A 72,089-nucleotide genomic window follows, 5' to 3' on the forward strand; every position below is an offset into this window, starting at 1 on the left:
GCATAAATGGGTGGGAGGAGAATAAGGAGGGAGCAACAGCATTAAAGGCAAAAAAGGAGAGAGTATCCAGAAGGAGGGGGATGTTTAGCAACAGTGAAGACTGCAGACAGAACAAGGAGGATGAGGACTAAGGAAAGGCCATCGGATTTAGTGGTGAAGAAACCACACATAACCTTTGAAAGAGTGCTTGGTCAGAAGCCAGATTGTAAGAGATTGGAGAGCGAGCAGGTAGAAGAAAGAAAGGTAATGAATACAGACTATTTCTAGGAGTTAAGTAGGGAAAGAGAGGAGAGATATTATTGGGTGATAGCATTAGGAAATTGTAAAATCAAGGAAAAATACATTTTTTTTTAAGGACAGGAGAGACCTGTGTTTATTTTGGGGCAGCCAGGAAAGAGCTGATAACTAGAGATTAAAGATAAGAGGTAGACAAAATGATATAGAGTACAGGTATACAACCTCCTGAAGGAGACAGGAAGGATTAGGACCAGATACAAGGAAAAGAGCTAGACTTGACAAGAACTAGCACCTCATCCTCTGAAACTGTAGAAAAGGGAAAAATATAGTGAAGTGATATGTCTTTATCTAATTTCCTATAGCAATTTTTTTCAAAGTCCCCCTCTACTCCTCTAACTCCCATATTTACTAAAGATGGTCTATCCTACTTCATACCTGTATATCCAGAGTTCTCTCAACATCCCTTCTCCATACATAAAAACTCACCAATGACTCACCCATTTTCTTCTCCTTCCTTTCTGACTTATAAGATGTTCCTTCTCCTAACCAAGGCTAATCACTCTAGCTGTATTCTGGTTTTTTGGGGGGGTTTTTTGGTGCTGTATCTTTAATTTAATTCACTCAATTCTTTGAACTGGGAAGTACATATGCAACAGATGTTGTTACAAGCATGGGTTAGAGTCTAATCATTGGTAAATCTCATACAATGTGCTTGGCAGTCTCATCAGAATCTTCTCAAACTTTTATTTCTTTTTTTCCCCCGGACTATTTTATTTATTTATTTGTTTTTAGTTTTCAACATTCAGTTCTATAAGATTTTGACTTCTAAATTTTCCCCCTCCCTCCATTCCCTGCTCCATGCAATCTCATATAGACTAATTATGTTAAACATATTTCCACATTAGTCATGTTACAAAGATGAATTAGAACCAAAGGGAAAAAACAAGAGAAAGAAGAAACCAACAAGAAAAGAAAATCCTATGCTTTGATCTGCACTCAAACTCCGTAGTTCTTTCTCTAGATGTGGATAGCATTTTCATGAATCTTTTGGAGTTTTCTTAGATCTTTGTATTGCTGACAATTAAGAATTAAGTCTAAAAAAGTAGGTCATTGCACAATGTTGCTATTACTGTATACAATGTTCTCCTGGTTCTGCTCACTTCACTTTGCATCAGTTCACATAAGTGTTTCTAGATTTTTCTGAAGTCCACCTGCCATCATTTCTTACGGAACAATAGCATTCCATTATATTAATAAATTACAACTTGTTCAGCCATTCCCCAATTGATGGACATCCACTCAATTTCCAGTTCTTGGTTAGCACAAAGAAAAGCTGCTATAAATATGTTTGTACATGTGGGTCCTCTTCCCATTTTTATGATCTCTTTGGAATACAGACTTAGAAGTGGTATTGCTGGGTCAAAGGGTCTGAACAATTTTATAGCCCTTTGGGCATCATTCCAAATTGCCCTCCAGAATGGTTGGATCAATTCACAACTCCACTAACAATGCATGAGCGTTCCTATTTTCCCACTTCTCCAACATTTATCATTTTCCTGTTTTGTCATGTTAATCAATCTGATAGGTGTGATGTGGTACCTCAGAGTTGTTTTAATTTGTATTTCTCTAGTCAATAATGATTTTGAGCATTTCCTCATATAACTATGGATAGCTTTAATTTCTTCATCTGAACTCTACACGTATTCTATATCTCATCCCTTCCTTCTCATCCAGAACCATGCTCAATCATCCTCTCTCTCATGCAGTTTCAATTACTGCCCTTCTATTATGTTTTTCCCTATCTGCCTACAAACTTGCTCAGCCTTAATTTTTTTTTTTTTAAATTCTCTTTTGACCCTTCTTCCTTTTACCAGCAAGCTGCTTGAAAAATTAGTCTACATTTAATGGTGCTTTCTTATCACTGACTCACTCCTCAACCCCTTGTAATCTGGACTCTGTCACCACTCCTTTGTTGAAATAGTTCTCTCAAAATAATCAATAACCTCTTTTATAATTCCCCCAATTATAATGTCTGGGGGGGGGGGTGAGGAACTGTTTTTTTTTTTTCTCTCTTCTCACTCACTTTTTAACTCCTTACAACCTCATCATTCTACCAAAATTACTCTCTCCAAAGTTAGCAATGATCTCTTAGCTGCCAAATCCAATGGCCTTTTCTGAATCCTCCTTCTCCTCAACCTCTCTGCAGCCTTTGATACTATCCTTGAAAATTTTTTTTCTCTAGGTTTTCCAGACACTACTCTGTCCGGAGTTCTCTTCCTACCTATCTGACCACTCCTTCTCAGTCTCCTCTGCTGGATCTTGCTGGATACAGATTTCATCAGCTCCCAAGAATTTAATTACCATATCTATGATGAAGATTCTTAAATCCACTTATCCTGCTCTAATCTCTCACTCTCATCTCTAACTGCCTTTCAGATATACTGATCTGGATGTCCAGTAGACATGTGAAACTTAACATATCCCAAACTGAATTCATTATCTTTCTCCTTAAACCCTTCCCAACTCTTCAATTCCCTATTACTATAGAGGACAACACCATCCTTCCAGTCTCTCAGGCACACAACCTATGTATCATCCTTAACTGCTCACTTTCTCTCAGCCTCCATATCCAATTTTTTTTATCCAATTTCACCCTTGCAACATCTCTTGAAAGGCTTATTCAAGAGATATCCCCCTTCTCTCCTCTGCCACCACTATGATATAGGTCCTGATCACCTTCCACCTGGCAATGGACTGCTGGTGGAGGTCTGTCTACCTCAGGTATCTCCCCATTCTTCATTCAGTCACCAAAGTGATTTTCCTGAAGTGCAGGTTTGACCAGGTGACCCTCCAAAGTCAATAAACTTCGGTGGCTCTCTATTGCAACCAGGATCAAATACAAAATCCTTTGTTTGGTATTCAAAGCCCTTTATAACCTAGTTCCCCTCTACCTTTCCAATCTTCTTACCCCCTTACTCATGATCATATACTCTTTAAGCCAGTGATAATCCTACGAAGAAGATATTCTATCTCAAGGCTCCAGCTTTGCGCATTTCCTCATGCCTGGAATGCCCTCCTTTCTCATCTCCACCTACTGCCTTCTCTGGCTTCCTGTAAGTCCCACCTAAATTTCATTTTCTACAGGAAGCTTTTGCAGCCCCTCTTCATTCTCATGCCTTCCCCCACTAGTTTATTTCCTATTTATCCTCTCTCTAGCTTGTTTGTACATATTGGTTTGCTTGTTGTTCTCCACCGTTGCCCTACCTGCTCCCCCCATTTCTCAGTCCACTCCACACCCATGCCTTCTCTCTCAGACCGTCACCTTTACCTTATTATCCCTATCACCTGGACACCAGATGTGCAATTTGATATATAACAAAAATATAAAGAAATACCATACCAATAAGATCTGTCCCTGGCTATGGCACCTCTGACATCAACAAAGAAACTCAAGAGCAAGAAAAATGATTTATGTTGTCAAGGAAATGAGTGATTTTTAGAGTGTGTCTATTATTAGTGTCTATTACAGTATGGTTATTGGGGACAGGTAGGTGGCACAATGGATAAAGCATCAGGAAGACTTGAGTTGCAATCTGGCCTCAGACACTTAATAGCTGTGTGACCCTGGACAAGTCATTAAACCCTGTTTGCCTCATCTGTAAAATGAGGTGATGAAGGAAATGGTAAACCACTCCAGTATTTCTGTCAAAATCTCAAATAGGCTCACAAAGAGTCAGACACCACTAAAATGGCTGAATAACAACAATCCTATAGCATGGAAGGCTATACCAAGTTCTATAGTCTTACAAGGTCCAAGGTAATATCTCTGTCCTCAGGAAACTTGTGAGAGAATAAGGGAGTTAGCACAAAGTAGAGTGCCCCTCCAAAAGCAAAAAAAAATGGGGGGCAAACAACTGCTTTCTCTTTGTTCTCTCAAGAAGTTCTTTTGTTTATATTGGAACATTTTTGAAAAAAAAAGTATGACGAATGATTTCTAAATGCAAAACAATGCAGTAGGGGGGTATTTAAGTAAAATTATAGTAATTGCTACTATGTGGTACTGGGAAGTCATTTTTCTGAACTTCCATTTCCTCATATGTAAAATGAGTAGTTTGATTAGATAATCTCTTCTCTCTCTTCTGTGAGTCTCCAAAATATGAATCAAATATTTTTTTTCTCAGATATTCCTATCCAAATAATACAGATTAAAATCCAATTGCATTTCCAGTCACAAGCACCAAAGAAGTAAATTTAAAGACTTTGTTAAGAAACAGAATTTTGACAGTCAATTCTCATGAATTCAAAAGGCAGAAATATGTCATGATACTGGCACTTCCACTGCATTTGACTGAATTACAAAAGAAGTAACTTTGAAATTGTGTAGGGTAAAGAATATTTCCTGATGTTTGCTTTAGGAATGCCAGACTTCTCTGTCCTGTAGCTTCCTGGCAAGGACTTTCTTCAACATAGCTTTTGAGTCATTTTGTTTCTTGCCCAACTTCAAATTTCTCTATTTTCTAGAGCATGTGAAAAAAAAATGATTCTGGGCTCTATTTCTGGTTTCTAACTATTGGTTTCCAAGATTCTGAATAGTTTCTGCTTTTTGTGATTCTTCCTTTTTATCATCAGCTCAGCATCTTGGCTCCACAATTTATTACGTCTACATCCTGGGGCTAGTTACTCTGTGCCCTCGCTTTTGGTCACCTGTAAAATGAGGAAATTGTATCACTAAGGTCTCATCAAGTCCTACATTCACAGATATCGTTAAATAACCATAATAATAACACAGCTAACATTTATGTATTGCTTTAAGACACTTTATGTATGCAATCTCTTTTGGTCCTCATAACAACTCTATGTGTGAGGTAGGTACCATCATTGTTACCATTTTACAAAAGAGGAAACTGAAGTTAAATGGGATATTGGGTGAAGTTTCATGTGGCTCAAGATTAATTTATTGAATTTTGGTTTTCCCTTCTTTTTGTTCCTTAGCTCCTTTTCAAAAAACGAATGCTCTCTCTACAGCTTGACAATGAACTGGGTGCTGTGACCGAAGATGAGACTAACTTTCTTGGTTTTATTGTAATATTGATGGTTTCTCACGCTTTCGAGTCTCTGCCTGCTTCTTATAAACAGGCAAAAAGGAAGAGACCATAGATTCTTTAAAAGTTCAGTTAGTTCTATTTATAATAAAAACTGAAAACATTTACAAGTAAATTCAATTAGTAAATATGAAATAATTATATTAATAAGTCATACTCTTAAATTCGATATACAAAACAGGAAACTTTGGAGAGCAAGGGTCCAAGAACATATTATTGTCCAATACATATCCCCCCTTTGCTACACAGAAGGCTAAATCCAGTAGTTGTCACCTCTCCCCTATTGCCTCTGCCCACTGCCATATCTGAGGTCAAGTCACTGGCTTCCCCTCCCCCAGGAGCTCAAGTCCACTTTGTATAAATCTCTCTTTCAGTTACAGTCTCTTGCAATGTATGCTAAGCTCAGTTCAATTTTCTCTAAGATTCCCTTTTATAGGCCAAGGGAAGAGTAGGGTTTAGGACTACTCCAGCTGTGACTCAATCAACGATCCTCATCAAGATGAAAAGAGAAAAGGCTATATCTTCCATGGAGAGATGTTGTTATAGGTAGATCAAAGGTCTTTAGCTTTATTAGGTTTTCCAGGCTACTCAGGGTAACATGTCCTGTCGTCTCCCTCAGTTAAAAATTTTCAGTCCTGGCAATTCATACCAAGGGTTCTTCAGGTGCATTGGTCTACATCTCCAATTCTGAGTATTTCTCTGGAGACCCAGAAACACTCCATGGTGTCATGATGCTTAATTTAATGCATTTAATATTTAATATCTTTTCTGAGTACCTTTCCCTGTGCCTTATCTCTCCCAAAGAAGCCCACAGTAGTTTCCATGATGTTCTAATCACAACTCTTGATGAGAGTCTAAATATCCCATAATTGGATGGCCCGGTAGCTTACATTCACTCTCAAAACATAACTTATAATATTTTTCCAAGCTCACTAACATGGGCAAAAAGTGGGATACAGTAAAAATGTATATTAAGAAGGGATGTTCATGTGCATAAAGACAGAAAGCAGAAGTAGGGGAAATATGGTCAGAAGAATTTAGATGAAGATAAAAAGAGGAGAAACAAGTGATTTTTTTCATCAGAATATATTACAGACCACCTGGACAAAAAGAGGAAACAGGTGAGTTGGGGAAATAGATTACCAGCCTAGAGGCATGATGAAGTAGTGATAGGAGACTTCAATTCTCCAAACATCTGCTGGAGTTCTCTATCTTTGCCAAAAGCAAAGCAATGAGCAACTTAGTGACTTGCCTTACTGATACTTTTATCCTTTAAAAGGTGAAGGAACCATTGAAAGAAAATTATACTCTAGATCTGATTATCACTTAAAGGAAGAACTGGTTGCTGGAACGTAAATGATGGGAACTTTGAGGTAGTGATCACCTTCTCCTAGAGAGTGATAGGGAATAAGAGAAAAATTGGACATCATCTCATATGCATACTAGATTTGGGGAAAGTAGATAGGAAAGTAGATCTTACTAGGGAAGTCAGCCCAGAAAGGCTTCCAAAAGATGGAAATAAGGGTAGGTGATAGGCTATAAAGAGAAGAGTATGACACTGATCTGATAAAATAGTGCCAGGAGACACCATTTTAAAACAGAAGATGAACTGAAGCTGTCAAGGAAAACCAAGAACAACAACAAAAGTTGTGTTGTGTTTTTTTTTTTAATTATGTCAGGGAGAAAAGGAGAATAACAGAAAGGATAGGTGCCTTGTTGGGAGTGGATGGGACGAAGATGACTGATAACAAAGAGAAAACAGAGTTGCTTAATTCTTATGTTGCTTCTGTTTTCTCTGTCAACAAAAATGACCTTTGTACAGAACTAAAATGGTTAACATAGTGTTGATAACCAAGCAAGGAGGTAATGAGAGAGCACAAAGTCATTTTTTAAAATTAATATTTTATTTTTCCCAATTACATGACAGTTTTTAACTTTTGTTTTTTAAAAATTTTGAGTCCCAAATTCTCTCCCTTCCTCCCTCTCCTCCTTCTTTCTTGAAAAGGCAAGGGATTTTATCTAGTTATACATGTGTAGTCATGCAAAGCCTATTTCCATATTAGTCATGTTGTGAAATAAAACACAACCTCCCCCGAAAAAAATGAAAAAAAAAGTTCAATAAGTATGATTTGAATGCATTCAGACTTCATCAGTTCTTTCTCTGGAGATGGATAGCATTTTTCATCATAAGTCCTTCAAAACTGTCTTAGATCACTGTATTGCCGAGAATAGCTGTTATTCACAATTGCTCATCTTGCAGTACTGATGTACTTACTGTGTACAATGTTCTCCTAGGTCTGGTTCATTTCACTTGGTATCAGTTCAAGTAAGTCTTCCCAGGGTTTTCTGAAAGAATTCTGCTTGTCATATCTTATAGCACAATAACATACCACAGTTTGTTCAGCCATTCCCTAATTGAAGGGTATGTTCTCAATTTCTCATTCTTTGCCACCACACAACGAGCTGTTCTAAATATTTTTGTAGATATAGGTCCTTTTCTTTTTTGTTTTTTATCTTTTTGAGATACAGACCTAGTAGTAGTACTGCTGGGCTCTAAAAAGAATGGTTGAATCAGTTCACAACTCCTCCAACAACGTATTAGTGTTTCACCATTTTCCGACATCCCCAACATTTGTCCTTTTCCTTTTCTGTCACATTAGTCAATCTGATAGGTGTAGGGTAGTATCTCAGACTTGTTTTAATTTGTATTTCTCTAATCAATAGTGATTTAGAACATTTTTTCATATAACTATAGATAGATTTTATTTTTTCATCTGAAAACTGCCCATTCATATCCTTTGACCATTTTTTAATTGGAGAATGGCTCTTATTTTTTTCTATGAAAAAAATTGACTCATTTCCCTGTGTGTGAGTTTGTCCTTCATGGCTGAAGGAGACCATGCCATCAGAGAAATAATGACATGACTTGCACTTAACTTTGTTTTGAGTGATGGAGGGCTGTGCAGGTCACCAGCCTCACTTCTCCAGAGCCATCTCCATCCTATTTTCCCCCATTTATCTTATTCTCTCTCTTTTTTCACCCTGTCCATCCTCAAAAGTGTTTTGCTTCTGACTACCATCTTCCCAAATCTGCTCTCCTTTCTATCAGCTGCCCTCTTCTCTTGTCTTCTTCCATTCCTACTTTCCTGTAGGGTAAGACAGATTTCGATACCTCACTGAGTACGTATATTATTCCCTTTTTGAGTTAATTCCAATGAGAGAAAGGTTCAAGTACTCTTTTTCATCTCTCCCATATTCCCCTCTACTATAAAAGCTCTTTCATATCTCTCTTATGTGAGATAATTTACCCCCATTCTACATCTCCCTTCCCCCTTTCCCCAGCACATTTCTCTCTCTCATCTCTTATTTTATTTTTTAGTTATCATCCCATCATATTGAACTCACACCCGTGCCCTCTACGTGTACTTCTAACTGTCTAATAATGATAAATTTCTTAGGAGTTACAAGTATCATCTTTCCATTTAGGAATGTAAAGAGTTTAGCTTTATTGAATCTGTTATGATTTCTCTTCCTGTTTACCTTTTTATACTTCTCCTGCATCCTATATTTGAAAGTCAAATTTTCTATTCAGCCAGCTCTGGTCCTTTCATCAGGAATGCCTGAAAATCTTCTATCTCATTGAACATCCATTTTTACCCTTAAGGATTACACTCAGTTTTGCTAGGCAGATTATTCTTGATTGTAATTATAACTCCTTTACCTTTCACAATATCATATTATAAGCCCTCTGATTCCTTAAGGTGAATGCTGCTAAGTCTTGTGTTATCTTGACTGTGGTTCCATGATATTTGAATTACTTCTTTCTGGCTGCTTATAATATTTTTCTCCTTGACATAGAAGCTCTGGAATTTGGCTATAATATTCTTGGGAGTTTTAATTTTGTGATCTCTTTCAGGAAGTGACCAGCGGATTCTTTCAATTTCTATTTTACCCTCACTCTAAAATATTAGGGCAGTTTTCTTTAATAATTTCTTGAAAGATGATGTCTAGGCTCTCTTTTTTTAATCATAGCCTTTGGGTAGTCCAATAATTCTTAAATTTTCTCTCCTCAATATATTGTCCAGGTCAGTGGTTTTTCCAATGAGATATTTCATATTTTCTTCAATTTTTTCTTCATTCTTTTGATTTTGCTTTATTGTTTCTTGATGTCCAGTGGAGTTATTAGCTTCCACTTGTCCAATTCCACTTTTAATGAGTTCATTTCTTCAGTGAATTTTTGTACATCTTTTTCCATTTGGCCAATTCTGCTTTTTAAGGAGTTCTCTCCAGTGGATTTTTATGTTTCTCTTACCATTCAGCCATTTTATTCTGTTTTTTATACTGTTATTTTCTCCAGTATCTTTTATGCCTCCTTTACCAAGATGGTGACTCTATTTTCATTATTTCTTACATCATTCTAATTGCTTTTTATTATTTTCTCTGTCTTTCTTCTTTGATTTTTAATATCCTTTTTGAGCTCTTCCAGGAATTATATTTTGGGCCTGAGACCAATTCACCTTTTGTTTGAAGTTTTGGATGAAGCAGGTTTGACTTTGTTGTCTTCTGAGTTTGTGTTTTGGTCTTCCTTGTCACTAATAGTAACTTTCTAAAGTCAAGTGCTTTGTTGTTCTTGTTTGCTTACTCATTTTCCAGCCTATTTCTTAACTTTAAACTTTATGTTAAAGTTGGGCTCTGCTCCTGGTGTGGAGGGGACACTGCCCCAAACTTCAGGTTTTTATGCAGCTGTTTTGAGCTAGTTCTGAAGGTCTATAAGTTTTTAGTTGTTCCAAGGCAGTAAGATCTAAGGAGAGTTGTGTTTACTACTGTCCTGGCCTGTGCTCTGGTCCATGAGTGACCACATGGACTCTTTTCCACTTTGGAATTGTGACCAGGGTCTATACTCCTTTATTGCCAAAAGTGCTGCTATTCTAGTACTCCTCCTTGCCCTGGGACTGCCACCCAAGACTGTGACCCAAATCTGTAAATGGGCAACATAAGAGAGTCCTGTACCCATTGCTAGTCAAGGGATCCCTGTAATCTCCTTCTGCTTAGTTGTCTCTTATCATCTGTAGGCTGAGAACTCCAGAAGCTACTCTGCTGATTCAGTTGCCTGCTGCTGGCTTGCCAAGGGTGTTGCTTGAGCTAGACTTTTCTATACTCTTGCTTTGGTGCTACAGACCTTTCCTGCTGACCTTCTGGATTGTCTTGGGTTGGAAAATCATTTCGCTTCATATTTTTGTGGTTTCTACTGCTCTAGAATTCACTTTGAGGTATCATTTTAAAGTTGTTTGGGGAACCCCTGCCTTTTCTCTGCCATCTCGGCTCTGCCCTGCACCCAGCCATTCTTGATAAAGTCAAAACACCTGGCCTAGCAGAGCTATACCCTCAAGTACCAAAAGAAGTGGTAGAGAAGTTTGCCAAGTCACTATCAGTGATATGTGAAAGATTTCAGGAAATGGTAGAGGTATTGTAGATGTAGAGAAGGGTCAATGCCTCAAATTTCATTAAAAAAAAAAGAAAGAAGAGAAGAGAATGAAATCTATAAATATAGGCCAAAAAACTTGACTTTGACTTATAGGAAAATTCTAAAATGATCCATAAAAAGATGACTAGAGAATATCTAGGAAAGGAATTGATATGCCTTCAGTAAGAACAGGTTATTCCAAACTAACCTTATTTTTTTTCAGGATCACTAAGCTAGTTGATCAGGGAAAGGCTGAAGGTATAATATGCCTAAATTTTAGTAAATTTTGAGACACTCAGCAAAAATTCAGACTTTATACACCATCTTAAGAGGCTTTGCCCCCAAAGCATTTGATAAAGTATCTCATTTTATTCTTATGGAAAAGACATGTGACTGATGTGAGACGAGGAAGAGGAGAAGAACAGGAAATTCTCATCAGCCTTGATGTTTTGGGTGAAGTATGAGGCAAGGTCTTCAGCTGAGAAGATGGGAGCAGGGGTAGGTAAAACTTTCTGAAGGATGAAAAGGTTTGGAATAGTCACTTTGGTGAGTGTGATAATGAATTGATTATTGGGGCAGAATAAAAGGATTGTCTTTTTTCAGTGAAGGTTCAGTTGAGATTATCTAATATAATTTGTAATGGACCCAGTCAACATAGTTTTGCGATTTTCTCCAGCTCTGTTAAGCAGCATGTAAATAGGTATTGAGTCAGTAGATGGTGGAAGTAATCTAGGGATGGCTTGGCAAGGCATGATCATCTACAACATAAAGCGCAAGGAATGTGAGTGTAGAGGACAATGTAGATTTGAACTGGTTGACCAAAAAGTCAATATAAGTAAGGAAGGAAAGTATAGCTAGTGCAGAGATAATGGCCTAGGAAAGAACTGAAGGGTGAAAGGATTAGAGGTTACAGCAAGGAAAAAAACTGAGTTAGGGGGTTCTAGCACTTAGCATAATAGGTATTAAATAAATACTAATTAACTTGACTTGTAAAGCAGAAGAAAAGAGGGAATGATAAAAGATTATGATCAGATGCAAGAACTTTGGAATTCATGAACATGAAAAGAGAATATTTGTGCATGATAGCAAGATCAGGAGTATGGTCATCCTTTGTGGGTAGCTGAATTATAGTTAAGGAGTAAGTCAGGATTTGAGTAAACTGAAGAACTTGCAAGTTAGGATATCTGAAGGAGTATCAGTTGAAGACTTCTAATTTGAGGGCAGAGGATGGGATGGATAAAAAGACTGTGAGAATGACATAAATTCACTGAAGAAAAATATTCTAAAAATCTGTATTTAACAGCTACCAGAATCTTGACTGGGCAATAAGTCTGCTTTGAATGAACCTCAAAGAAAAAGAGGTTGTTGGATAATGGTGATAGAGGAAAAGTCTGGAAGTGACGATGGGGACCAACATGTATTTTGATGTCCCTACTATGATCAGTGAGTTGTAAGATATGAATGCTGGGTCTTGAAAGAGTAGCTAGGGATGCAGTGTCATTGGGAGGAAACTGGCTCTCAGGGAGTGCTGGAAAATAGAGGTGCTAAAGAAAAAGGTTTAAGATGAAAAAGTCTGTTAACTAAGGAGCAGGCATTCCAGAGAGCACAGAGGAAGGGACCAACAGATCTATAGTGAGACATGTGGAAAGTATGGCTGAAGGGGATAGAAGTAAGGAGTATTCAGGGGATATAGAGGTAGGAAATAGGATTTGTATTATAATGAAGAGAAGTTCAGAATCACTGAGAAGGAGAGAGTATCATAGGAGTGAGAGGAAGCTAACAATTGAAGAATGTGTCTAAGTAGACTATCAATGGCTAGGGAGCTACGGATCTTGAAGATCTGTTGAGGTTTATTGAAAGAGGAAGTTAATTAAATTATTCAAGACCCATCCTTTAGAGAGAGCTGGTTCCATCTGTGAGTAAGGCTTGGGAAGCTGGATTCACAGAAGACAGGACAAGCAAAAGGATATCTGAAGGCATCCAGACAGCAACTATCTGTCAATTTTGATTGGGTCTGATTCCAGGTAAAGATTGTAGAGCATTGGAGAAAGCCCCAAGGCAAAAACAAAGGACACAGATGAGTGTTCTGGATATGGAGCTGATGGAAGCCTCCCTGGGAAGAATGAAAATGCCCATGGGTAGATATCATGGACCTAGGGCTGATAAAAGGAACAGATTATAGGTATAAGGAAGTGATGTCTCCTTCATATTCTTCATTTCAGAACACAAAAATAGTTGTGACTAGGCTATATAAAGGGTACTGTTTTCAGTTCTGGACATCAGAGTTTAAGAAAGACTTTGATAACAAGTTGACCAGTCAGGTACAGTCCTAGCCCCAGGGCAATGGGGTGGTGGTTGCTGTGGTGGTAGCTGCACAAACTCCATGAAGCCTGGGACAGTACACCTATCCCCAGCCAAACCCCCATTAGAAGCAAAGTCCTACCTTGACAAAGAGTTAGAAAGTCAAGCCTTTGGCTAGGAAGATGAATAGACATTGTAAAAGAACACAGATTATAGAATCTTACTTTGGTAACAAAGAAGATCAACACATAGAACCAGAAGAGGACAGCAAAGTCAAAGTTCCTACCTCAAAAGCGTCCAAGAAAAATATGAATTGGTCGCAAGACATGGAAGAGCTCAAAAAGAATTTGAAAATCAAGTAGGTAGAGGAAAACCTGGGAAGAGAAATGAGAAAAGATAAATAAAAGAAAATCATGAAAATCAAGTCAACAGCTTGCTAAAAAGACACCCCAAAAATACCGAAAAAAAATAACACATTAAAAAATAGACTAACCCAAATGGCAAAAGAAGTCCAAAAAGCCAATAAGGAGAAGAATGCCTTAAAAAGCAGAATTGGCCAAATGGAAAAGGAGATCCAAAAGCTCACTGAAGAAAATAATTCCTTCAGAAAAAAGAAGCTGCTGGCTGGGGCAACTTCTACATTGATGGGCCTTGAGTTCTTGTCACATGAAGACACAGTAAAAGAACTGCCTGCCAAAGAAAAGATCTAAAGGAGGGACTTCCTTCAAGTATTTGAAAGGTTGTAATGTAGAAACAGCGATTAAACTAGTACTGATCGGGCTTAGGAAAACAGAACCAAGAGCAATGGTGATTTTGATGAGACAGCCTTATGTGTGATATAATGAAAATCTTCCTTACAGGAAGGGCTGTCTAAAAGTGGAATGGGATACTTCAAGTGTTGGTGGATTCCCTTCTTCTCCCCCACTCCCCCAATGGAAAGGCTAGATCCCCACTAGGGATTCCTTGCATATGGGTTGGAAAAATGACTAGTGAGATTCTCTTCTAATTCTGAAATTCTGTGATTCTGGCATTCACGTTCCTGAAACAAGCCTCATTAAGAAAAGAACAGAAAGCATCTGGCCCAGAAGATGGGGGAGCTGCAAAGAACAAAGCATGCCCTTCTGAAAGGAACCTTGCCTGTGACTAGCACTACCACTGAGGTCTCCACAAGTCTAATCAGAAGGGGGTTAACTCTCCAGCAACACAAAGCACAAAACTCCCTTTGGGGACAGCCTCAGCCTTAGCTTGGAATTTTCTGCCTAGAGGATAATATTATAGGTCCCTAGGAGAAGCTCAGATTTCTGTTTTAACCCCCAGGGGGAAAAAAGCTTCTCTCCATGGTTTCAAAATTTCCAGAAATTTTACACTTCTAAGACAATAAGAGCTAGTACATCATTTTATGGAGCTTTAGGGTTTGCAAAATGCTTTATATCTATTATCTCAACCATACTTTGGGGCAGTGGTATCGTTTATTCTCATTTTACAGATGAGAAAACTGAGGCTAAGAATTCAAGTGACATACAGGCAGGATTTGAACTCAGAGCTTCCTGCCTTCCTGCTTTCCATCAACTTGGCTGCCAAGCATTTAACTGACACAAGATTGGAAACAAAAATATGTACATAAGGAGTACACATTAAAAGATGTTTGGATAGATTGTTGAACAAAAGTTGATTACATCATGATTGTTAGATCCCTAAATAAAGCAAATCCAAAATCATCATGAGAAAGAAAACATACTGAAAAGGACTGAAATGGGGTGGGGAATGGGCTTGGTTGGGGAAGGGGAAGCAGGGTGTCCATGGGAAATGAAGATGGGAAGTCATAGGTACTCTTAAAACTGGCCCTGCTATTTAGAGATTCTGAGAAGCAAAAAAGAATGACAACAAATTAAGTACATCCTCAATTCAGAAATTTAGCTCTGAAGGACCTTAACACCCATGAAGACTGTCCGCAAGCTAAAAGGCAATTTCTCAGTTCACAGGCGTAGGTACTCTTCTGTCTTACATTTAATCATCAGATCCTGGTGAAAGGCCAAAGACGGAGAAATGGACCTTGTGCTCAAGCAAGTATATTTCTGCTTCTTGAAAAGAAGGAACTTAGAGCTTTTTCTATCGTGGTTTGCATTTTCCCTTTTTTTTTTTTAAAGAAGGCTTTAAAGTAAACACATTTTTATTTACAGAAAGTAGAGAAACCAGATTCAAAGGCAGTATGCTCTTTCCCCCTCCCTCTCCCTAGGTACATGGTCGGGGGGGCTTCGGAAGGTTTAGGGCAGGTAAAAAGCCACTTTGCAAATTTCTGTACTGTGTGGCACACATAAGAGATACTCAAACAGTATTTATTATCTTTCCTAGGAAGTGAAGTCAGCAGTCCAAAGGAGTCCACTCCCTCTCTCATTAAGCAGGGTGGGGTAGGGTGGAGGTCAGAGGGGAAAAGGAGGGAAAGAAAAGGCGTGGCTACTGCCACTTTTGTGCATATGTTCCTTTGTCTCTATACCTCAAGCCTCTTAGCCAGTGTATTCTTGGGTACTCTAGGACAAAAGTCCAGATGTTTGGAGGACCTACTGGATAGCTGAATGTAAGGAAGGTAGGCTACCCCTCGCAAACATGATCATGAATGCCTGTCTGTGTCTGTAAGGATAATAGGTTGCAAACTAAGATTATATTTAATTTAGCACTTTATTATATGCTATTTTATTCAATTGTTCCCTAATTGTTTCATGTGTTCAAGCCTTGTCTTTTCAGCAAGATGGTAAGGTCCTTGAGGGCAAGGGTTGTACCAAAAGCTCCTCTTTTATCCTTTCCCCCTCCCCCATGGCCATCAGACACTTTATAAACTTTCAATTCAATTAAATCCAACCATTTGTTAATTAAATTCCTAATATGTGCAACACAATGTGTCCTTAAGCCCTGGGATACCAAGGCAGAAATCGAAGCTTTCTTAAAGAGTTTACTTGGAAGACAGAGCAGTCACACACAGAAGTAAATACAAAATAATTTGGCCTCAACCTACTGTCATTATTCTGCTTTTATTTAGTTAGACAACTTACCTTTCTCTAAATATGCTTCATTATTTCCTCTTCTACTACTATAGCTTAGCTAGCTCACAGTACTCCACCCCTACTCCCTTTTCCACTTCTCTCTGCTTGTCCAAGTTCTATCCATCCTTCGAAGCTTACCTCCAGTCTTCTCTATGAAGTTCATCCAAGTCCACGTGAGCTTTCCTCTTCTAGAACTCTTTTAACTTTGATTAGCCCTATCACTCATATACTGCCTTGTGCAAAGGTCATAGGATCTAGCTTTAAATCTCCAAGAGCCCTTGGCTGTTTTCTTGTTGGCCCATCTAGATTGGAAGCACCTTGATGGTAGGTACTATGACTTCTATTTCTTTTATTTCCATACTACCTTGGATGGGGTAGGTGCTAAATAAATATTCATTGATGAATCATTCATTCATATCCAGCTGTCAGTCTCCAAGTTCCCCCTCTTTCCCTACTTGAATCTCACCTCCACCTTTTCTGCATCACACACTCACACTCAACACACTTAGCCCCAAATCAGGAACAAAGAAGGTACTTAATAACTGCCTGTTTATTGCTTCTGGCCTGTTCATCCATACGAACAATAGAAAAGAGATTTTTATAGATAAAAGTTTCCAACTCTAAACCTACCCTGAACTAATCTAGTAAGTAAATACACACCACAAATAAACTCCATCAGTCTAACAAAGTCACCGGTATTCAATGGACTTGAGCTAATTTTCAATAGTATTTAATACCCACATTTACACAGCACTTTGCCTTTTATAAAGTGGTTTGCTTTTAATCCTGTGAGTTAGGCAAAATATTAGAGTAAATATTACCAAGTTCGTTGTATAGATGAGGAAATTGGGGATTAAGAAAGGTAAGACTTGCCCTAAACTACTTAATGACTAGACCCCAAATTTTCTGAGTCAAGTTTACAGGTTTGTAAATCAATTGCAAGCATTTCTGTAGGAACTTGGTTTTTACTTTGGATTTGTCTTGTACCCAACCCAAATACTCCTAATTTAAGTTTTAAATGTCATAGGCATATTTCAAAGATATGAGTTATAGAGGCAGACTTCAGAAGTATATGTACAAATCTCTACCATGCTACAACACTGTGACTCAGTTGTTTTTGTGTCTCCAGGTAAAATTTTTATATGTACAAGATACTTATAAAATTTCACTACGTTTAGATAACCCTCTACTCTTAGAATAGGACCTCTAGGACTAGGTTTATAATATATTTCTGCTTATTATGTAGTATGGGGCCTAGAGGAAGGAGCAAAATAAGGGTGAACTTAGAGGCCTTTTAAAACATCTTGAATCAATAAAAAGCCCTAGATGGAAGCAGGGGTGTTTTCAAATATTACACAGCACTAAAACAATTGAACCAATTTGTCCTTTGTTCTTTTTATTGCATTCTTTATTACGCTAATACTGCTTTAAAAGAAAATCCAAAGGCATTAAATACACAAGCAAGCCACTGTCCAGGCCCTGACTCCAAATAAAGCAGAGCAGGATCCGCAGCCATCCCTGGCATACACATGGTGTAGCAAGCCGAATAAAGTACACGCAGAGCCTGGTCCCTTCCCACTGGAACGGCATGGGTGGAAAAGCAGCCCCTCAGCCCCACCCCACCAAACTCACACGCGTCCGACTTTGAGATGGGGACGCACCTGAACCACTTTGGGAAAGTTTTCAGGCAAGTGTGTAGCAAGAAGAAACAAGGTAACTGATCAGCCGGCCCAGGACTTTTACCTCGGGCTCCAGAGCCCCGCTCCGAGATGCTTGGCCTGAGGCTTTGCAAGCTCGGGAGGTCGGTGGGGGAGGGGAGACGAGGAGGCTGCAGGACGGGGACTCCGCGGCCGCGCCCATCCCCCACCCTTCCTCATTCTCCGGGACGGAGCGGAGTTTTCCCAGAGCCCCGGAGCACAAAGGAGCCCGCTGGCAAACAGGATGTTGTATGAACCTGAAACTCCGGGCTTTCCTTAGATTGGGTTCGTCCCCCCCTCCCCCCGCCACCGTCCCTTCCACGTGCATTTTCCTCCATCCACGCGCCCACCCCCCGGGCTTTTGATAGTTTTTTAATTTCATTTGACGTCCGGAGGATCCCGAGGCGCGGCCCCATCGGCCCTCCGGGCGGGCAGCGCAGGATCCATCCCTGCGGGTCCCACCACCTCGGGGGCGGGGGGAGCCGGCAGAGGCCGCGGCCGCCCCGCCACGCCTCGGAGCGGGCAGCACCGCCCTTCCTTCCCCTCGGGCCCTGGGCGGTGCGGCAGCGGCAGGTTGGGGAGGCGGGGTGGGGCGCGGAGGGGAGAGGGAGGGGATCCTCGGAGCGCCGGGCCGGACGCACGCCTAATGCCCCGCGGCCCCCGGCGGCGGCGCAGGGAAGGGCGAGCTCGGCATGCGGGGCGGAACCCCGGCTCCGGATAATAACGAGTGTCTGTAAGTCTGTCCCTGGGTGACTGCGAAGGGGGAGGAGGAGAGGGCGGGGCGGCGGGAGGGGGAGGGGAGGGCGGGGCGGCGGGGAGGGGCGGAGGGAGTCCGTGCGTGTTTGTGTGAGTGACTCGTCCGACCCCTCTCGGCCGCCGCGCCGCTGCCTCCACCCTAGTGGGTGGGGACCCCGCCCCGCCCTGCCCGGGCTGCGGCGGCGGCTCCCTCTCTCTCCCCCTCCCTGACCCTCCCACCCGAGGTCCCAGCCTCTACTTACCCGGCCAGCCCTGGGAGGCTCGCAGAGCGAGCGGCGCCGGCGTCATGTGACGGCCCCGGACTTGGTGCCAGGAGCCTGGAGACTGAGCGCGGCGGGGAGAGCGAGCGAGCGAGCAGCGGGAGCCGAGCACGTAGCGCGCCGAGCCGGGAGCCGGAGCCGGGAGCTGCAGCCGCAGCCGGGCAGCAGGGCAGCAGGGCAGCCGGGCAGCCGGAGCCGGGAGGCGGCCACCTCCATCCGCCCGGACACGGGGCCCGCCGCCCCCCGCGCCCTCCCTCCCGACCCCGCTCTCTCCCCCCTCCTCCCCCTCCCCATCCTTGGCGGCCGCGCGTGGTCGCGGGACTTTTCCGCTGACACTGTTGCATTTGGGGGATTAAAGGAAACCCTGATCCCGGGCTTTTATTTCCTGCCTGCTGCGCTCAGCACCGCGGCGCTCCAAGTAAGTTTTCCTGACGTTGTATATATATGCGAGATATGACGGTGGAGACAATACACCTCCGGACCGACCCTCGGAGCTGCGCTCGCCGCTCTCGCGCATCCCCCCTCCGTGGACGTGTCGGGATAGAGGGAGTCGGTGTTGGGGGGGTAGAAAGTGCAACTGATAATGGCCCCGGAGGGGGAGGCCGGGGCCCCGGGTGTCGTGGTCGAACGTGTGGGATGGATGAGAGCCCGTGCGGATCCGGGGTTTGCCCCGCCGCGGGGTGCGCGAAGAAGCGGAGGTGCCGGACTTGCGGCGAGGGACCGGGCTTATGGGGGGCGGATGGAAGGAGACGGAGGAGGGAGGCCGGCTGCTACACCTGCGTGGTCTGTAACTGTCTCCCCCTCGTAGAAATCTGTGAGTTGCAACCTTGTTTCAAGGAAGGTGGACTGGACGCACGCGAACGCGGGCCCCCTCCCCCACCCCCGCTCCCTCCCCTCCCCCTCCCCCGCCGGCTCGGTCCGCGTCGGAAGTTTTCCTCGGGGCTTCGCTGCGGCTCCGGCGGAGCCCGGGAGGAGCTGGGGGGGAGGGGGGGACTCTGCCGCACTGTCACTGGACACGGAACCGGGAGGCCTGGGGGTGGTGCGGGGGGGCAGGGGCTGATCCGGCCCCTCCTCGGGAAGGGGGGAGACGCTGGGATGTTGTCGGCATTGCCCCCCGGGCTGCGTGCCCCGCCGCCGCCTCGCCTGCTGCCTGGACGCTCAGCCCGGTGCCCTGGGGGAGCCCGCTAGTCCTAGAAAGTGCCCCCTCCGATTTCGGGGACTGCATTCCTGCGTGTGCGCGGCCGTCGGGCTGATAGCAGGGCATTTAGGAGAGAAACGCCCCCCCTCCTTGTAGGACAGGGAAAATGGGGTTTGTCTTTGCCATCCCACTTCAGGTTTGTGTTCCTAAATCCTAGGACCCCTTCGCTTCGGTCGGGAAATGAGCAGGAGACTCGGCTGGCGAAGACCGGGCTCCCTCCCAGGGGTCTGGCTGCGGATGGGGGCCTCGGGAGCGGCAGCCGCGGCTCCGGCCGTCGGGTCCTGCGGGCACCTCGGGGTGGCTGCGGGGTGTTCTCGGCACGCCCTGGACCGCCCCCTTTCCTTTAATTTCGGTGAGGAGTGTAAAGAGGTCCTCGCCGCGTGCGTCCTGCGTTATCCGAGGATGGGGTGGCTGCTCCCAACAGGTTTTTCCACAGAGTAGCTGGGAGTGAGGAACATCTGGACTTGATAACCTGCCTGCCTTACCCCTAAGGAGGATTTGGGGGTGGGGGAGGCTTCAGTCTGAAACCACTGAAACATCGAGAACTGTGGGGAGCTCGGCTCAGTCGTTTGGGGGGCAACAGGGGATTTTGAAAAGAGGTTTCTTGAGTTGAAACAATACTGACTTTAGCTGTTGTAAAAATCTTCGTTTTTTTTATTCTCTTGAATTTTGTGGATACCCAGTTTATTCATCCTCAAAGCTAGGAGGCTTTTATTCGGCAAAATATTTGTACATCAAATGTGTTCTGTAGTGTGGTCCATGAAGATGTATTTGTACAACGTAAGTCATTTCGTATGTTTGACTTTTTGTTTGATTAAAGGAAAACAAGTATAAAAAAAGGGAGATGAGCTCCAGATATTGGGGCAAGTAGCAAAATAGCTATAGCTATCTGTGTAGAGATGTGTCTACTTTATTTGTAATTTGGAAAGTTTCTAAATCCAGATCAATGCTTGTGGTTACTATGGTCACAGTGATGCCATTTTTTTTTTTTTACTTTTTCGTTATCTCTCCATACATGGCTTCCTAAATATCTAACTAAAGGAAGCAGAGTCTGACATTTCTAAGAGGCAGCAAAGGAATAATTTAAGTAAAGAAAGGTAATAAGGGTGGAGGGGTCACATAGTTAAAAGTTTTTTAAAATTGTTTTTCCATTAACAAATTTAGTATCATCTAATAAATTACATAACGTCTTTACTAATGAAATCTCAAGTAGATGTGTGAGTTTATGTGACAATACAGTGAAATTTAGGAGTATTCTGAGTTTCCTACCTTTTTTGCTTTGGCAGTTCAGAACCATGAATGAATGAATGAATGAACCTGATTTGATGAGTATTTTAGTAACTGTGATCCCATTGTGTTCAGAGTAATGCTGGGAATGGATATATAATCTGTGTTCTTCACTGATTTGTTCAGTCTTCCACGTCTTCTACCCCCCAAAAAAACAAACAGACCAACCTGTTTTGAGCCATAATTTTAAACATAATGGGCTACCCAATTCAAAAAATGGGTACCACTTGCTACTTGCTCCTTGAGATAGGAGAAAGGGACAAAAGAAATCGGGAGGGAAGGCTGGTGTTATGATGGGCTCTCCTGTCTGAATGTTCACTTCTGATGTTTACTGTATGTGGTTGCTTATATTTGTAAATAGGGTAGGTCCCGCGTATAGGCCGGTGTTGTTATTCACACCCTTCGAACAAACACCTCCACCCCCTGTTGTTTTAAAAACTCCAGCTGCTCATGAATATAGGGTCAGGGAGGGCCGGCTAAATGTTTCTCTGTGCTTTCTCTCCAGCACAGCTAGCAGAGCTGTTTCCTGTTCTTTGTTTCAAGGCTGGGGTTTGCGTCATACATTCCTAGTGGCATATGTGTGCTCTTTCCTGTTTCAGGCTGTTTTCTGGTAGATCAGTAGCCCAGACCAGGCCCCTTGTCCCTGCCCCTTAACTCCCAATCCCCACCCAGGGAGTTATCATGTCTCCACACACTCATGATTGCTTAAGATGCCTGTATTATGTCATAATGAGAAGTCAGTTAACCTTTTTACACACACACCCCTTTACTTCACTGTGTTTATGTGTGTGGATTAATTTTCCATTTTTATTTCAATCCCAAATTATGATTTTTGATGCATATGCACTATTGGGAGGTATCTGAGGGTTTTTTTGTTTTGTTTTCTCTTAGGGGTGGTTTTTGTTTTTATTCTGCCCTGAAGGATACCACTTCTGGATTAGGATTAACCATAGATAAATTTTGTGCAGATGATGGAGGGAAGACTCATCTGGAAAAGATGGTCTACTTTTTTCAGTTTTGACACAAGACACTTCAGACATAGGTGGTTACTCTTTAATTGGAGGATTCAAGTGCTCTTGGCCATCTTGAATTCTCTGCTTGCATTTTGAAGAACACATTTTTTTTTTATTATTGCATTGTGTGAATGACCAAGGTGCATTTTTTAAGGGGACATCAAGTTTTTTATTATTCTCGGTCTGACTTGAGAAAAGGATTAAAAATGAAAAAATGAGAAGGAAAGGAGACCTGGAAATAGGGAAACTTATGATGCTTTGGAACTCTTGGGTCCTTTAAAGAACTTCATCAGGGGAATTTTGCTGTTTGGATCATTGACCACTTTTATGTATCATTCCATGGATTGCTATAAGTTTTTTTTTTTTTTCTGTATACTATTTGCTGTTCAGCATTTTAGTTTAACTTTTTAAAAAAGTGAACATTTATAAGTTACTTTTCTCTTAGCTCTACAGAAACTAATTTTTAAGGAAAAGTTTTAGAAGAAAAATAATTTAATTTTTGTTAAGTTTTTATGACTTGATCTTCAGTGGGTTTTAAGTTTTCTTTCAGTAGGAGAGAATCATAGAATGAGATTAGATCCTTCTGTGTAATAGTATTCATCCGTAAAGTTTTATAGAAAATAATTTTATATAATTTGTGTTCAGTATCAGAAAAATCTCATGTGACAAATCTAGGAGTCTGCTTTTGAACAGCACAGTTTCCGCCTCATCTTCACTTTATGACTTAAATGGTAAGAAAGCTGTGGAACCTAGTATGTTAAGTAAAAGGTAAGCTTTCCTTTAGCAGAAGATGTGATTTTGGAAAGGGGCTAAAATTGTGCTTTCTTTTGGGGAGAGGGAAAGCAAACTTTTTAGAGATTAAGCCTTGCTTTGGGCAGTGTGAGCCCTTAAAAATCCGAAACTTTTGTGTTTTCATTCTGAAGCTGCTTGCTTCCAGTCCAAAATATGGTATTTGGCAGACATGCTTTCAGACAGAAGTTTTAACTCTTCCTGAATTTTCTTTCATCATTGTTTCCCTTTGGGGTATCTAATAATGATCCTTGGCTTCAGAGGCAACATGACAGATAACCAGAAGGATAAAACTTTAGCAAACTTCTAAATGATAAACTCAAAAATAATGGGGGGAAATTTTAGTGATGTCTGATACAGTCATTCTAATTACTAGCAAACATTGGTATGCTAGGGAAAGACAGCCTCATCTCTTGAGAAAATTCACATTTATTTAATCATTTTTCCATTCATCTTTGTTCTTCCTCATTGAAATCCCCTTGGATACTTATCTCCACCTTCTTTACCTCTCTAAATCCCCATCTTTCTATAAAATTAACAAGCTGGATTGTTTGTTCTTCAGCTTTCCTAGATGCTAACTTCATACCCTGTTGTCAGATCTATTCATGGGTGACCCAGTTTTGTTTGAGCAAGCGAAAAAGAAAAGAAAATTCTTCCTTAAAAACTAGGAAATGGCATTATTTTGGCATTTTTCTTTAAAGAGGGATTGAAATTGGCCCAGACTTTCAGCCCCTTTATTTCCCAGGATTTCTTCCTTAAAACTTAAGGCCTGGTTTATTTATCTACGTGATTCCATACCAAATTAATTTTAAAGTCATGTGCATGAGAGGATTATTAGACTCTTCAGCATACTTGTTTTTAGAAGTCTGATCTGTTCACTTCACTAGACTTTGTTTCTCCTCTCCAGTGCAGAGACAGGAAACCAGACAGCAGTCTGCCCTGATAAGGCAGGGTATTGTCTAAGGGAGGTAGCCACTGCTTTTTTCCTCTTCCATTCTCCTCCTTCCTTGGAGTCTAGTGGTTATTAAAATAAAGGAGACACAGTGCTGTGCAAATCTAGGATTCTGAATCAAAAGTCTGGATGACCTCTATATACCTCTCTATATAAGAATGTATTGATTTTTAACCAGTCTTATATAAACTCTGGAAAATGTGACATTTCTGTGCAGTTTTGAAGTTATTATATACTTACAGCTTAGGTGACATTTTTTAGTCTCAGAATAAACTGGTATTTAAAAAACACAAAACAAGATGGGGAAGCTTTTTCCCTCCTTATTTGCTTATCTCAAGCAAAGTACTGCCCCATTTTTCCATTTTTTTCCTTCTCCATCTTTTATAATCATCTCTCCCACCTCCAAAGAAAAAGAAAGAGTGAGAGACAGACAGTAGTAAAATGTAGTAAATTAATTGAGCATTAAACCATTTACATGCTTGAGGCTGGCCCATTCCAGCCAAATCCCTGGGTCCAGGCCAGAATTAGAGAGAGGGGAATGTGAATCAGCCTCGTCTTCTGGAAGATCTAGAGGGACCTAGGTCGGTTCTGAGACCCCCTTGAAATTGCTGACAATCTTTGGCAGGCCTGAGATGTCCTTGGGGATGACCAGGGGCCAGTCTAGACCTAAAACTGAGGAATTTAGCCAGAACCAGACTGACCTCAGAACATCAGTGAGTCAAACAGTCATTTAGCTCAGGACATTCAACTCAAAAAAGGGCTGCCTGTAAATAAAGGGTTTTTTTTTCCTCTTCCTGCTCCTATTCTTTATTCTTTTTCCCAACTACTGTTCTTTGAGCTTAATCACCTAACTCAGTCCCCTTATCTGTTTCAGTATTTTGCATCCTGGCACTCCCCTAAGCTTCTTTCCAATACCACTTTGTGAAAACATTCTTAAAAGTGAAGGCCATCGGTTATCTAATCTAGAGGATCAGTTTTTCTCTCACTTTGTTCCTGTTAATTGTTTAGGATAATTTTAGCAATTAGTAATAATTATTAAATAAAGTTCTAATTTTAATCATTTTAGGGTATATTGCAAAAGCTTTCTTCCCCAAGTAAAAAGGAATATAGGCTTAATGATACCCTTTATGACCAGATTGGGGGTGGAGGGAGTCTTATTTTGAGGTTCCTTTCGTTCAGTAGCGATCTCTTATACACCTATTATGTGTAAGCTTGAGATGTGTGAAGTTCTTCATGTATCAAACCTGAAAAAAGCATTTACAGTCTGATTTCTTGCCCTGACACTTCGCTATGATACTGATAAAGAACAGAGCTCAGAAGAAGGCTAGTCTTTCTTGGCCCCCATCCAGTAAGGTGTCATTGCTGAACTGCCAAAAAGAGCCTCTTTATAGGATGATTTCACTTAAAAGACAGGGCCACAGCATGGGCTGCAAGGTCCTCATTCCATAGAAGGATCTAAAATAATTAGGCCTATTTCTAGTCCTGGCTACAATTCAGACAAGCTGTTTGATCTTGGGCAAGTCTTTCCACCTCTGTCCCTCTTATTTCCTCATTTCTAAAATGGGGATGAAAGTGCCTGACCCTTCCAGCTTCATAGAATTACAGTGAGGATTTCCGTATTGACTTAGATAAAGCTGCCAATTTTTCCCTTGGATTTTTATGGACAAAAGTGCAGGTGTGTCAGAAGCAGAGTAATAGATAGCTTTAAGTTTGGATGCCTACATTGTTTCTTTTGCTTATTTATTAATTCTAGAATGTTGGGACTGGGGCTATAAGTAACTGTTTTGGGGGAGGGGTGGCATTGAGGTACTGCCCCAGTGGAGTTAAAAGCTAAAAGTCATCTGTCCCATCTTCCTTTTCCATGTGTATGTGCTCCCCTGGAATTATTTTAGGGGCTCTGTTAATATTAAATTCCTACGTGTCCTTAGAGGGATAGGCGCCGTGGCTCAGGAGCTATTGAGAACTAGAGCTGCAAGCATATTTTTGTTTACCATCTCCTGTTTACAAACATTTCTTTGGAAAGGGCCATTCCATGCCCTTGGAGAAAGCAGTGTACCCATCGAGTTCTTATTGGTTAGGATGATAACATTGACTGAAGAATCTCTGGAAGTCACAGTTCCTGTCTTTCCTTCCTCAGTGGATAGGCTTTATATCCATTTGGCCATTTTTTCCCCCTTGTAGATCTTACACTTAAACTTCCTTTGACTGGTCCTAGACCGTATGACTATTTTACCCAGACTTTCTATCTGACTCATATTTACTTATGTCCCTGTTGCCCCATCCCATACTTTGAACATACTCTTCTTGAAGAGGCAGTATTTGTTGTCTTTGCCTCTCAGGTACCTAACAGTCACCTGTATTGTAGAGGCATACTTAAGTACTTGTTGAGTTTAATTACCTGGGCTATTCTAATTGTTTCTGAAAAAAGATTCACATTTTATGAACTTTGAAGTCTGTAAAACATCTTCACAACAATCTGATCCAACAACTGTTCTCTTCTCCACTCTCTTTTCTGGGGTTCTGGACTTAAGCAGTTTCTTGAGGGGGTTGGACTAGAAATACTTGGAGCCTCAGATGTTATCCTAAGCCATGCTTGGTTTTTAATAAATGCTTGTTAACTGACTTATTGACTGTACAAATAGGGATAAACACTATATAGCCTACCTACCCTCACAAGGTGTTTGTAAAGAAAGCATTTTGTAAACCTTCAAACACCATCTGAGTGTGAAAGAGGTATGGATAGTGGAGAAAATGATCTTTAAGTTCTCTTTCAGCTATGACATCCCATTATCATTACTGTGTGTATTGATCTGGTCATGCCACTCCTACACTTGAAAATTCAATTTCTTGCGAATATTCAATATTTCTGCCTTTTTAATATTGCCTAAGATCAGAAACTTTTTGTGCATTGTTGTGCACACTCTAGGTACTTAATAAATGTTTGTGGGAGAAAGGGAAAGGAGATGAATTGGTAAAAATTTTTGAACATGAACTTTGTGTTATATGGTCTGATTAGGGCAAGATGGCTGCAGGTGGGAGAGGCTATAATCAGGTGGCTAGCTATTGCACTGATCTATGTTTGAGGTAAGGAGGTTTTGGCTTTGGAAATGGAAAGGAAAGACAAAGGAAGAATTGAAAATGTGAAGGCCTGATGAGTTCTTTTTTGGGGTGGGAGGAAAGACAAGGGAAGGAGAGACATTAAAGATGACCCCCGTGGTTCCAGGCTGGGTAATTAGGAGATTGTGTGCTGTTGATGAAAAAAGAGGGAAGCAGAGGAGGGAGGTGGGGAAGAGGGAACATAGAAGAGGTTTATTTACAGACGGAGAATTTTATTTTTTGTTTTTATGGCAGATATTTTTGTTTTGAGCTTTACGATGTTTCTTAGAGGGTAAAGGAAGTTATAAAAATAGACCTTGCTTTTGGTCCTAAGTCCATTGGATGTTTGAAAAAAAAATATTCAGGAGCTTTCCATAAATTACCACAGTCATACATGATACATTTTGGTTATTTACAAGGTTGCCAGCTATCCCTGTTCAGGCCGGAATTTCCAGGAACTAGGCCCTCCCATCCTCCCACACCCAGCAGGGTGGGACACTGGGTGGGGTCCCCTCTAGGGTGGAGCAGGGTGGGACTCCAGTTCAAGTGAGATGTGGTAGTCAAAGATGAGAAATTAAATACACCAGGGAAAGATGAGGAATGATGTGGTGTGCTGAAGGGTTGCTGTGAGCCTTCTAGAATTGATTATATAATACTTTGCAGAAGAGAATAATGAACTCTCACAATAAGCCCTGTGAGAGACAGTCTGAGGAAAGGGTTTATATAAAGCAGGCTACCAATGATAGGTAATGATCTTAGCTTCCCAGGACCCTAAAAGGCAAAATTGTCAAACAATTTAAAGAAAACCAGTATGTAACCTTAGTAGGGACAATGATTAGTGTTTGCTAAAGTTTCTTTAAGAAGGTATAGATTGCTGCTAACAAGGTGGCATTGAATTTGAGAGTTGACCTTTGATAAAGGATTTCTGTGTTGGATTTTTCTTGCCTTTTCTGAGACTTCGGTCTAGAAATGGGGAGGGATTTTGCTTGGACTTTACCTTTGCACCTGTCCTTATTTACATGCAAAATCAATTGCTTCACTTGTCTTTTCCGAAGTACAGGGTGTGGGCAGAATCTTATCAAAAGCCGTGTCCTGTTTGGACAAGTTGGACTGCTTTGGCCCAGATCCATTGGGTGTAGCAAAATGGGTGGGAGCCCGGAAAGTAAAATTGGGTGGCTCGAAAGGAGAGAGGGCAACAGAAAGGAGACAGGATGGGAAAGTTTGCTTAGTGGATCATTGGATTTAATCTGAAACTAAATAATTAACTATTATCTCCATTTAAGACATTTTAATGCAAAAAGCACTGGCTTAGTCTTTGAGGAGCAAAGACTCCCAAAATGTTCCATATGGTTTTTAGTTTCATGCAAACAGTCAGGCTTGTGGTTTCTGGAGATAGTAAGTCACAGAAGTAAAATTGATTTCCAAGTAACTATAAAGCAGTCTTTCCATTGTAATGTTGGAAAGATGGGGCCTGAATTAAGATGATGTGTTTGGGGTAGAGAATCCTGCTCCTACTTCCATGGGAACTAGAGTGAAGAAAAGTTGGAACTTTTACAGCCTTTGGCAGGCAAGTAAGTGGAGGGTATGGGGGGCTGGGGGTGGGTAGGGGAGAGTGCTTTAAGGTGAAACTGGTCAATTTCACTGGTGACTCTGGCCCAAGAATTCACCTTCCCCCACCTGGCCAGGATTTGTTTTGATTTTGTTACTCCTAACTTGGTTTTTTATTTGCTGTGCTAACATCCTCTTTTAAAAAAATATAGCTGGACTGGGAAGGGTGAAGGCTCTACTACCATTTACATATTAATTCGTTCAGATTGTTTTCTTCCTAATACCTCATTTAGAACAGCTGAACTCGAGGGAAAATGGACTAGAAGGGAGAAATATTTGTGTAACATATGGGTGTTGGGGGAGGGCACTCAGGACCTGGAGAGGAAAGCCAGACACCGGGAGGTAGAGAAATGCAAAAAAAAAATCCACCACCCTCCCACTTCTTCACTAAATGGCCCCCTGCTTTCAGAACACAGGCTTAGGGACCATAGAAGTACATTTGTGGGTTAAGCAGGCTTTTTGAAGGCTAATGGGAACATTTATAACATTTTTCTTTGAGAAAATGTATTTTAGACTTCCCAAAAGCTAACTTTTAAACTTGGAAGCACAATTGTTTCATAAATTGGGAGCTACTTTGGAGCCTTGGAAAGGAGTTGAAGACCAGATAAAGGGATTGGTACCTTTTTTAAAAGTTCCCTGAATGAATAACACAGACATTTTACTAAATTTTTAGCAAAATACTGGCCCTTGCCTCGACAACTTTGAAAGAGAAGAGCATGATAAAGTAAAAGAGGGAATTGCATCCATGCTTCCCTTATATTACTCGACAAGGAAATACTTGTTTCTATTTTCAAGTTAGTTTGCTGTTGCTTGGCATAAATTTTCACTTTCTATTTGAAAATTTAAAGTGTAATTTATATTCAACTTTAATAATCCCGTAAATCAGGGAAATTTTTTGTCCTAAAGGTTGTTTTATTTTGAAATTAAGACTTTGTGGTTTGGTTGTGGATAAACAGATTAAAAGTCAAAGTTAAAACACAAGTGCAACTGATTAGAAAGCTTTCATAAGGGAAAAAACAGCGTTACATACACTTGGAGGCATATTCCACATCTCTGGCAAACTCTTTTAATAGAATTTATAACAGCTAAAGTTAAGTGATTTAAAATTCCCTTACATAAATCAACCTTACTTGATCTGCAACATGGTGCATGGATGGATATAGCCTGCCATCTATTGGAAATAAGAAGAAAGGCAATTGGGTATAAGGTCTTACCCAGGAAGACTAGCTTCTATAGCAGTATAACATTTAATAAAACAATCCTAGAGCACTACACCACTCATGCCTTATTTAAAATGCTCCACAAACAACCTGGACTTTTCCAGTGCCTAAATTACTTCTGAAATACAGGCTAGACAGTTTGGGAGAGAAGTTTATCAACTTTTTTGACCAAGAGAACATTAGTTAAAAGATTAATACTGTTTATAAAAATTACAAACCAAATCAGAGATTGTTTTATGTATATGAGAGCTCTGGATGTTCTGTTTGACCGTTATCTCTTGACTTTTCCACAGTTCCCTGATCTTTTTGTCATAACTCCACCATAAATATGCTTATGCGTTTACATCCTGCGATAGTCTCCTAAAAGTCTAATATTAGTTTTACAGAACGTGGTCGTGCTAGATAAATGAACTGTGTGTGATAGTGCTCGCTTCAGCATAAAGAACTCAGTTGTGGTAGTATGGACTTAGTGCTTTATTTTGGACTTTTTATTTTCTTGTGATAGCCAGTGTCATGAAGACACTGTATGTGTGTATGTATTTAGTATGTATGTGGGTATGTATTTAGTATGTATGTGGGTATGTATTTAGCATGTATGTGGGTATGTATTTAGTATGTATGTGGGTATGTATTTCCCTAAAGGTAGTTAATTTCTAATAGTAAAGTGAGAAAGTTAATTTAAGTATTGAATATCATTAATAAAAGCAGCAACTGTTCTATTATCTAGGCAGGAGCTGAAGGTATTAAGTAAATTACCACACTTAAAGGGGCTTAACTTTTACTTGTGAAAATAAGATATAAGTTAAATGGGAAGTTTAAATATAGTATTACAAGAGAAACTCCAGGACTCTGCATGATTTAATTGATAAATGATTTCCATGGAGAGTAATTTCTAGAGGAGCATAGAGAAATGAATGATCTATCAGTTTGGGGTGATTCAAGTTCTTCTAGAAGAGATGGGTTCTGATCTGGGATTTGAAATACTGGTGGGATTTGGAAGAAAAGGGAGGTTTCTGGAAGGGAAAACAGTGAGCAAAAGGGCAGAGGGTAGGAAAGGCAAGATACATTTTAGGGAGATAGTGAGTAAACTATTTTGACTGGAGTAGAGTGGAGGGTTCTAATAGGTGAGTAATGGAGATAAGGCTGGCTGGACAGATTCTGGGTGTCTGGTCTGTTGTGTGGGCATTTGAGGAGGTGTCGACAGACTGTGTGTGTGTGTCTGTGTCTGTGTCTGTGTGTGTAGGGAGGTATTGAGATACCTAAGGTGTTGGAAATAAGATGTGACAGAAGGGGTACTGGATGAATTGAAGGAATTGACATCTTTTTTGATATAAACTCCTACTGATTATAGGTTCCAGATGTAGAGATGTAGATGTTATCTCTCCAGATGTAGATAACCTTAAAGGTTATCTAATTCATCTCCCTTAGGCTCAGAGATTGATTGACTTGACCAAGCGTCATCCAGGGTACAGAAAATGGGAAAGGTGGGATTTGATCATGTCTTTTGGCTCCAAATCCAGGGCCTTCTCTACTATTCCATATTACCTAATTCTTTAGAGCCAGCTTTGCCCTCAAATGATTGGCATTGAGGGCCCTCTGACTTCTGGGCCCTTGCTAACTTTACCATTAAAAGTAAACTACCATTTTGCTAAGCTCTTTCCACTGTATTTAGGGACTGATTTAGATGTGCCCCGGTATATTCATTATCTAATTTAATCCTTACCCCATGAGCTAGGGCACTAAGTATGAGCCTCCTTTTACAGGTGAGGCCTATGCTCTGACTGTTCACACAGAAGCCAGACTAGTTCTTCCTTTAGGGCTCCTGGTTTCTGATGTGGGCACTTTTTCTTTGAGGGCTGTGCTGTACTTATTAATGTGAGATCTATTGGAAGAGGTACCTAAATTAGGTCTGTTTTCGCATGCATGTATTAGGCTTGGACCTCATACTGGGCGTGAGCCCTAGGACAAAGTTCACCTTTGCCTGTGCCCATATTCCCGGTAATTCCAATTCTGTAGCAGTTGCTGTATCTACATGATGAAGACAAAGGTGCTGTGATGTACCCCATATCCCATGAGCGTCATTTTGCGTATAGACCCAAACTAAAAATCTCTTTGTTGGCAGAAAATGCCTTAAGATTAGGTGTTCATTTGTAATAAGAGAAAGCCAGGCTTGCTTGGCTATTCAAAAGTGGCTTCACATTCTCTTTAAGAATTGGGGTGGGAAGGAGAAGGGGAGTCGTACGTTTCACTGGAGGAAATTCTGGTTGACTTATCGTCTGGTTGGGACCCTACGGTCTGGTTTTGATTATATAAAATGGCATCTTTCTTAAGTAAAGGAAGCAAATTCCAGACATTCCTAGTAGTGTATACATATGGGGGGGAGTATTTTCATTTTAATTTTGGGGTACCAGTTTATGTTTGGAATCAATTTAGGTGGTTTCAGCCGTATACGTTTCTTTTTTTTTGTTTTCTAGACAAAACACAAGAACACATTAGAGGATTTAACTAAAAGAATGCTGATGTTTGACCCTGTCCCTGTTAAGCAAGAGGCAATGGATCCTGTCTCAGTGGTAAGGTCTTCAAAGATAAAAGACTTACTTTCCTAATTCTCTGTTACAAAAGAGCTCTTGTGTTCTGTTCCTGCTTAAAATTATTGGTAGCTACCTCATAAGATTTTCTGAATAGAAAGTTTCCCAAAGCCACAAGTGGTAACTCAGATAAATGCTTAGAAAACTGGTCATGGAACTAGCCCTGTGATTTTATTGGTATAAGAAACTCCCAGGGGAGCGAAGTCCCTCTACTGATACGGGTAGTCGTCTTCTCTGTAATTTATAATTGGTTTTCTGGAGACCTGCCTAGGGTTACACAGCTAGTATGGGTCAAAGGTAGGTCCTGAACCCAGATCTTTCTGATTTTAAGGGAGCTATCTATCTATATGCCTTGCTTCCTCTCATTAAAACTGGTAGTTTTCTTTAGCTTCTTTAGCATGCTAGATGTGACTTTGAAGGACTCAAGGCTTATACCCTTTTTTTAGATACTACATAGTGGAAAAATCTGGTAGTGACTTGTTATAGAGTTCTGTAATGTTTGCAGCTGCCCCTCACTCCTGTTTCTATATTGCCATTAAATGTAAAATATGTCAAGTATAAAATGCCCTGCTTAAAACAGCAGTTCAGATCAGAATCCTGTGCAGCAATTGAATAAAGACTTGGAAAGAAAAAAGACAGGCCAGGACACCTTGGCTTTGTGCATAGAACTGACTAAGCTTTGCTTTTCTAGGTTAATCTTGTGATAGGGCAAGGATTTCTAGCCGAATGATCTTGAGCAAATATCCCTGAATGACTTTGCCTCAGTTTTCCCATCTGTAAAATTGAGGTGTTGATCCATTGTGAAAAAAGTACTTTGTTAGCCATAAAGTGCCTGTATCAAGCCAAGCTATTCTACTGTTCATTTGTTCCTTAAAACACTTCATACAAAATTCGAATCTATTGACTCTGGTTGCCACAGTGGCTACTATTGTTGCTTTATTGTCATGAATACCTTTAGGAAATTTTAGGCAGCTTTGGCTACCAGTTATTTCTCTGATTAGTTATTTGGCCTTAGCATAACCTGAATTAGTTAACTAGGCAGAAGTCCCAGACTTCAAAGAAGGGGGAATAGTTGAGCTTTGGGAGATTCTAGCTTAGTCAGTATTAAATAACAACCCTTACTCTCGCTTCTCTTTGCTTCCATGTGCTTGGAAAATATTCACAAGGGGAAAAACTTGGACCGAAGGCTGGTAATAAGAAGCTTTTAAAATTAGATCATCTTTATGTATTGGTCATGGCTGTTGCTGCCAAAAATGTTTATTATACAAGACACCCGGGGGTCACTCTGAGGCTGCAGAAACTGAGTTGCCATGGATATGACTATTTGTAATTTTTGGTAGAAAATCTTCATAAAATAGTCCAGTGAAATTGAATGCAACTGCCCACAATTAAGCATAAAGCAAAAATTGTGCTGAAAGAAATACTACTTTATTAGTGAGCATAGAGTAATTGTATCTTTGAACAGGTTCAGGGAAACTAACTGAAAATTAATATTTAAATGAAGAATCTTAGAATTATTTAGCATTAGTAGAATAACAGAAAAACTTCCATTTTTCTTTTCCCCAACTCTTTTGGAATCTCTTCAAGTTTTTGAGTAATACTAGAGAAAATTAAGGTGTAAAGTTTACCCAAACACACTGACAGTCCATAGATGTGAGGCAGTCCGTTAAAATGGAAATAATTTTTCAGTACCAGAAAATATGATTCATTTTGTAAATGATGCAGAACTATCAAATGATGCATTTTTATCCAGTATTCTTCCAGCTTTTTGCATCAGGCATAGAAAACAATCTCAGGGTCTAATTTAGAGCAAAAACAAAGACCTGTATGCTAAGTTAATGTGATAATTGAGAGCAAGAAAATGCACCTAACCACAAAAACTGGAAGGAAAATGAATTGTGAAGTTATTACTGGTTTCTGTAGTATCCTAACTTGTGCTCATAAATGAAATCAAAATACATACATGTATTCTCTCCGTCCCTTTGCATCTAATTCTTCCTTTCCATATGTGCTTTTCTTTCGCCCAGAAGTAGATTGGAATCCTTCAGATTTCCAGGAAACTCAATTTAAATGCAATAAAAATTTTAGTATATTAAAATTCTTAAGTATTAGGAAATTCCTCTGGTTGAACATCTTTCTAAAATAAGTATATTTCCTATATAGGCAGAAGACTGGTTGAGTTTACATTTGATTCCTATGACCTTCACCGTCCTCAGGGTCATGGTTCAATTCTTACTGTGCAGAAATAAGAATTGAGCAAGTTATGCTGAAGCCAGGTACTCTTGGTGCCCAGAACGTCTTTCTTCTGGTTTGGCTCTTTGTCTTAGGATCCGAATCAAACATACATTTAAAACAAAACCTAGTCCAGTAGGTGCTTAATAAATGCTAGTCAACTTAACTTGGATTTGTTGAGGTTTTCTTGTGGTTACAATCTCAGAGTTAGGAGAGAAAAATAAAATTTCTGATTTTATAATACTACTTAATCCCGTTTTATGCCACCCTGAGCTCTCTGGGCTGAAATGGAGCTAAAGGATTCTAAAACTGGCCAAATTGAGAATGGAATGGGTATCCCAGGACTCCACTGCAACTAAAACAAAAACCCTGGAGGAATGTTACTGAAATTCAAGAAGGTGGAAAGGACAAAAAAAGTGTTAAATAAGTCCTCTAAGAGTTCTGAAGATGGCGTCTGAAGTCTTGTTTCTTTTATGATCAAAAAAAGATCCCTCTTCCCCACCAAGCCCCTTATGGAGCTAAAACTCTACTTATTGAAGTGAGCCTAGTTGAAAGAGAGCATTCTCTAGTTGTATTTACCTAGAAGGGTGTGACATTTGCTCTTCCTACAGTCTGTTTGTTTATAAATAAACCACACCTTCCTGCTATTAGAACTCCACCCTGGTCTTGAAGATTCCTTCAAGATAAGTCAGAGTCCTATCCTGCTATATAGTACCAGTCACTTATTTTTCCTAAGTGAACTTTAAAAGTGCATTTTTATTAGTAAAAAGTTGAGGAGGGAAAATGGCATTTACTATGAAATTTCAGAATATGGATATTTCATTTTTTAAAAAAGAGCATTGAATTCCTTTGGCAGAGCTCTCCTGTGTATGCTGTGGTAACACACAATCTCAAAATTTTGATTCTTCTAGGCTAAATCTCTTTGATGTATGCAAGTGGTTATATGAAAGAAGTCCACTCTATTTCTTCCTAAGTCCACCCCTTTCCTAGGTGAACTTCTGAAGGAATGAGTGAAATTGTCTCCTTGGTAGAGTGTGGGGAGGGGAAAATTCAAATTCTGGCTTTGCTATTCTGTATAACCTCCATAATTCACTTACTGTCTCTAGGTCTTAGTTTCTTCACGTGTAAAATGTGGGGGTTGATCAGGGATTCTTAATTTGAGGACCAGGAACTTGTTTTCTAAAAATATTTTGTATTTATGTAAATTAATTTTAATTTTATGTATTTAAATACAGATAATTTGATTGAAATACCAAGTCACTTAGCCTCTCTGATACTCATTTTTCTTCTGTAAGACTGAGAAGGCACCAAGTTTCCTCCTTTCCTTTCCTTCACTCTGGGCTGCAGCACTTTCCCCCACACACTGAGAATTGGAATTCCCCCAGCTGTGGTGTGCAGCCGGGTCCTCTCACTTACATCTGGAACATAATAGCAGCTCTATCCTTTCAGCCATAAAGCCATCTCCTCCACTGAGAGCCCTGGAAAAAAGAAAGGGAAGGGGAAGGAGAAGAATCCCCAGGCTGGGGCAGTGATTCTAGGGGCCCCCACCCGGTAGGACCTTTTGTTTGTTTTTAGGGGCTGTGATTCCTCCTCAAAACAGATTCTTACTTGGAGAAGAAAAGAGCTAGACCCTATTCAGGCTCAACTTTCTTTTGAGCCAGGAGGTTCATTACCTACTAACCTGCCATTTGGGATTGCTGGTTCATTTAGAGCTGATGGTGCCCTTACAGATCAGAGCTTCTTCAATCACTTTTTGTGCCCAGGACCCCTTTGGCAGTACAATAAAATCTATGAATCCCTTCTCAGAATATTTCTTTCTTTAGAATGACAAAGGAAAGCAGTAATACAGTGCAATTAATGAAATATTTTTTCAAAAAACAAGTCCATAGTCCTCAGGTTAAAAACCCATGATCAGCTCCTCAGAGGTCCAGAGAGATTAAGTGAGTTGCCCTAAGGTTACACAGGTAGGTGGCAGTCAGCAAGCGGGCTGATATTTGAACTCAGGTCTTCTGATATTCTTTATTGCTCATCTCTGGGGTAACAAGTAAATTTAAAAGTTAACAATACGATTCTGAGGCTTCAGTACTTTTAATTATTGACATTATGGTGTTAGCGGACAAGCTTCATAATCACTCACATTTATTTATACTACACCTTAGAGTTAATTGGTTAGCTCATGTTATTCTCATGGTGACCCTGGGAGCCAAGTGCTCTTCCGAAGCCTCATTTTTACAGACAAGGAAACAGTGCTTCAGGTATTTGTCACATGTTGGAACCTAGATCTCAGTTCAGGTGTGTAGCAATTTATTCCTCTCCTACTCCCAACTCACCTTGGACCTTGCTGGGGACATTCCTGCTATCCATTACAATTTCCCATCAAGAGTATTTTAGCTTTAACAAAGGAACTCTTAATAACATAGGGGCGTAAATGTAGAATTGTAAGGGACCTTAAGGATTATCTCATTTGACAGATGAAGAAACTGAGACAGGGAGAGGTAAACTGAAGCAGGGGTTTGTGGATAGCTTTTTTTGATAAATTCTTACTGATTCAAACAATTAAATGATGTACATGTTCTGTTTGCATATTTCTTTCTCTTACTGATGATTAACTCGGCTGATATTTTTTTCTGGTTCTCCTTTTGAGATTTCTTTCAGATGGACTGGATTGGAAGCATTGGGAGGGAAGTGCTGGCTGTAATCAATCAGTAAACATTTATTAAGTATCTACTATGTGCCAGGCACTAAAAGCTTTAAAGGGGAGGAAAAAGCATAACCACAGGCATCTGTGATACCCCATATGGCATGATCATTATAATAGTTGTGGAACAAAATATTATGTGAAGTCATACGGGAAGGTCATGAACTGGTCTCGTGGATGAGGAAAATTTGAGGAGCTGGCATAGCATCTGGGCTTTAAGAATAGGTACAGATGAGGCAGCTAGGTGGCACAAGGTCCCTAGAGTCCAGACGACCTGAATTCAAATCCAGCCTTAGACATTTGATGCTAGCTGTGTGACCTTGGGCAAGTTGCTTACCCACAATTGCTTTGCCTTCTCCCCTCAGAAATAAAGAAAAGAATAGGTACAGATTCAACAGGTAAAGAGGGACAAAGGACATAGGGAAATAATGTGAGAAAGGCATGGAGCCCTGGGAGCTCAGTGTGCATTTTGGGAGGCAGAGTAATTTCCTTTTGGCTGTAGCATAGAGTACTATATGGGGTAATAGGAGAGAAGGCTGGAAAGGCACCAAGACAGGTCCTGACCTGAATGCTTGGAGCTCCAGAGGAAGGAGTTTTTGCCTTTATTCTCTAGGAAATTGGGAGCCAGTGAAAATTATTTCAGCATAGTCATGCTCTGACCATCTGTTCATAAAAAATATAATTCTAGCTGCAGAATAGAAGATGGATTCCTAAACCAATACTGAAGAGAAGGAAATAGAGAAAATCTTCAGATCTTTATATAGCAGTACTGCTTAGAACTTTGGCAGGGAGAGGAACATCCAATCATATTTTGAAGACCTGCAAATTTTTTAGACATTTTCCCCTCCACATTCAAATACTGTTATCAGTGATACATTTTTATGACCACTGGTATTCTGGGAGAAGTACTAGTTCTTTTTCTCTCCAGTATTATTCCTGCTTTTGATTTGATTTCTTTCTGAGCCAGAACTCTCGGTAATTTGCATGACTTTGTTATAAAGGGAGTGTTTCAAGATGGGTAGGTAGGTAATGAGCTATAACTATGCTGCTCAGGTGATCAGAGTATACACCCAAGGCACACGCCCTCTATGAACCTTTTATCTGTCATGCAGTAGGGAGAAGTATGTTGCACACCTGAGAATTCTCTCCAATATTAAGATAATACTAAGTGGTGGTGTAAAACCCAGCTAATTATAATTGCTTATTAGCTCCACCTAAATAATTAAAATAAATGCATCTTTTATAAGGTTCAGGTAAACATCTCAGCAAAATTCTTTAGCCAGATAGTTCTATTAATGACGATTGATTGTCTTCGTTTGTGGTGCAATAAGATTTGAAATAATTAGTCATGTACACAGGTCTGTGTAGCTAAATCTTATCTTAAACTTTGTGATTTGTTCTTGTGACCCCTGTGTCCCTAAATAGTTTCCAGTATTTAAGAGAGAAAATGAGTTATTATAGAATAAAAGAAGATTCATTGGAAACCAAGGCACAAGCCAAAACTGCCCATGATGTTTATGAAGCTTTGTCTTATTGTGTTTTTTTCCTCCCTTAGTTTATGGTTTGAAAAATTTGAGAGTGTTATTAAATTTTAAAATCCTCCCCAACCTAAATTCCTAGTTGTCTGAAACTTGCCACATTGGATAGCGGAAGCCAACAACTGCAACCGCCAAATATGTACTGTTTGCCTGGAAGTGATATGTGGGGCCCCACAGAAGTCTAAGCACAGGATGCGACAGAGTACTTGTCCTATTCCCTCACTCCTTGGGACACGTAGGCAAGGCAGCCAGGACCATAGGTTGGCAGATGGTTCTGACTTCAGTCATTATGTTAACCTGATAAATCATCTCCAGTAGGAAAAAGCCATTGATTCGAATAAATTAGAGACTTTCTCACCATGTTTTGTGCTTTAGCAGTGTATATATGTGTATACACAAATGTGAGTATACGTGTGTATTACGTATTTTATGGATGTAGGCTGTAGTCATTCTTAAGGAGTTGGTACTGCCAGAGGATTAATGAAGTCTTTCTTCGTAAGAGGCAGTGTGACAATGGGTGATGATAATAATAACCAACATTTATATAGGGCTTACCATGTGCACTGTGTTAAGTGCTTTTCAGTTATTATCTCATTCGGTCCTCAACACAACCCTGTCAGAAGGAGGTAATTAATATTATTATCCCCATTTTACAAAAGAGGAAACTGAGGCAAGCAGCAGTGTGACTTGTCCAGGACCACGCAGTTAGGAAGTATGTGAGGTCACATTTGAACTCAGTCTTCCTGACTCCAGACCCAGCTCTCTATCATTTGTACCACCTGGTTTACTACATGGTCAGTAGAGGGCCATCCTTGGAACTAGGAAGGCAGTCTGAGTTCAGTTCCTACCTTTGACGTAGACTGACCCTGGTTCTCTAGGCAATGCTATAGGACTAGAAGTTGTATGAAGATGACTGCTGCGTTGGTAGAGGACTGTCAGGATAAACTTCAGTTTTAACCCCAGTCCATGGTTTGCTACTTGTAGGATCTTAGAGAATTGCTTTCTGAGCCTGGGTTTCCATAATCTATTAAAATGAGGGGGAGTTAAATTAGGAAGGTCCTTTATTTAGAGATTATTTGGGTTCTAAATCCTGTGAGTCTGGATGCAGAGCTTGTATTGAGGCCTTATAAGGCGGTTTCCATACTTGGATTGATCAAAATACTCAAGGAATGGGATGATCAGGATGATGTTTATTTCCTGCCTTTACTGAGAGTTAAAAATTTCTTTTATTAAAAGTCTTCAAATATATGCTTTTGTGACTTAGTTTTTCAGTCGTTTCAGTTGTGTTTGACTCTTTATGACCCCATTTGGGGTTTTCTTGGCAAAGTTGCTAGAGTGGTTTGCCATTTCCTGCTCCAGGTCATCTTATGGAAACAGGACTGAGTGACTTGTCCAGGGATACAGCTAGTAAGTTTTTGAGATCAGATTTGAACTCAGGTCTTCCTGACTCTAGGCCCTCACACTCCCTGCACTTTGCCACCTAGCTTGTAGGTAAAATACATTTAAACAGTAGACTAAATGGAATCCAGTACTCAGAATGGTGATGTTGAGGCCAGTCAGCCTTGTAAGGCTTTATAGATGTTGTGGAGATGTATCTATAACTAGTCTGTTTAGCATATCTCTAAAGATATGAAAGATTAGATTCTGTGTTCTGATTTCAGGATAGGCTCTGAAAGTGTTTTTGATCACTGAGTTTTGAGTGTTTTATAAATCTGATCTGTTGTTTTTGCTTAAGGCAATATAAAAAGGGGGAAATTCCACTTAATTTAAGGTTTTAGCTACTTGCTGTTTTATTAGGGACAGAGAAAAAGGAGTGAAACTAAGAGAGAAAAGTTGCTCTTTGCCGAATCAAAGCAATTAGAAATTGTTGATTTTTTGTAAAGTTTATGATCAGAGCAAGACCTTTTGTCTTTAGTGAGACCTCCAATTGATGGAAACTTTTTTTTGGTTTCCATTGTACTGTATTTAATTGCAATGTCAAAAACTTAAACCCTCACTGTACGTTCCTTACTAGAGTCTTGTTGACTTTGCTCTGAACCTGGTGTCATTTTTGGCTCCATGCCTTCTATGGTGGTACTAGGTCCTTGGTCCTGTAATATCTTTGGAGGGTTTTGGTGGGGTTGGGGGTAGAAGGTGTTTTCTGTATAAATCATTGCTGCCACAGAAGTCCTGCTTACTTGCCTCCTTATGGCCTGGAGGTGACCCTGTGTTCTTAAAAGTTTGCCATTCCAATGCAAGCTCTAGCAGGCCCTGCCAAGCTGGAAAGACTTTAGGTCTGTGCCAGTGATGGAGGCCATATGTCTGCTGTTTTGAGGACCAGCCTAGCCAAAGACCAGCCTGCATGCTCTTGAAAACTCCCTGCCCAGCTGCAGAGATTGACAACTACAAAATCATAGACCCTTGAATCGGCATGTCGCGAATTTTTAAAGTGGAAATGTGCATGCATTTTTAAGGTTGATTTTCCACATTCCCTATTTTTAAAGTGGGAATAGTGTCATTTATTGGGATAGAGACTGGATCTGTGATTTATTTCTTTGGTGTGGGGAATTCTCAGATAAGGAAACTCCTTCAACCAATGTAGTTAGGCCTGTTCTCTGCAGCTTAGAGATATGGCCAGAGCCTGGAAAGGCAGACTTGCCCAGGGTCTCTTAGTATATGTCAGACACAAGAATGTGAACCCAGGTCTCCCTAGCTCCAAAACTGGCTCTCACTGCATCTCATTTTATTTTGAATTGGAGATGCTGAAAACCATCAAGGCAGTGTCATTTTTGAAAATTTGCCTTCTTTTAATTCTGTTTAAAGATTTGTTTTTTTCTCTCCCATAAGAATATCCAACTTCATTTCAGTGAGTTTATGTATCATCTAAACCCTTGGAACCTTATTTCACAAGACTGTCAATTTAGGGTGGTAAGTCATCTAGGCCAACACCCTCATTGGTATAGATGAGAAGATTGGAACCCAAACAAGTCAGCTGACTTGTCCAAGGTCACACAACTCATGAGTGAAAGAGAGAGGATTCAGACACCCAAAATCTCTGACTTTCCTCAGGAAACATAGGGTGCACCTAAATCTCAGTACAAAAGTTGTGCTGGTCTTTTGTCTTTCCAAAAAGTTTAAACTACACTGAAATTAGATTACTCTGAAACTCTTTTAAGAACCAGGCCTATAATTAAGGAATTTGGCTATGCTATAGGTGTGGCAGCTGCTTTAGGCTGGGAGAACTAACTTCTAGCATTATATGTAGCTGGAGTTATTTGTTAAACACTCTTATCTACAGATGGATTGTCTGCCTTGCCCTGGGTTTCCTCACCACCTGAAACTAGGGGTGGGGAACCTGTGGCCTTCTAGGCCCTTAAGTGCAGCCTTTTGACTGAATCCAAGTAAGCTGTATGTCTTACTTTAGTCTTGATGACACAGTTAGATCGGTAGGGGGGATTCCTGTGTGAGTTTTAGGAGAACCATTTTAAATGAAAAGTGCGGACAGATAGATGCCACTATATGTTTATATCATTTATATACATACTCTTTGGGACCAGCCAGTGATCATTAAGTGAGATCTTAAGGTCATTAAGTACAAACCCTAAGGAGCTATGTAAAGCCTAGCTATTCTTACAGTAGTATTTCTAAATTTTGGTTGCTGTGCAATGGATAGCATGCATATATATATATGTGTGTGTGTATATACATATATACATATATGTGTGTATATATGTTACATGCAGATCTGGTCAACCAATCTCTGCTTGGTTCCTCTTTCTGGAGATACGGAGTTGGATGTTGGGGAGGGAGCTCTGAATTGCAGGGTTACTGAACTGCCCCAAGACTCGTTTTCCTCTCCCATAAAACTGGAAATTGGACGTGGTTTTTACAGTCCCTTTCAGCTCAAATGTTCCATGATTCTGTTTCACAAGACAGGCCATTCTGTCATTGGTAATCCCTTTATTAGAATGTTCTAAACTTACATTGAAACAGAATCTGCCTTCCTGATAGGTATATGGAGTCATCGCGCCTCATTCTGTCTTCTGGAGCCATGCATCAGTCCTTTTACCTTGTGATAACCCTTCCAAGATAGCCGCCTCCTCTTAGCCTTCTCTTTTCAGTGTGAAACATCTCCAATTCCTTGGAGGCAACTAACTAGCGCAGTCAATTAAGTGCTAGGCCTGGAATCCGAAAGATACAAGTCCAAATCTGGCCTCACACACTTTCTAGTTGTGGGACCCTAGACAGGTCACTTAACCTGCTTCATTTTCCTCCCATGGGAAATGGAGATAATAGTACCTGCCTTCTCAGGTTGTTGTGAGGATCAAATGAGGTGATATTTGTAAAGTACTTAGCATGGTACATGGTAGATGCTTAATAAATGCTTATTCCTTCTCCTTCCTTACACCCATTTTTCACCTACCATGGATTCAAAACAACTCACCATAGAGTTTGCTATCCTCGATATATTCTAGTTTGTCGCTATAACTCCTAGAATTAATTACAGCATTTTAGACGTCAGACTCCACCTCCCAGGATTCAGACACCTGCCAGTATTCACGTAGCCTATTGCATTAGGTTTTTTCCTTCTTTTTTTTAAGTGTTGCATCATGTTACTGCTTCATGTTGAACTGTCATGTCCCAATTTTGTGTCATTTACATATTTGATAAGTGAATCTTTCATATACTCCCTCCATCCTCCTGAGGTTATTCAGTTCTCTTCGGGTCATTTAAGTCATTTTATCGACAAAATAGACCTTAAGTGAGTTTTGTCAAAAGCTAAAAATCAAGACCTCTTTACATATTATCTCATTGGATCCTCAGAACAACTCCGGGGGAGGTGCTGCTATTTATCCCTATTTTATAGTTGAGGTGGGTTAAGGACCTTGCCCCGAGACACTTTAATAACAACAGACATTATTATCTAATAAGTGCCTGAAGCTGGATTGGAACTTGGATCTTCTCCCAAGCCCAGAGCTTTATCCACTGTGCCATCTAGTTGTTTCTTCCCTACCCAACTTAATTGGAGATAGGGGTTTCTTCAAAGATTCTGTTGGAGTTACTGTGTGTTTTTTAGAACCATATTGACCATACTTCTTGGGCCTCCTAATTTTTGTTTATTTTGCTCAAAAAGTGTATTTTAGGACAATGTGTATAGTAGTTACTTGCAGAGCTAAAGCTCTTAAACTTTTTCAAAATTGTCTCTCCCTCTCACTGTTTTCCCCTTAACCCCATTGAACAGAAGAAAAATAAACAAAATCCTCACAGCAAACAAGCATGGTCCAGGAAAACAAATTCCCACATTGGCAGGGTCGAATTCTGGATTGGATGTTCCCTAGGGTCTCTGGCAGGAGGGTGAGGGGTGTAATTCATTATCAGTACTCTGGCCTCATGGGTTATCATTAAGTCCTAAAGTTTGGAAAGTTGTTTTTCTCAAAAATGCTGCCTTTTACAAATTGTTCTCACTTCATTTGCATCAGATCATGGATGTCTTCCCACTTTCTTCTGAAAGCTTCTTCTGAAGCTTGGGACAAAATAATAATCCGTTGTATTCATGGACCACAATAGATTTAGCCCTTCTGCAATAAGTTGGCATGACTTCAGTTTCCATTCTTGGGATCCTACAAAAACCGTTGTTATACATGGACCTTTTTCCTCTTACTTTGAACTTCAAGGATATAGTACTGGCTGGGTCAAAGGTATATATAGTTTAGCATTTTTGGGATGTAGTCCCAGATTTAAACTATCAAATTTGTTTTTCAAAAAAATTAGTATTTTTCTTCTGATATGCATACGTGGTTTTTTTTTTGTTTACGCAGTTTTTTTTTTTTTCTCCCCAAATAGTCCTATCCATCTAATTTCATGGAACATATGAAGTCAAACAAGTACAGTGTCATTTATTCTGCCCCGAATATGTTACACAATAAATTCTACCCGAACCCGGAAGGCCTTAGTTCTAATGGAATCCAGATGGAACCAGTTGATCTCACAGTAAACAAGCGAAGTTCCCCACCTTCAGCTGGAAGTTCACCTTCCCCACTGAAATTTCAGACTTCTCATAGGCGAGCTTCCCCTGGATTAACTATGCCTTCGCCTAGCCCACCTATGAAAAAGTTCACCCCACCTCCACCTGGTGTACAGCCCTTCAGCGTGCCATTGTCAATCCCTCCAGTGATGGCGGCTCTTTCTAGACACGGCATTCGAAGCCCTGGAATCCTTCCAGTTATACAGCCGGTTGTTGTACAACCTGTACCTTTCATGTACGCAAGTCACCTTCAGCAGCCTATAATGGTGTCTACTGTTCTAGCAGATGAATTGGAAAATACAAGTAGCATGCAAGGTAAGAGTTGCTGATGAGATAGGATGCTGTGAGTTCATCCTGGCTGATAGCTCATAGACTTGAGATGCACATCTGAGACAGAAATTTCTGGATAAGGACAGAAAGGAGCCAGGAACAGTTGAAGCATTAAAAGATGCTGATGGTAGACTTCATCTAAGATATATGAAAAATATTTTTGTTAAAGTGTTGATGGTGGAAAGCCTAATAAAACACATCAATATGACCTCAAATACCATAGAGGATGTAATTGCTGAGATTATTAGGTACCATGGCTATGAACTGCTCTCCATTATGCTTAGAGGACAGCCCCATATGCATATAGGCATTTAATATAAAGCCAGTGCTCCTTTATTAAATTCCTTTTAGATGTAGGGAATTGTCAATAACTATGCACGTTACATCCTTTATTCTTCAACTGATAAATGACAAGAGACTTCAGGGTGGATGGAATATTTTTAAAAACTTTTGGATACTTCTTTCAGGCAAAATAGCTAATCACTGAAACAAAAGTTTCAGTGAGACTTTACGCAGTACTTAATTCTTTCTGTCATATTTGTGATAGGCAAGTAGATCCGTTGGTTTAGAAATAGTGGCTATTCCAAAAGTGTTTTCACAGTGAGATTGGTAAATTGTCGCCATTTTTCAACCAGGACACTTAAACTGATTTCACTTTCTCTTTTCTCCCCGTCCAGTACCTGTAATTGAATCATATGAGAAGCCTATTTTACAGAAAAAAATAAAAATAGAGCCTGGGATTGAACCACCAAGGACAGATTATTATCCTGAAGAAATGTCACCGCCACTAATGAACTCGGTATCCCCTCCACAAGTTGCAATGTTGCAAGAGTAAGTATATGTGGCTCTACCTGTCATTTGCGCAAAACCATATTTGCAGGTTGCAGAGGACATGATACAGTAATAGGATCTACGAGCCCTAATCCGATGAAGTGGTGTACAATAGCCAGGAATGGGTTTGTAGGGGGGTGGTATCTTGTGCCTGACGACAAATTAAAGGAACCCTACAAATAGGTTAAGTAAATAATGACAACAGTTACAAATCTTGGAGGTATTTCCACTACACAGGTTCCATTTTATGTCATTGGAGCCCCATTTTAATGTGGTGCTCTCTGGGCCAGTTGGGGTTATATAATTTAAGTTCAGCATGTGGTTTTATATTACAGGACCAAAACTGCAGCCTCCACTATCCTTTCCACCTTCATACCCTTTTCACTTTCATTCTGTTCTTAATAGAGAACAAGGAGAGTCTTATTTTTAACACCAGAATTTTTTCAGACTCAAGATGACAGTGTTTGCTAGTAGTAGTTCTACTAGTAGTAGTGTTTTCAGTCATATTCACAATAAATCCTGCTTTGATTATTAGAAACTGGGTAAGCCTCAGCTTTCTCATTTTGGTTGTGTGTACACGAGGAGGAAAAAACAATTCTTTGGTAGTATTTTATTTAATGCAAAAACTTTTTTTTTAAATGAGTAAAGGGTTCATGTTTCACCAAGACTGCCAAAGAAGTCCATGGTGATTAAAAGCAAGTGCAATGATAATCCTAAATTTGATTATTATAGATTTTAATTTTGAGAATAGCACCCCATAATTTTAGGATCTCATATTTAAAGTTAGATGGATGTAGGAGGCCATTTAGGTAAAATTCCTCATTTTATTAAGGAGTGCCAGACAGAGTTCAGTTGTCTTGAGTGATCTCATCACTCAGGATGTGGATAGCAGAGCTGGATTCTAACCCAGGTTCCTAACTCCAACTACATTACAACTTGGATATAAACTTTTATTTCTGTTCATTAAAATCTCTAATCAGTACTATTTTTTATTATTGTAACTAATAGCAAAAATCTTATATTTGCACTTATATTGCTAGATAAATGAGTGATTGTTATACTTGGTACTATTTCATAGTGATAAAATACCATTTTTTAACACTACCCAAAACTTGAATACCAGTTAAAGTACCACATAAGTGAATGGTTGCTATCCTTCATGTTACATTACCAAAAGCTTATTAACAAATAAGTTTTCCACTACGTGGACAGTGTGCTGCTAGATGAATTTTGTTCACACACAGATGTGATTAAGTCATGTTTTGGAACATAACCAGTGGTGTCCCACATAGTAAACCAGCTAGCCAGGAAAGAATCACTTGTAACCCTCAGCCTATAGCTTAATAGCATTGCTTCAGACAGTTCCAGTGATATTTCCATTATGTATTCCTTACTCTGGAGGTATTGAATAAGACTTCAAAACTAATTTCTTTGAAGAATGACATGCTGACATGGCGTACTTTAGAATGCTTCAGGTTTGGTTTTGTTTTAAATATATGTAGATACTTTTTTGTGTGGGAGGTCATTGTTATACAAATGTATCCATATTTGGAAAGAAAAGTTTTAAGGGATGGAATGTCTTGCTTTTTTTGTTGATGTTGAATTTTTTTTACTTTTTACTCCAAGCAAACTTAAGTAAAGTCAGCTTAGAAAACTCAGTTAAGAAATGTGTCCTGAAACAGAGATTAAAGATTATCACCTTTTCCAACAGCTACACCATCTTAAAGAGTAGGAAGCTAAGAGTCAGAAGTGAAAACCCCAGACCCTCACTCATCCTTTCTAGCACAGCTTGTCCTAAATTTGGATTCTGAGGAACTTGGGGGAATTGGAGGAGGCGCTTCTCATCAGCAAGCAGGTCCCTCTACTTCTGGCTTTTTAAAAAGCTCTGGGAATACCAGCTCAGATAGTGAGTCTCACAGAAGGTTTTGGCATACCTTTAAGATATCTATCCCCTTATCCCTATATCCTCAAAAGGGTATTTGATTTGTTTTTAATTTTCAAAACAGTTTTTAAAATTTAACAATAGTAGGCTCTTAGCTTTAAAAAAGTGGTGGTAGGAATAGCCTTCTACCCTCAAAACATAAAATTAGCTACTTAAAAGCAGGGAAAGGGTCATTGGGTACATGAAACTACTAACAAGAGTTAAATAATTAGCTCACAGATGTGAAATATTTAAATATTGATTTGTAAAGTTAAAAGACTTTTCTTTTGAAGTATTGCATTAAAATATAAAACATCATAAAGGCTGAAAAATCCCATCTCTTCCCCCCCCAAAAAAATGAAACCTTAAAAGTTCTCCCTTTAACTACCCTTCCCCCACTGCAGTTGACCATACTAGTTCACATGTTATCTGTCCAATGTTTATATTATTGATCTCATCACTCCTAGCTTTTTTTTAAGGATCATAATCTATTAAAAATTCACAGACATAGATTATAATTGTTGGATATTTTTCATAAACAGGTAAATAATATGCTGTTTTTAAGTTTCCTTTCCTTGAAACTTAAACTCAGAAATAAAGTGTTGACAAAGGTGAGAAGTGCATTTTTTTAAAAATTTGTTTTCTTGATGCATTTTAAGTTCCAAACTGTCTCCCTCCTCCCGCTCTCCCCGCTCCCTCCCATTTCTTTCTCTGGAGGTGGATACCATCTTCCTTCATAGGTCCTTTGTGGCAGTTATTCTTTGAACACTCTTGTGGTCACTGTATACAGTGTTCTCTTGGTTCTTGTTTTCACCTTCTGTTATTTCATGAAAGTCTTAAAATGCCTGTTTTCCTAAAATCAGCCCACCTGTCATCTCTTACACTAGAGCAGGATTACATCATGATCAGGCCTCGGCTTGTTCACTTTTTTTTAAAAGGAGAAGTATTTTTGCACTTCAAGCTGAAACACATGAATAATACTTGATGGGTAGGTAGCAAGGTGGTACAGTGTGTACAGCACTGGACCTGTAATCAGGAAGACCTGAGTTCAGATACGGCTTCAGACACTTAGGAACTTTGTGACCCTGGGCAAGTCAGCTAACCCCTGTTTGCCTCAGTTTATGTGTAAAAAGGGGTTAATAATAGCACCTACCTCTCAGGGTTGTTTGTGAGGATCAGATGATATAGTCATTATAAAGCATTTAGCACATTGCTGAGCACATAGGTTGGATTTTTATCGGTTATTAATCATCATTTATTACTATTATCATTATTGTTCAGCATGATTAGAGGAGCAAATTTTTTAAGAGGTGACATTTTTCTCTATAAAGCCTTGTTCTAAGGAAGATTATGCCATTGGAGCAGAAGTGGTCCTGGTTTGGTTTCTCGTTTCCTTAAGCATGAATAGTAGTTGTGTTTTCACCATGATGTAGCAGAAGCTTAATAAATTTTAATTTGAAATTCATCCAGTTTCCCTTCCTCTGTTCTTGTTCCTTCCCTCAGTGATTCTCATGATACCCCCAGATCCTTTCTAGTAGAGCATTCCCTCTCCAGTTGTAACTCTAACATTCATTAAACACCCACTTACTGTAGGTCCTCAGGACCTAAGGAAGATAGGTAAGATGTAATCCCTGCCCCGGAGTGGGGTATAGTCGAGTAGGAGAAATAAGATTCAGGACACAAATGACTGTAATGTGGTTAACTGCATGAGACAGGTCCCAGGGTAGGCGGAGACTTCAGCGGTCATCCCAGAGGGTCTATCCTTAGGGACTTTTCCCCCCTTTTTGTGCCCATTTTCTCCATTCTGTAAACACTTAAAGCATAAAAAATATTTCTATTAGGGACAAGTTGAGACTTGTTGATATTTCAGTCTATATCATCAGATATAAAAATGAAAAAGAATTTCCATTCAGATTGGAGCCAGATGTTATAAGAGCATGTGATCTTCTAATTAAAAGGTGCAAAATATCAAGTACACATATATGAACCCTGAACTACTCTCAGTCCTTAGAAAAATCCTTTTTTAAAAATTAGTTAAGCTTCTAGACTGAGTTTCAACTTTTTCTTAAGCAGTAGGGGTAATTTCCCTTAATATGCCTATTGAATATATTGATTATCCTGTTTATGTAGTGTTTTAAAGTTTACAAAGCACTTTACTCACAGGATCTTATTTGAGCACTTAGCACCTACTATGTGCAGAGTGCTAAGAGATGAAAAAAGTTAAAACCAAGGTTACTGACCAGCTTTTAGTAAGATGTGTCGTTAGTGATGGTTCTTCAAAGTTCCGTTTGAGAGAGGTGTGCATTTACAGGAATATATGTACCTGTGGGGTTAAAGCTGGAGTATGCTGTCTGTGAAGGTGGAAAGCAACTTTAGACATCCTGTGGGCGTGATGGCCGCCTGAACTGTTCTTTGAGGAGTTGATGCCTGGGGTAAAGGGAGACCACACCCGCCTGCCAACACCAAACAGGAAATTCTCAGCTACTCTAAAAGGAGTGGCAATGACCATAAAGCCTTCTCTTTGTGTAGACAAAGGAATGATTGCTTTGATGACACAGAAAAACTATTATTTAAAAATTAAGAGTAAATTTTCTTTTATTAGAGACCACTCCCCCATCCCCCTCCCCAAGGTAAATCTTAAAAGTATCATTGCTGGAGACAGGAATTTGGCCTATGGTTTTATTGTTTAGTATAGTAAACTCAAGGCAGCTTAGGAAAAGTATCTAATCATTTTACTTCTATGGTAAAATACTGTTAAGTGGATAAAACTAAAAAAATAAGGTGATTACAGGTGCTTATGAATGAACCTAAATTAATTGGCGTAGAATTATTGAAGGACACAAGGTTAGACTCTTTGTCTGGAATTTTAAGATTTTTTAAATTAACTTTTAATAGGAACCACCCTTCAGTCATAGTGCAGCCTGGAAAGAGACCTTTACCGGTGGAGTCTCCAGATACACAAAGAAAACGCAGGATACACAGATGCGATTATGAGGGATGTAATAAAGTCTACACCAAGAGCTCTCACTTGAAGGCCCACAGAAGAACACATACAGGTATGAGTAGGCACATATTTATTTTTATTTATTTTATTTTCTTTTGAAGAAGGACTTGACCAGGGTAGCTTTGGACAGTAAGTAGCTGTAGTCTTTCAGAATAAACAGAATAACAAAGATAATAGCATTTATTTAACTGTAACATTTGCAAAGTGCTTTACTAATATTCCCTAATTTGATCCTTACAACAACCCTGGGAGGTAGTATTCCCATTTTATAGTTGTGAGGAAACTTTAGTTAGGCAGAGGGTAAGTGACTTGACCCAAGGTCACATAGTTACTCACTGTCCAAAGCTGGATTTGAACTCAGGTCTTCATGACATCCAAGTGTACAGTTTGATCTACTGCACCACCTAGGAACAAAGATAGTGTGGAAAATTTTGAAGTTGGATTTATGAGGGGAGGAAAGGGGTGCAAAATATGTGCAAAAGAGAAGTAATTGTCAGTTTTAACAATGAGGACTGAGCAACAGATGCCATTTGGAGTCTTTGTTGACCAGGGAAGGTCAGGAAAGCAAGTGTTCAGACTGATGGATTGTATCCATATCTGCATCCCTAGCACTAGGGTTCTAGGAAGTGTTGCCCTGTCTTAATTTGCCCTGTGTTTGAAGTCCACAGTATTCTAGGAGCCACACTTAGGACCTCCTGGGCTCTTGCGTTTTAGAGAAACATAACCTGACCAGAGGTCATGGGCAGGCATCATCGTATCATGGAAATAATCCTGGGTTTCTGGTCCTGGCATAACCACAGTTCTAGTTGCTTGACCTTGGCACATGACTTCTAAACTTAGGACCCATTTGGGAATGGGCATCAAATGACCTCTGAGATCTCTTCCAGCTCTGTCAGTTGGAACATTTAGAATTCTCTTGGCAGTTAATATTTATACTTTTAGAACCCTAAGTACTACATGAGGCATATGCCACCTCAAAATTAGCAAAGGAGATTCAGACCTAGAAAAGTCCCATCAGTCTTTTAATTGGCATTTCTCAAAACAGTGGTAATAATAAAATGAATCTGCTGGGATCATAGAGTTTTATTTAGTGTTAAAACATGGACCATAGAGTTCATTTAGTCCAATCTCCTCATCTTTCCTGATAGGGAAACTGAGGCCCAGAGGGGTTGTGACTTTGTCCAAGATCAGGCAGCTCACAGCACATATTTGAACCCAGGTTTTTCTGATGCTAAATCCAGTGCTCTTTCCACTACACTCAGCCTCTCAAATAAGCTTAAGACTCTGAATCAAGTGTATTTATCACACTTCCTGGCAGAGGATAGGCCCCCAAACCTGCTGTGGCTGGTAGTAGTTCCCAGGACTCTTGTTCAATCCTGCTTTTTGCTTTAGAAATAACTTTGAAACTTCCATCTCTTGGCACAGATTCAGTTAAAAATTCAAAAATTAATCCATCTGCCTATCCTTCTAAGGAACTATGTTTTAAGTCTTCATAGGGGAAATGTCCTGGAAGCACAATATTCATTGAACCTTACAGTAGAGAACGTTAAGCAGTCTTTGGCTATGTTGTTAATTACATTTCTTCTTTTTACAAAATAGTCATGTTCCCTTTTTTCTTTTGCAGGAGAAAAACCCTACAAATGTACATGGGAGGGATGTACGTGGAAGTTTGCTCGGTCTGATGAACTAACAAGGCATTTTCGAAAACATACTGGGATTAAACCTTTCCAGTGTCCAGACTGTGACCGAAGCTTCTCTCGCTCTGATCACCTTGCTCTACATAGGAAACGCCACATGCTAGTCTAAACACATCCATCTCCTGGATCAACTCCTTTTTCTCCCACCTCTCGCCGTCTCCCTCCCTTTCTCTAACTCATTTTTTTACATGTACATTTTAATTTTGATTCAGCGGGTCTGAATCACTGAGTTTATACCATTAAAAACTTCCATATGGTCAGTAATAGATGGTATCTAACCCTCCTTTCTCCTTACCACGGGTCAGACCTAAAGAATGTGAACACTTTTTTTTTTCTGGGGATGCTAAGCAAACCCCTCCTATAGACATGTTTAATGTACTGCAAATAAGGGAATGTGTAAATTAACATAGCTATTTGTCGGTTTCTCCGTGTATTCAGTCATCATATATTGACAAACCAGTAAACGTATTAGAAATACAATATCCAGACTGCTAGTTCTTGCCAGAGATCTTCATGCTTATGTGCCCTAGTAACTTGTTTGATGGAAAAAAAGGTTAACTAAAACTGTTGAAGGTAAGACGCTAATATGGCCAACTCTTCATTATTCTCAGTGGATCCCACTTGTCAGAAACTGGATTTATCATCTCATCTAAATTACGTTCTTTGGCAGTATTCATTGTCTCCACCTTCCTGTATCAGCCCAGTAGAAAATGCTTTTAAATGGGCTGATGAGTTACTGCTGCTCTTGCGGTCTGAGAGGGAATGAATGCCCTCTGTGTCCGTCATAAAGTGGGGAGCAAGGAGGACTGGGGATTGGGTTTGGGGGAGAGACCAGGAGAGCTGGGTAACCTGGTGTTAAGACTGCCTCTTCGAATCTACCGTTTTATTTGAAGGGCTTCAGATCCCCAGAACGTCAGATGCACCAGCATAAGCACACTTCTGGCATGGGCCGGTGTGCTGGCACACCCTGGGAAAGCATTTTCATCAGCCCTTATGTTATACTTCATGGCAAAGGTGAAGGAGATTGCTTTCCCACTGCCTCATCCCTAGCCCTGGGGTCTTCCACCATATTCAGCCCATGTTCTGTGCATGCCTGAGCACGTTCGTACCATGATAAAGCACAAAACCACCTAAGTTCTCTAACATTGGGTCATCCGTGCAACCATATGGATGAATAATTGAAGAGTTGATCAAGGTAACAGTGCGGAAAAAATGCCTTCTTTAGCTTAGTAATCTTTTGGGTTCCCAATGGCATCTTATATCTGCACATAGCTTTTAAACGATGAAATATTTAATATTCCCATAACGTAATAGGTTACACACACACACACATTCACACACTCACACTCATGCAGAAACGATTCTGCATGAGCTATAATATTGCCAACTTGGCTCTCATCTGTGTTTGTAATAAACCTCTTAAAGAAGCATCTGTTAATGCTTTGGTAGATTCATTCAATTTAAGACCTCTAAGTGACACTTTGTAAATATAGCTAGTTAATACAAAGCGCGCACACACACCCCCATACTTCAGTAGCAGATTTCCAAATAATTGAGCAAACCACCATTCAGGGATTCATGTCTGTCGATTCACAATTATTCACCTTACTGAGTAGCATACTCAGAAATCCCCAACAGGATAATAGGGAACTGACAAGATTCCATCCATGGTAAGTACCCAAACAGTGGGATGAACATACCAAAGTTGTGACCCCTACTTGAATTAAAATCTGAAATAAGCAGAACTAATTCTGTGAGGAAGTTCTTCTTCAAAAGCTGGCTTTTGAACACTACCATCACTATTGGATATTTGGGAGTACATATATTGTGTTCTAAATTAGCAGAGAGGCACCCAAGACTATAAGTGGGCACCTATGATTAAATGTGTTGCCGTTCTTTGGCACAGGGAGGAGAGAGGAGCACATGAGAAGTTTATCCCTTCGTACCATTCAACTGATACTGTTTAAAAAAAAGTGTTAATGGGTTACAAAAGAAGGCTTGTGTAATTCGCTGTCTTGAAGATTCCATCACCTTTTGAATCCTGGATGAATTACGTGGGACAGCCAGTTGGGATGGTAGTAAATGAAGCATTGGGAAATCCAAGTCATTTTCCAGGAAGTCAAGTATGAAATAGTTGTGTTTTTCAAATTTCTATGCCCAATTTCTCCAGCATTGATGACCCACTTTAAAAGTGAGATTACTGTATTTTGGTTGATAAAAGATGTTTTGGGAGTGAATATGTTACCTTGGCTTATCTGAATTAGTTTTTTTTCCCTAAGTATTGCAGAACTTTATTCAGTTTATGGATTAAAATAACAGATTCATAATTTGATTCCTTCTCCCCCCCCCCCAAAAAAAAATAACATGAAGGGGTTTGTTGCCAGAATATCTTGAATTGCAGTTACATTCTCAAGAACCAACATGGAAAGGAATAAAAAGGACATCTGACCAAATGACCATAATTTGTGTTGTTGTACCCTCAAAAAAGTAACCTGTATGATTCTGTTACTTGTATGGGTCTGTATAATGAGATGGGGTGCACTGAAGTTTGTGGTGTTAGAAATAGTGAACACAAGCTTTCAAAGATAATCATCAGTGCTTTTTCATTTGTTTAGTATTGGTTTGTTTCAGTAATGAAGAGCCATCAACAATTAACAAAAAGGAAAGCAACCCTGAGAAATGATTGTGTTCCTCTGTATTTTTAGTTTAATATTTGGCCTTTTACCAAATTCTCCTTTATGAATATTGTATTTTACTATCATAGGTGAAAGTTCTAGTCTCTTAGCAATTTTTAGCTGTTTATTGTGGAAGGACTCAAATACAGCATAATCTTGAAATGCCCTTGAACATATTTTTATGTTATATACCCTATCATTCTCAATGGTGGTTTTAGTAACAACATCCGTAATCAACTATAATTGTTTATATACATGGAATTTTTTTAAAATTCCATTTATTATAGGATTTCTTGAATTAAGTGTCATGGGGAAGAAATCAGGAAATTGACATTAAATCTGTCTTATGGTAGAGTTTTTAAATGTGAATCTACATCTTCAATGGGCATTAACTTTCTAATGGACTTTTGGGTTGGGGGATGTATTAGCAAAATAGCTACTACATGCAACTAAGGAGATGCTAAATTAGCAGAAGGTTCTCTAGAGCCTTGAAACAAATTCATAGGAGAACTGGACGTATATTTTTTTAAATGAAACTGATCTGCACTATCAGTATTGCACTAATAAAGAATTTTAGATGATTTTGCTGATACTGTATAGCCCTGTGTATCATTTGTGATCAGAAAATTTTTAAAGACAATCTCTTCAAGGGAAGCAGGTTGGGCAGTGATCTGGTTTGTTTAAAAAATATACCATAGTTCTTGATTAATCCCTGGAGTACATAAAGTTGGTCAGAGTATGTTGTCTTCTGTCTCCTTTCAGTCAAGGTTAACAACTTCTAAAATGACTGAAGATTCTTCTTAAAATAAAGCCATTTTACACGCATTAAACAAGGGCTACAATGTTATGTTTTACAAATTCTAGCACTTTTTTCCCCCATGCTATTTATGTACTTAATGTTAGAGGGTCAAAATAATCTGCTTAGCATCTCTTAAACCATACCTGCCAATATAGCAGGATTATTACATTTACAGTACTTTAATACTTGTGTAAACTATGCAGAAATTTTTAATAAAGTGTAATATATTTTATAAGCTAATAAGACTGAATGGGTAAAAGGTTTTTAGCATGCATTAGTATACCTTGCAAATACTGAAACATTTTGGTAATCTTTCTTACTAAAGATGTGAATGTTTAATGTACCTTCACTGTTTCTACTTTGGTAGTCCAATGGGAATTCAGTAATGACATTTTGTCATGTCAAACTGTGAACATAAATTTGTACTGTACAGTCCTCATATACTATATACCATATGCAATATATGTATTATAAACTTGTTAATAAAACCATCTGAATATTAAATGTGATCACATGATTATTATGCATGACCCACAAAAGATCATAGGGTAAAAGACACTTCCTGAAAGGGAAAAACCTCTGGTCTGCTGCTGGAGAACCTTCCCTTACTTACACAATTAGTTATAGGGGAAAGCCACAAAATGAGGTGAAGTAGAAGGGCATTTTGTAAGTAATAGCTATCATTAATATAGCATTTTAGAGCTGAAGAAACTGAAGTAAAGAGGTTGAATGATTTGCCTAGGGCCATAGCTGGTAAGTGTCTGAGGCTTGATCTGAACTTGGACCTTTCTCCTACCTACGCCCCTCATTGTAGCCACTGTTCCACCTAGCTGCTTTTAGGCAGAGGATCTGGGTTCATAGTCCTCATGTGCTACTTGACTGCTTGTGTGACTTTTGTAAACCTGTGTGTCTGTGGACTTTGGTTTCTTTTCTGCTTGAACTCCTGTGGTTGTGTTTGGATAGCAAACATTTTTCAGAATATTTTATCGGCACACTAAACCTGCTCTCAGAAAGACACTTTTTGGACTAAGATACGTTAAAGCCTTAGTTGGCTCCTTAGCTGAGTAACTTTGTATTGCTTCTCAGACAAAAATATTTTTTAATCTTATTCATTGGAACTAAGATATTGCCCCTTAAGAGTCTCAACCCACTTAACTTCAGTTGAAGCTGCATCTCAGGAAAGTAGAAATTAACTTTCTTAAAAATGAACTCACTGAAATTTCTGCTTCAATCATACATTTAAAGGTAGGTGAGAGGCATAAAAAATCTCTGAGATACGTGGGTTGGAACCAGTAGGGCCAAGAGAAAAGATGCTGGGAAGATACGAGGTGAAGCACATATGCATAATAGATGGATATGGGTATTTTCCGATAAATGGCAGATCCCTGCTGGAGCCAGTTCTGTCTCAAGGGTTTTTGTTGATAGCTAAAGCTGCTGTGCTAAACCCTGAGAATACAAATGTAAACAAGATAGCTCCTTTCCTGGAGGAGCTTACGTTCTAGTCCAAGAACATAATAAATACAGAAAGGAGAGCAGGATGGGGGGAGGAGGGTCAGTGGGAGTAGCACATTGGTTTAGAGCTGGTGGCAGGGAAGGGAGTCCAAAGTTCCAGCAGGACTGAAGGCTAGAGTGGAAGTGACCTTAATCTATGTGTAAAGTATACAGTGCAATCCTCCAAATGGTTGAAGACGAACAGATAGGAAACATCTGATCTGACACTAGAATGGCAGAAAAGGAGACATCTGGACACGTTATGGATTAATTCTCAAAAAAAGAAGTGGAAAGAAGTGGTGCTCTAGTTATCTGGGAAAGTTTGGGGTAGGGAAGGGGAACAGACAGGATCCTGGAGGGCTTAAAGAACCACCTGGAAATATAGTTGTATTATTCATATTGGCATCTAGGCCCAATATAATGATGATATTTCACAAAATGAAATAAGGTAGAATGAAAATGGCTAACATTTAAGGTTGGCAATATGCTTTACAAATATTTCATTTGATCCTCAAAACAACTCTGGGAGGTAAGTGCTATTATTTCCCCCAACTTTTGCATTTTCTTTCTCCAGCTCATTTTACAGATGAGAAAACTGAGGCAAATAGGATTAAGTGACTTGCCCAGGGTCACATAGCTAATAAGTGTCTGAAGCCACATTTGAACTCAGGAAGAGGAGTCTTCTTGACTTCAGACCCAGTATTCTATGTATGATGGCATCAGATGATGCCCCTAGAACAAGAATACTGAACTAGAGTTTCCTCTACAGTATAACTGACTAGTGGTTGCCTAGTCTTTGCCGGAAGACCGCAAGTGAAGACGTACCTACTGCCTCCTAAGGCTGTCCATTGCCACTGGAGGATGACTCTTGTAGGGAGTTTCCCCTGACGTTGAGCTTAAATCTGTATCCTCACTGCTTGTACCTGTTATTTCTAGCTCAGCTGATCCTGAGACATGCTGTCTCCACTTCAGTCTTCCCTGTGTTCATGCTGCACACACCTCATTATTTTCTTCAATCCATCCTCCTATGCAATATTCTCTAGGCTCTTCAGTGCCTTGGCTACCATATTCTGAACACTCTCCAGTTGATTATGTGCCACCCATAACTGAATAAAATATTCCCTGCTTCAAGGATAAACATGGCAGAAGTATTGTCTTCTAAGCTCTGAATGGATGCCATGTCTTTAGGCTCTTCACATTAAATTCATTGCATTAGTTTTCTTAAGTGTCACACATCCTTCCTATAGAACAGACCTTGAGAGGTGTATGGAGTGGTCAAGGAAGACTAGCACCTCTGTTGTGAGGGCTTACATGACACTCAACTCTCACCTGTGACTCCAAGAAACTAGCAAGAGCAGTGGCCACACCGCAATAAGCTCTTGGCAGACAGGCTAAACCAGGCTGAAGGTAGCCAACAACCCTCAAACCTGTTGATGAGTTGGGGTGTCTACCCCAAGTATGTGAAGGAATGGGCTGATGATAATTTCTTCCAAAGGCCAGGAAGGTGGCTAAAGTAGGCACTGTGGAATGCTTAGAGCTTGGTTAGACATCAAGATGCTACATCTGGGGCCATCAACAGTCATCCTGACTTTTGTCTTGCCTTTGGACTTTGATGATTCTGAAAGAGAGTGAGGCTGATGTATTTGTGCAAGTCTGCTTACACGAGTCAAGACATCACCCCATGATGCCTTTGGTCCTCTTCGAAAGATAGAAGCAGGGCTGAGAGAGAGAGAATCAAGTGTGAGTAGTCTAGGGAAACTTGCTTGTGGGGAGACCTAACAGAAAGAATGTTTGTCATGTCCATGTTCCCTCTGTTGGTCTGTTTTGATTTCACAGACAGAAGTCCTGTCTGTTGATCTGTGTTGATTTCTCAGACAAAAACCCTGTCTGTTGGTCTTTATGAGTGAATTGAGCTGAAGAGTGGAGATCTGCTCACTGGAAGGAGAATTAGCTTGAGTCCCTTTTAAGATCTATTAAAGTGAATTGGTGCTGGTAATGTGTATAAATAGTTATAACCCTGTTAAGCTTTGTTTTCCTAGAAACAGAAGTGGCAAGCAGAAGCCCCTGGAGCCTATTGTCAGGCAGCAGGAGGAAGAGTTTGGAGTGGAACAGTCCCTGTGAGCTGAGACAAGGACCAGGAGCAGAGAGAGCTGCCTGCGTGTGAACTCAGGCAAGAGCTGGGAGTGGTCAGCCCATGGGGTTTGGAAGTCAAGCTCGAGTCAAGATGAAAGAGGACTTTACTTGGGCACTGTGTAATGATTAAAGAGATTGCTCTTACAGTGATCTAGGGGTGGATGATGTGGTATTTTCTGCTACCCCTTAAGGATGCATCATGCTAGGGAAGACCCTAGCCTGGGAGCCCCTGACTTTGGGGGTGCAATGATATATGCTATGCACCATATGGCATACTGAGTGTTGTGAGATACGTGTATGTATTAGACGATATGTTTTGCTTAAGGATGTTACTATATTTTTTACTTTATTGAGTGATGTTTAATTTTTGCTGAATAGAGAGTTCATTACACTATGTGATTAGACCCTTAAAATGATTCACAGCAGTAGTCCCCAGGTGTGCTGCCATGATTGGTGTAACAAACAGGTATGAGTAGAAGTCATTGCCAGGAAAGGAATACCAAATATCCCAGGCAGACTTTTTGATGAGAAGGGAAGAGAAAGAAACAAGTACTTATTAAGCACCTACCATGTGTCAGGCATTGTGCTTTGCAAATATCATCTCATCTAACATTGTACAAAGCATAGCAGGATGGGGAAAATAATGATACATTGCACTTGCATCTTTCTTTTAACTTTTTCAAAGTGCTTTTGTACTCATTGTATTCTTAGAATTGTCCTTCAGGGAGAGCAATCAATCAATGTCGGCCAATAAACATTGAACACCCACTATGTGCCAGGCACTGTGGTAAGCTCTGGGGCTACAAAGAAAGGTAAAAGACAGTCCTTGCTCTCAAGAAACTCACAGACCCTTGGGGGAGACAACATGTAAAAAACCCTGTACAAACAAGCTGTATATAAAATAAATTTAAAATCATCAACAGACCTAGGAAGAAAAGATTTGCTCTCCATTTCCCTCTCTACTCTGAGTCTCTTTTTAAAAAAATTAATTTTTTAAATATTCATTTATTTTCAGTTTTCAGCATTCACTTCAATAAATTTTAAATTTTCTCCCTCTCCCTCCCCAGATGGCATGCAATCTGATATGGACTCTACCAATACATTCCTATTAAATACATTTTCACATTAGTCATGCTGCATAGAAAAATTATAATGAATGGGAGAAACTATGAGAAAGAAAGCAAAACAAAAGAGAAAATAGTCTGCTTCACTCTGCAATCCAACTCCATAGTTTTTTCTCTGGATGTGGATGGCATTTTTCATCATGAGATCTTTGGAAAAGTTTTAGGTCCTTGCATTACTGAGAAGGGCTAAGTCCATCAAAATCAGTCCTTGCACACTGTGGCTGTTACTATGTACAATGTTCTCCTGGTTCTGCTCACTTTACTCAGCATCAGTTCATATAAGTCTTTCCAGGTTTTCCTGAAGTCCACCTGCTCATCGTTTCTTATAGCACAATAGTATTGCATTACATTCATATACCACAACTTGTTCAGTTGATGGGCATCCCCTCGATTTCCAGTACTTGGCCACCACAAAAAGAACTGCTATAAATGTTTTTGTATGTGTGGGACCTTTTCCCATTTTTACGATCTCTTTGGGATACAGCCCTAGAAACAATGTGTGTGTTCGTCCTTCATTGCTGAAGAAGACCATGCCATCAGAGAAATAATGACATGACTTGCACTTGACTTTGTTTTGAGTGAGGGAGGGTTGTGCAGGTCACCAGCCTTATTTCTCCTCCCACGTCATCTGAATCCAGTGACCAGATATTCATCAGGATGACTGGAGATGACCCAGGATGAGGCAATTGGGGTTAAGTGACTTGCCCAGTGTCACACAGCTAGTGAGTGTCAAGTATCTGAAGTGAGATTTGAACTCAGGTCCTCCTGACTCCTGCACTGGTGCTCTCTCCACTGCACTACCTAGCTGCCCCCTAGAAGCAATATTGCTGGGTCAAACGGTATGCAAATTTTTTATAGCCCTTTGGGCATAGTTCCAAATTGTTCTCCAAAATGACTAGATCAGCTCACAGCTCCACCAGCAATGAATTAGTGTTCCAACTGTCCCATACCTTCTCCAACATTTATCATTTTCCTGTTTTGTCATGTTAGCCAATCTGACAGGTGTGATATGGTACCTGTTTTTTTTTTTTGACACCTCTATCTCTCCCACAGTATGCTACCATACTAACTATATGACCTTAGGCAAGTCACTTGACATCTCAGCCTCAGTTTCTACATCTGTAAAATTGGAGATAACATTTACTGCCCAGGGTTGTTGTGAGGGTGACATGAGATAACACCTATAAAGCAGTTTGCAAACCTTAAAGTGATTTATAAATGCTTCTTCTCATAATCATTATTACTGCCTCTCAGCTTCCCAGGACTCCCTACCGCAGTCTGTGATGTCCCTGCTCTCAAACATCACTGAGCAAGGAGCCTCAGCTTCATTCATTCCTCATCATTTATCAAACAAATGTGCCCTAAGTGCCTATTACATGTGATGTACTATGACAACACCAGGGGTTGGGGGAGCACAGGGAGAGGAGAGACAAAGCTGGAGAACACATGGTTTCTACTCTTGAGGAGCTTATAGTCTACTGGGATCTTTACCTTTTTCTTTGCTTTCTTCTGCTCTCCTCCAATCAAAACCAGCCTGTTTCCTCAAGATCCTATTCTCTGCTAGATGACAGAGTAATTCAAGCTAAGGTGTGACTGACTTAAAACCTTTCCAGGCAGTGTTTGTGACTTAGCAGTATCTTCAAGGTCTATAAGGCTAGAACATTTTATGAATATTATGTCGTTGATCTCATGACAACCCTGTGAGGTAGGTATCATTATCCTCATTCTGTAGGTAATAAAATACTAACGTTATATCATAATATTATAATTAATATATTTATTCATTTTCAGATAATATACTAATGCTATAGTATAATTAATATTATATCCTTAATTTGCAGATAATATAATGCTAATGTCATATTCTAATTATTGTAGTATTATTTTCCTCATTTTGCAGATGAGGAAATTAAGGCTCAAAGAGTTAAGTGACTTTGTCAGCCTTGGATCAAATAAGCATCAGGGACAGAATTCCAACCAAGGTTTCACCTGTCTCCAAATCCAGCCCTCTGTGCTCCATATCACATGGCAGCCGACATTTTGAACCCAACAATAGCCTCCTAGGATTGCTACTACAGCAGTTATTATCCTCATTTTACAGGAAGGAAAACTGAGGCTCATCTATGTTAACATAGCAAAAAAGGTTTGGAAGCAGGATTCCAGCCCAGGTCTCTCCTGACTTCAGGTCAGGAGATCTCTTTACCTTAGTACCTTAGTAGCTCTCCTTATATATGTATGAGGGTGTAGTGGATGGAAATTTACCACTCAGAGTGTGGGAGGGGAATTCTGATTGCTTTAGAATATAGTGGGGGAAGATTGGTGAACCTCCTTCTAGAAGTGCATGGTGACTCTACCCTCAATGCACAGGCAGCTAGATAGAGCTCTTGGCCTGCAGTCAGGAAGACCTAAGTTCAAATCTGGCCTCAGACATTTACTAGCTGTGTGACCCTGGTCACAGTCTGGCCCTGATTGACTCAGAGTGAATGTAAATAGGAATTGTTTGTTTCAGCCAGAAACCCTGAGGGTTTTTTCCCTCCCAGTTTGATTTTTTTTTTTTGGACTAGGTTAAAGAGGCCAGTCTTTGCCTCATTATTTTTATCTAGCCTTAATTACTGAATAGGCATTGCCTCAGTCAAATTGAGACCTGCTAAGGACCTTAGCTTTAAAAGGCCAATGTCCTCTACTGCAACTGGGGTCATCTCCTGTCCTTCTAATGTGTATGTAATGTCATGGACCCACATGACTCTGGAGGTGAAAGTGAGGTTGGTGACTTTGCACAGCCCTCCCTCACTTAAATCCAATGCACTTGCAAGTTATGGCTTCACCTCCCTGATGTCATGGTCCTCTTCAAGAACCTAGTACAAACAACAACCACCCTAGGCAAGTCACTTCACCCTGTTTGCCTCAGTTTCTTCATCTGTAAAATGAGCTAGAGAAGGAAATGACAAACCACTCCACTGTATTTGCCAAGAAAACCCCAGATGGGGTCAAGAAGAGTCAAACATGACTGAAAGGACCAAACAAAACCAATACACTCAACTCGGCATATACAGAGATATTCAGTGACTATTGCTTAATCTGTTTATGGTGAAGAAAAACCCTTTGACTGTCTTGCCCCAGTTCACATTGATGCTAAGTGGCAGAGCCTAGGATTCAAATCCAGAGGCCTGGCCTGCTGGCTCTAAATCCATAGCTCTTTGCTTCAGCTCTACTTACTTAACTTTTCATTTCCATGGCCTTTCTGCCTAGAGTATTTGACTGCTTTTGTGTTTAGCAGTTAGAACTAAGCCAATTGTGTCTGACTCTGCCTGCTTTCAGGGGTGGGGAACCTCTAGCCTCAAGGCCACATGTAGCCCTCTAGGTCCTCAAGCGGGGCCCTTTGACTGAATCAGGACCACATGTAGCCTGGAGGCTGCAGGTTCCCCACCTCTGGAAGCAATTCTGGGCCTGTATAATTTCTCTGTACACTGAAACATTCTTACCACACCCTGACTTTACAGGAAAAGTAAGCAAGACAGAAAAGGGCCCCATTGTTGCACCACTGTGTACATATCCCAGGAGACCTTGATGATGAGCACATTCAGGGAGAAAATATCCCACAAATCAATAAACATAATAAAAGTTGTAGGTAAGAATGAAGGAACTTCTGAACTTTAATTGACCTCTCCTTCACAATGTTAAATAACAGAGAAAAGAAAATGAGATGACAAAGAACTTCTGTATTTCAACTAGATACAACTGCTTAAAAGAAAGAGTAGTTTTGTTTTCATGAGTTTTCATTTTATCCTAACACTGTTCTCTGGTTCTGTTTTTCATGCGACGTCAGATGCCCTTAGTTACTGAGGAATCAAAGTTATTCAGGAGATATACAGTGAAGAAGAGGATTTGAAATCTTTTTTTGGAAGTACCAACTTTGCCAGTGTTACTTAGCTATGTCTAGCTGACTTTTCCTTAGAGTTGTGGTTTCCAGTAGGATTTTCCGGAGGGCTTTATCCAGTGTGTAGCATTTTCATTCATTCATTCATTCATCCAACAAGCATCGAATGGCAAGCAATGAGCTAGATGCCAGAGTTATAGAGAAAAATAAAACAGTCTCAGCTTTCAGAAAGCTCACATTCAACTGGGAGGAAACAACATGCAAATAGACAAGTAAATACAAAATAATATTTTTTGGTGGGGGGGTAGGAGGTCTTTTGCAACTGGGGGAAATTGGGACAGACCTTAAGTCCAAAAGAAGCTGGAGATTTGAAGAGGTAGAGGTAAGTAGGGAGGGCATAAGGTACAGTCTCTGCAAAGGCCTGAAGGGGAGAGATGGACTGTTATGATGATGCAGTAGCAAATAGGCCAGTTTGTATAGAATGTTGAATTTGTGAGGGTGGCAATATGTAACAAACCTAGAAATGTAAGGTAGGGCCAGACTGTTAAAGGTTAAAAGTCAATCTGTATTTAATTTTCAGATTTCATTACCTCAAGAACCTAGCACTGTGGCTACCACATTGTTGTTGTGTTTGTCCTTTGTTTCTGAAGAAGACTGTGCCATCAGAGAAATGGTGACATGACTTGCACTTGACTCTGTTTTGAGGGAGGGAGGGCTGTGCAGGTCACCAGCCTCACTTCTCCAGAACCATATGAATCCAGTAACCAGACATTCATTAGGATGACTGGAGACAGCCCAGGAAGCAAAGGGAGACCTTGACCCCTTTAGGCCAAGACCTATTCAGGTACTCACTTAGGGTGAGGTAACGCCCATTCAGTGAATAGGCCTGTTTAAGAAGTAATCAGGAGATGGCCCCTTTAATGAGGCAAAGAAAAATAACCACATCAGGCTGGGAGGGAAACAGCAACAGTTACTCTTGATAATCACTCTTAAGCCAGGAGGTTCCGGAAAAAGGAGGCACTTGAATGTTGTTTGAATTGAATTCTTCCCTCATGTACACATGCTTTCCTGGATTGTGGGGTCCGTCCTCAGGATAATTCAGAAATTAAACTATTCTTCTTATTCCCTGGGAGGTTGGCATTGTTTTATATTGCTCTCCTCTCATCTGATTTTGTACTAGATTTCTTGGAAAGAACATTCTCATTTTGACACTAACTTTGTAACTTTAGACAAGCCACTCCCCCTTGCTAGGTCTTAGTTTTCTTATTTAGAAAATGAAAGGTTGGAATAAGGGATCGTCCAGATGCCTCCATCTCTGACGTGTTTCCATTATTTCTCACACCAAAGTAACTAGCAGGAGTGGGGGGAGACAGAGCAGCAAGGAAAGGGTACAAAGGGCTGGTGAGGTTGTCAGAATTACTGAGAAGGGCACAAGGAGCTCATTAAATTCTCATTATATGGGCTCAGGTAAGTCAGGACTCTGAATATCATAAAAGTATAATGGAAGGTCATTCACAGAAGAGCTGCAGCCATGGAATAAAAAGACTGCTGCTCTATATTCTGTGCCCCCTCTTAAAACCAAAAATCCTTTGGAAACAAGTTACAGTATTTGAATTCCATTGTCCCCACTGGCCTCCTGCTATTTCCTACAAAATCTGTGAGTTGCTCCTCAAAACTGATTTCCTGAAAATGATGGTTTGGAGGAGAAAATCACCCACATTCTAAGAACGGAATGAAGACAATGTACAAAGTAGCATAAAATTAAAAAGAGATAAAGTGTCAAAGTGTTTTTTTCTGTCATATTACAGAGTGTTTTCCCGAAACATGGCAAGGCAAAATCCTGTGGCTGTCCCCTTTCTGGACTCTATGGAGCCCCTGCATGCTTAGACAAGCCTGAATCCCACTGCATAGGTTTGAGAATCAGGCTCATTGGATATATGAGAATCTATGCCAAGAACAGGACACAAGAGTGTCCCTCCTGCCCCTCCCCTCTGCCATGGGTGTGTCTCTGTTACTGTTTTTATAAGCCACAAATAAATGACTTGCTAGTACCCTTGATTAATACCCTATCTCTGCTAAAATTAATGTTAAGAAAAATAGAGTGAATGTGGCATTTGGGACATTATTTGCATAAGATATAGTGGGTTTTTTTGGAATTTATTTTCACTTATGGTCTAAAAACCCCCTGGTTTATTGATCAGAAAGAATTTTGTTAAGTCTTCTAGGTGGCCAGTACGTTTGTCAATGGAATTGGGCTGTGTCCAGCTATTACCCCACATAAGAAAGCTCGACTAATAACTTAATATTCAAACACTAAATCTCAATTCTTAGGAAAATTCTGATATGGTTTGAAAACCAGAGCTGATCTTCCTATAGCCCCAAGACAAGCTTGATTTTTGTCCTTGCAGGTTCTTCAATTCATATGCATTTATTTCAATAGTAGAGAATTTTTTTCCTACAAAAAATCACTAATCCACAGGACAGAAAAATCAATCAAGATCCTCACAAGTGAAAAAGCAACTTAGTTTTTAAAAAAGAAAGAATACTCACCCACTTTTAAAGTTAAAAACAGGAAACTTTTAAAAATAATTTCTCTAGTAGAAATTAGTAGAGACAAGGACTGGGGAGGGCATGGGGGTTAGTGTGTGTGTTTGTCCTTCATTGCCAAAGAACACTATACCTTCAAAGAAATAGTGACAGGACTTGCACTTGACTTTGCTTTGAATGAGGGAGGGCTGTGCAGGTCACCAGCCTCACTTCTCCTCCAGAGTCATCAGAATCCAGTGACCAGAAATTCATCAGGATGACTGAAGATGACCCCAGGATGGGGCAGTTGGGGTTAAGTGACTTGCCCAAGATCACACAGCTAGTGAGTGTCAAGTGTCTGAGGTGAGATTTGAACTCAGGTCCTCCTGACTCCTGCACTGGTGCTCTATCCACTGCACCACCTAGCTGCCCCGGGCATGAGGGTAGAGGGAGAGAGAGAGAGACAGAGAGCCAGACAGACAGAGACAAAGAGACAAAGGCAAATACAGAAAGACAGAGAGAGGAGTGAAGGGGGAAGAAAATAAACAGAATACATACATATTCACAGACATGTCCAAACAGAAAGACACAGAAATAGATATACATTTTTGAAAAGATAAATATGTTGAAAAAGACAGAATAATATATATACAACTCAGTTCAACAAATTTCTGCAGAGCTCTCCCCTTCCTTCTCCCTCCCATGTTTCAAATGTGAACCCTAAGAAAAGCCACCCAAAAGTTGGGGCATTTTATGAGTCAGCCCCTATCCAAAACCCTAACTCATAGACCCCACTGACACATGCATTTTGCTAACCAGACAGAGGACACTCAGTTGAAACAAAAGATATTTAAACAAACAACATAACCAAAAAAAAGCATCAAGAAAAGATTTTCTCTTCCCCCATAGTGATATAGTTACCATAAGGGAATATACAACTAACACATTTGGCCAGGGAACATGTGAAAACTTGTAATCATCTTCTCTAAACTTTCCCCTCCTCCAGACGTTCTTGTTTCTACTGGAGAGTACCACCATCTATCTAGTCACTTAGAATTGGAGCTTCATTTCCTCTCCATCCCACCCCTCCAACATATCCAATCTCTTGGCAAGTCTTGCCGTTTCATCTCTATAATACCTCTTGACTGTCTCCTTCTCTTCACTTAATGTGGTGCAGTAGAGGGGAAAGAACTCTGAACTCAGAGTCAGAAAGCCTTGATTCATATTTTGGCTCTTTCACTTTGTGAAAGTCACTTTGCATCCCTGGGCTTTGGTTTCCTGATCTGAGGGGATTGGATTCTTGACCTGTAAAGTCTCTTCTAGCTCTAAGCCTATGATCACACGATCCTACCTTAGTTGAGACACTTATCACCTCTAGACAATTACAAATTTAGACTGTTATAAAGGCTATAGTCATCTCAAGACTTAGACTATTATAAGAGTATGCTAATTGGTTTTTCTGCTTCCAGGATCTCCCTTCCTCAATTCATCCTCCTTCACAGAGCTGCCAAAATATTCCTTTCAAGATATAGGTCTAAATATATCATTATTCTATTAAAAAAAATCATTGGATTTCAATTCCTTCTAAAATAAAATGTAAACTTCTCTGTTTGCAATTAAAGGTCTCTACAATTTAGTTCTAATCTACCTTTCCAGACTTGTTTAATAATACTCTCCTTAACACATTTTACATTCCAGTCAAACCAGCTGGTCCTCAGACTGAGCATTCCATCTCCTATCTCTTTGCCTTCACTCAGATCTCCCTTATCCTAAACACAAACAAACAAACAAAAATTCTTTTGACCCAACTACCTCTTCAATCTTCTTCCTCACTTCTCAAACCCCATTGACTTCTAGGTTCAAATAAATATTATTGTTACCAGCAAAATAATTTCTTAACAATATTACAAACAATTCAAAGCTTTTCTAAAGTATTCCAACAGTGTATCACAACGAGAAAGCTAAGTCAGTCACCCATAACCGTTCATTACAGATGACTTTTCTTACCCTCTGGACACTTAGTCCCATCATTCAGCTCTCTCAGAATACTAGTCCAAGTCTTTGGTATACCTTCTCCGCAAAATAAAAGCCCAAATCAGCTCTCTCATGAAATTTTTCCTTGGCAGTCAACTCAACTAACTTCTGAGGAGAGTTCTTTTTCTAAGGGCCTCACGTAGTCTCTCTCCAGCTACAATCTTTAACTCTCCACAAAGATCGTTAAAATGCCTCTCCATCAAAATCCCTTTTTAAGATACAGTAAAAAAAAAAACCCCACAAAACTATAGTCTCTATGGGAAAGGCTATTGAATCTCTTATTAACACTGAACAAACAAATCTATCTCAGAGGTTGAAAATACATCACTAGTGAGGACATTTAAAAGTAGGTGTTTTAAAGTGGTGGGCCACTATACTGAAGTGACAAGGTTCTGGATTGGGAATGAAGAAAACTGGCACAGTTCTGGATGCGCTGCTCCTTAGCTATATGAAACTGGGGAAGTCATTTTACCTTAGTGTTGTGAGGGACAGCAGCCTCATTGGAAGACGTATGTAGCCTCCTGATGAGACTACAGACATTTCAAGGGGTTCAGCATTTGGTGTGCTGGTTTAAAAGTTTAAAAACCAGTCACGCTACTTTCTAGTCACACTTGATTAGAATTGCAATTAATGTCCATCAGCTGGATAATGTACAATGTTTTATTATTATTATTATTCATTTTTAATTTATTTTATTTTAGCTACTCATTTGCTAACTAAATTAATAGTTGGTAGTTTCATTTGGAGGTGCTAATAATTTAAAATATTATTGTTAAACCCAACAAATGATAATTTATCCTTTTTTGCCCAGAAGGTTAATAAATATTGTTTTAAATAGTTGTTAAATATTCTGGGAGCCTCTCATGAAGATGGTTAAAATTTAGAAAAGAAGAACATCTTGAGAACAGGCATGATGGGCATAACCAAAATGGGCATAATCTCATTTAATTTTTGTTGATCTACAGTGGAGTTAAATCTATCTTTATTGAGTTCAAAAACAATTACTTTTAAAATTATTATTAACTTGAAAGGTTTTTAATTAAGATACTGGCAACTTAAGAGAATGAATGAATGAAAAAATACTTATTAAGCATTATGGACCTTGCACTGTGCTAAGTATTAAATACAAAACATGAAACAGTGTTTGCCCTCAAGGACTTTACATTTTAATATGAGAAGACAACACATATAGGTGGTAGTCAGGGAGGGGTATTTGGGTCTGAGAAGTGGCCAAGACAGCAAGAGAAGTCAGAAGGCAAGTGTTTTAACTTCTTTCTTGTAATGGCGATATTGATTTGATTAAGAGATGATAAAGGAGGGAAGGAGAGGAAGAAGGGGAAAATAGGTAGGCATAAGGGCACTATATAGAGACTTCAGGAAAAGTAGTAAAGTGGAAATATCTGGTAATACTGAACATAGGAGATTGTGGGCTGAGGATGGGGGAAGGATTAAAGGATATTTTTGAGGTTTGGAACCTGGGTAACTGAAAGGAAAATGATGTGTTTGTCAGCAATAGGAAAATATAGATGATGAGCACCTTTAGGGGAGGAGATAATGAATTCTGAGTCTGAGATGCTGATAGGACATCCAGGTGGCTAAAACTAACAGATAGCTGGTAATGCAGGTCTGCACAGAGATGATAAAGAACTGGTGGGAACAGTTGAGATCACTAACAATACACAGAGCAGGGTTTCTTAACCTTTTGTATAATGGATACCTTTGGTAATCTGGTAGAGTCCATGGATCCATTCTCAGAGTAATGTTTTTTAAATGCACAAAATAAAATACTTAGGGAAAAAATACAAAGGAAAGCACAGTTAAGGAAAATTAAAATTTATTTTTATTCCTATTAAATTTATGAACTCCATGAAATCTATCTGCAGGGTTCTTATGGATCTGAGCTCCTGATACAGGAAGAAGGGGAAAAAGCCTAGGACAGAGTGTTGGGGACCAGAACACCACACATTTTGCAGCAAATAGAGGAAATTAATTCTATTTTCATTTCTTTTTAATAGAATAGTATACAAAAATTTTTAGGATAGAATAGAAAACATATTTTCTGGTTTTTGAAAGCAGTACTTATTGACACATATACAGTTTCAAATTTAACATTCTAGAGGGAAAAATGTTGTTATATTCAAAATTTTCTAATGTAACTCCTATACATCTTATACAGAACTCTAGGGTCTGATGGAATATAAATCCCATTTTTAACTCTGGGTTTAAAATTTGTGTTGTTATAACTAATTGTTTTTTTACACAAAGAAGGAAAATTTTTCTTACACAGATATCTCCTTCTTCTACATATTCTGATCCCTCTCTAATGCAAAAGGATCATAGTATTATAGATTTAGAGCTGGAAGAGATTTTAGAGGTTACCTGGTCCATCTCTCTCATTTTACAGATGAGGAAACTGAGGTCTAGAGACATTAATAATAATAGCACTTTAAGGTTTGCAAAGTTCTTTACAACTATAGTCTCATTTTGTGGATGCATCTCATTTTATCCTTTTAACAAGCTTGAGAAATAAGTGCTATTATTTTTCGTTTTATAAATGAGGAAATGGAGG

The 72,089-nt window shown here is 39.8% G+C and overlaps 1 protein-coding gene across 10 annotated transcripts; it reads left to right on the plus strand.

Annotated features, from left to right (window-relative positions):
* Positions 1 to 17,678: 17,678 nt before the first annotated feature.
* On the plus strand, positions 17,679 to 56,839 carry KLF3 (KLF transcription factor 3). Of its 10 annotated transcripts, XM_072620474.1 has the most exons (7): positions 20,426 to 20,833; positions 32,493 to 32,588; positions 44,534 to 44,752; positions 44,898 to 45,393; positions 46,086 to 46,239; positions 51,056 to 51,216; positions 52,789 to 56,839. In XM_072620474.1, exons 3-7 carry the CDS (start codon positions 44,648 to 44,650, stop codon positions 52,968 to 52,970), a joined length of 1,098 nt encoding a protein of 365 aa, XP_072476575.1. In that variant the 5' UTR covers positions 20,426 to 20,833; positions 32,493 to 32,588; positions 44,534 to 44,647; the 3' UTR covers positions 52,971 to 56,839. The 10 variants fall into 10 exon arrangements, with proteins under 10 accessions (XP_072476582.1, XP_072476579.1, XP_072476577.1 ...); XM_072620481.1 differs by lacking the exons at positions 20,426 to 20,833; positions 44,534 to 44,752 and adding an exon at positions 17,679 to 17,855; XM_072620478.1 differs by lacking the exons at positions 20,426 to 20,833; positions 44,534 to 44,752 and adding an exon at positions 18,448 to 18,572.
* Positions 56,840 to 72,089: the final 15,250 nt, after the last annotated feature.

Source organism: Notamacropus eugenii, chromosome 6 (genome assembly GCF_028372415.1).
Source record: "Notamacropus eugenii isolate mMacEug1 chromosome 6, mMacEug1.pri_v2, whole genome shotgun sequence".
Taxonomy (NCBI): Eukaryota; Metazoa; Chordata; class Mammalia; order Diprotodontia; family Macropodidae; genus Notamacropus; species Notamacropus eugenii.

What these genes read in the sequence shown, in the direction of transcription:
- KLF3 (XM_072620471.1), top strand. Translation starts at nt 28,710, where the DNA reads ATGGGAACTAGAGTGAAGAAAAGTTGGAACTTTTACAGCCTTTGGCAG. An exon ending in CAATGGATCCTGTCTCAGTG is followed by an intron (nt 32,589 to 44,897) that starts GTAAGGTCTTCA and finishes CTCCCCAAATAG; the next exon opens with TCCTATCCATCTAATTTCAT. An exon ending in CAAGTTGCAATGTTGCAAGA is followed by an intron (nt 46,240 to 51,055) that starts GTAAGTATATGT and finishes AACTTTTAATAG; the next exon opens with GAACCACCCTTCAGTCATAG.